We start from the raw sequence: 72,089 nt of genomic DNA, 5'->3' as shown, positions 1-72,089 counted from the left end.
ATATCGTATGATATATGTGGAATCTAATAAAATGATACAAAATAATTTATTTATAAAACATAAAGTCACAGATTTTAAAACCAATCTTAGGGTTATCATGGGTAAAACCATTGGGGTAGGGTGGAATTGGGAGGGTGGAAATAACAAATACACAGTAGTATATAAAACAGGTGATTAACAGAAACCTACTGTGTAGTACAGGAAAATCTACTCAATAGTTTATAATAACGTATATGGGAAAAAGAATGGACATGTATACACACATATATCCATTTGTATTATAAAGATTCATTTTGCTATACACCTGAAACTAATACAACATTGTAAGGCAACTCTATGCCAAAAAAATTAAATCAAAAGCCGTATATGAGGATTCTTTTTTGGTGACACTTAGGGATTACCTCCTTTGGACCTGAGTTAAACTGCAAATAATCAGTTTAACTCCATAATGAATTCAGCTTTGTGCTCAGCCCATTCCCAGAACCTCTGGATGAATTGTGAGAAGAAAACCTATTTATTCTGGGACATCACCACTTTGGGATAAATTCCTGGAAGCCATCAGAAAAGCAAAGGGAAGATCTTTCTCAGAGTCTCTTCTCTGGATTTCTGAGAAAGAAGTGTTTCATGTTTGGCATGTCACCTTGCTTTTACTTTGAGTCCATGGATTGCTCCTTATTCAATTCTCTTTGAACCTAATTCTCACTGTCCATCCAGCGGCCTAGGTCTCCTATGGGAAGGTAATTCAGCCTTTCTTGTGTCTTCCTCAGACAGCAGATCTTTCTCTGAGCACAGTCTTCATATTATCAGTTACAAAATAATTTAAAAATGACACGTATGTGTACTTTACATTTCACAAAACTCTTTTCATGTGTTTTAGTTCATTTAATCCTAAATGCAGTGCAGAGAGGCAGAGCCATGTGGAACCTGAGGCTCAGAGAAAAGTAACCTGTCTAAAATCACATAGCTGTTGGATGACAGACCTCACAAAGAACCCAGACATTCTAACTCACATCTTTCAGCTCTTTCTCCCCATATTCATCTAGTGGCCACAGCAATTTCTAGTCCTGACCCATTTTGAAAATATTCTGAAATCTGAATAAAACTATGTTCATATTAGGAGCCAAGGAACACTGATGACTCTCCTGGGGACTAGTTTGATTGTAGGAACACAGAAAGCCCCCCTAAGTGACAATCCCCAGGACTTACCAAGAGCAAGGAAATGTAGGCCTTCTCCTGAGGCAGTAGTTCTCAACTTTGGCTACATATTGAAAACACCTGGGGAGATTTAAACACCGTAGAAGCCTGGGTTCTAGACTGAATTTATATTGACTTGGTCTTAGGGGCAGCTAGGCCATTAGATAGTTAAAATACTCCCCAGATGATACTAATATGCAGCCAAGATTGAGAAACATCGCCTGAGGGCTACCACATGTTTGCCTATTCCTTGAAGGACCTGTGTTCTCCTTCTCTCTTTCTCTCTGCAAATGCTTATTACACCAATCATATATGATTGGTGAATAAAATCTAGAAAATACAAGAAGCAGGATTAAGATGGCAGAGTAGGAGGACCCTGCATTCACCTCCCCACAATGAACCCATCAAACCTACAACTACATGTACTCTGAGGACGATGTGAAGACTAGCAGAAGGACTCTTCTGCACCCAAGGCTGTAAAGAAAGAACTGCACAGAGTCTGGTAGAAGGGGAGGAGAGGCAATCTAGTTAGGACCTGCACCCCTAGTGGGATACCTAGAAGAGGAGGGGCATATCACAGGCTTGGGGATCCTCCATAAGGAATGGGGTTTGAGCCCCATATTAGGCACTCCAGCCCTGGGGTTTGATCCTGGGAAGATGAGCCCTTTAGCCGGTTTGAAAACCCATGGGATTTAGGGGAGGGCTGTAAGAAACCAAAACTGCGCCTGAAGAGCACATGCACAGACTCGCTCTCAGATCCAGATTGGAAGCAGCAGGTTGAAAATTGCCCAGTGCTCTGGGGCTCTGCCAGGATCACCCAAGCCTGCCCCCCACCCCCCCATGGCTGACTCCTGCTCCAGCACCTCCTGCTCTACTGCTGCTCCCTCCTAAGGCTGAGGCCACCTTTGCCAATGAATGTGCTTGTGCTTGGAGCTGAACCCTTGGTGTGGCCCTGCCTCTAGCCAGGCTGGGACCACCACTGCTGGCATGTGCTCACACCGGGGAAGGAGCAGAATCAGTTCAACAGCATAGCCCCAGCCACTTTAACCTTGCTCTCACCAAGGCACACACATTGGAGAAAAAGTGAAACCAGCTCAGAAGAGCAGCCCCAAGCCCTTAGGCCCTGGTAGTGTTCCCAAACAAGGTGGAGACTGCCATCACACTGGGGAGAAGCCTGATTCCCTCAGCGCTCCTGCTCCAACCCCTCAGGCACTGGTTCCATCTCAGTTGGAGGGTGGTGACTGCCATTGAGCCTAGGAGAAACTCCAGTTTGCACATGGCTCTGGATCTAGTCTCATTGACTCTAGCTCTACCTACCACCAAGGTGGTGGCTGGCAGTACACCGTGGGGAAGACATGACCCATGCTTGCTTCAGATCCAGCTCTCCCACTAATGTCACTGGACACATGCAGACTGCATATGGACACTCTCATGCAAGCACATGCCTCCCAGACCAGGATAGGTAACTGTTTCACCTAATTTCATAGAGACAAACAGAGAAAGGTAAATAAAATAAGAAAACTGAGGAATATGTTTCAAACAAAAGACCAAGATAAAACTCTTGGAAAAAAATCCTAATGAAACAGAGACAAATAATTTACCTGATAAAGGGTTCAAAGCAATAGTAGTGAGAATGCTAATGGTACTTGGGAAAAGAATAGATGAACACATGAGAGCTTCAATAAAGCACTAGAAAATATAAAAAAGAACCAGTCAAAGGCTGAAGAATATATAACTGAAATGAAAAATATGCTAGGAGGAATTAACAACAGATCAGGTAATAACAGAAGAATGTATGAGGGGTCTGGAGACAGAATAGTGAAAATCATCCAGTTGGAACAGCAAAAAGAAAAACACTTTAAAAAATGAAAAAATTAAAATAAAAATCTTCATTAAAAAATAAAAAAGAATATACACATGTATGTGTGACTGGATCACCTTGCTGTACAGTAGAAAACTGACAGAACACTGTACACCAGCTATGATGGAAAGAATAAAAATCATTATAAAAAAATGAAAAAAATTAAAGTGAACTTTGGGACAGCATTAAGCATACTAACATTAACATTCAAAACAACATGGTACTGGAACAAAATGGGCACATTTTTGAAACAGAAGAGAGAGAACAGAAATAGACCCACCTATCTATGGTCAATAAATCTATGACAAAAGAGACAAGAATATACAATGGAGAAAAGACAGTCTCTTCAATAAGTGGTATTGGGGAAAGTGGACAGCTACATGGAAAAGGGTGAAATTAGAACTTTTTCTCATACCCTGTACAAAAATAAACTCAAAATTAATTTATTAAGACCTAAATGTAAGACTGGAAACCATAAAACTCTTAGAAAAAAATGTAGGCAGTACACCCTTTGACATCAGACTTAGCAGTGTCTTTTTGGATGTGTCTCCTTGGGCAAGGAAAACAAAGGCAAAAATAAATGAACAGGACCTAATTAAACTTAAAAGCTTTTGAGTTTTTAAGCAAAGGAAACCATTGATGAAATGAAAAGATAACCTACCAAATGGGAGATGTTTGCAAATGACATGTCTAATTAGGGGTTAATATCCAAAATACATAACAAGCTTGTACAACCCAATAAAAAAAGAAAACAAAAATACAAGCTGACTAAAAAATTGGCAGATGGAGTTCCTATTGTGACACAGTGGAAACAAATCCAACTAGTAACCATGAGGTGGCAGGTTTGATCCCTGGCCTTGCTCGGTGGTTTAAGGATCCAGCGTTGCCGTGACCCAAGGTGTAGGTCAGAGATGCGGCTTGGATCCTACTTTGCTTTGGCTGTGGTGTAGGCTGGCAGCTGTAGCTGGGATTTGACCCCTAGCCTGTGAACCTCCAGATGCCTCTGGTGTGGCCCTAAAAAAGCAAAAAAAAAAAAGGCGGAGGAACTGAGTAGGCATTTTTCTAAAGTAGACATACAGATGGCCAACAGGCATATGCTCAACAATCACTAATCATCAAGGAAATGCAAATTAAAACCACAATGACACAGCATATGAAACTATAAAAAAAAAGACAACTTACAGAATGGGAGAAAATAGTTTCAAACGATATAGCTGACAAGGGCTTAACCTCTAAAATATACGAACAACGTATGCAACTCAACAGCAAAAAAACCAACAACCCAGCTGAAAAATGGGCAAAAGACCTGAATAGACATTTCTCCAAAGAAGACACACAGATAGCCAACAAGCATATGAAACAATGCTCAACATCACTGATTATAAGAGAAATGCAAATCAAAACTATCACGAGATACCACCTCACACCAGTCAGAATGGCCATCATTAATAAGTCCACAAATAACAAATGCTGGAGGGGGTGTGGAGAAAAGGGAACCCTCCTACACTGCTGGTGGGAATGTAAGCTGGCACAAACACTATGGAGAACAGTATGGAGGTACCTTAGAAATCTACACATAGAACTACCCTATGACCCAGCAATCCCACTCTTGGGCATCTATCTGGACAAAACTTTCCTTGAAAAAGACACATGCATCTGCATGTTCATTGCAGCACTATTCACAATAGCCAAGACATGGAAACAACCTAAATGTTCTTTGACAGATGAATGGATTAAGAAGATGTGGTATATATACACAATGGACTACTACTCAGCCATAAAAAAGAACAAAATAATGCAATATGCAGTAACATGGATGGAACTAGAAACTCATACCAAGTGAAATAATTCAAAAAGGGACATACAAATACCATGTGATATCACCTATCTGGAATCTAATATACGGCACAATTGAACATTTCCACAGAAAAGAAACTCATGGACTTGGAGAACAGACTTGTGGTTGCCAAGGGGGAGGGGGAAGGAGTGGGATGGACTGGGAATCTGGGTTTACTAGATGCAAACTATTGCCTTTGGAATGGATAAGCAATGAGATCCTGCTGTATAGCACTAGGAACTATATCTAGTCACTTGTAATGGAGCATGATGGAGGATAATGTGAGAAAAAGAATATATGTATATGTGTGATTGGGTCACTTTGCTGTACAGTAGAAAATTGACAGAATACTGTAAATCAACTATAATGGAAAAAATAAAATCACTAAAAAATAAAACCATAATGAGATATCACCTCACACCTATCAGTCAGAATGGCTATTATCAAAAGACAGCAAATAACAAATGTTGGTGAAGATACGAAAAAGGAATCCTAGTACACTGTTGTTGGGAATGTAAAATTGGTATAGCTACTGTGGACAACAGTATAGAGGGTCTTCAAAAAATTAAAAATAGGAATTCCTGTTGTGGCTCAGCTGAAATGAACCCGACTAATGTCCACAAAAATGTAGGTTCAATCCCTGGCCCTCTCAGTGGGTTAGGGATCCAGCATTGCCATGAGCTGTGGTTTAGTTAGTAGACATGGGTCGGATCTGGTATAGCTTCGGCATAGGCCAGCAGCTGTAGCTCCAATTCGACTCCCCAGCCTGAGAACTTCCATATGCTGCACCTGCAGCCCTAAAAATAAAATAAATAAATAAAACTTGAACTACCATATGACCCAGCAATTCCACTGCTAGGTGTATATCTAAAAAAACCCCGAAAACACAAATTCAAAAAGATATACGTACCCCAGCATTCATTGCAGTATTATTATTTATAATAGCCAACTTTTCATCAACAAATGCATGGACAAACAAGATGTGATGTATGTGTGTGTGTCTGTGTGTGTGTGGGAGTATTACTCAGCCATGAAAAAGAAGACAGCAACAGAGTTCCCTGGTGGCTGAGTGGGTTAAGGATCTGATATTTTTACTGCTGTGGCTTGAGTTGCTGCTGTGGTGTGGGTTCAGAGCCTCCACATGCCATGGCCAAAACAAAACAAAAAAGTCAGACAAAGAAAGATACATATTGTATGTTTACAAATGAATATAACAATAAGGAAACAGACTTACAGTTATAGAGAACAAACTACTGGTTACGGGAAAGGGGGGAGGTGGTAAGGAGAGGGGCAAGATAGAGGCAGGGGGAATAAGCTAAGTATAAAATACTAGGTATAAAATAAACAACACACAGGATGTAATGAACAGCATAGAGAACATAGCCAATATTTTATAATAACTTTATATGGACTATAATCTATAAAATACTAAATCACTATGTTATGTATGTTTAATATAATATTGTAAGTCAACTATACTTCAATTAAAAAAGAGCATGAAAAAGGGAAAAAAGTAAAGAAATCTAGAAAATACAGATTAATTTTTGGAGATTAATCAAATTATTCCACAGAGAAATTAATAAAATTTTGTGAGTTTTGGTTTTGTTTTTTTTTTTTTGCTTTTGTTTTTTTAGGGCCGCACCTGCAGCTTGTGGAGGTGCCCAGGCTGGGGGTCAAATCAGAGCTGCAGCTGCCAGTCTACATCACAGCCACTGCAATCCAGGATCCAAGCTGCGTCTGCAAGCTACACCACAGCTCACAGCAACACTGGATCATTAAGTCGAGGGAGGCTAGGGATTGAACCCGCACCCACATGGACACTGGTCAGGTTCATTACCACCGAGCCACGATAGGAACGCTGAGAAATAATGTTAACAATTTGGTATATATCTTTCCAGAACTTCTTTCTATATATACATGCACATAAATAAACCAATACTATTTATTTATTTATTTTGCTTTTAGGGCCACACCCACGTCCCATGGAGGTTCCCAGACTAGAGGTCCAATTGGAGCAATGGGGGATTCGAGTCTGCAACCTACACCACAGCTCACAGCAATGCTGGATCCTTAATCCACTGAGTGAGGCCAGGAATCAAACCTGAAACCTCATGGTTCCTAGTTAGATTCGTTTTCGCTGGGCCATGAAGGGAACTCCTAAACCAATATGCTTCAATATTTTACATATATTAAAATTATATATATTACTATTTTCAAAGTCTTTATAGAATTTCACTGTACCTCATTTGGGGGCAGAGGGCTATACCTGTTGCATGTGGAAATTCCTGGGCTAGTGATCAAACTCATGCCACAGCAGTGACAATGCTGGATTCTTAATCTACTAAGCCACCAAGAACTCCCTCACTTTACCCCATGTAGTCTTTAATAACAAATAAATCTTTAACAATAAATCTTTGAGGCATTCCCTGGTGGCCTAGCAGTTTAAGGATCCAGCTTTATCACTGCTGTAGCTTTGGTTGCTGCTGTGGCATGGGCTCAGTCCCTGACATGGGAACGTCCATGTGCAATAGGTGCAGTGGGGAAAAAAAAGTCTTTGATGACAAATGGGAGTTTTCATTTCATCTCCATATCCACTTCCTTTCATAAAATGTGACACTTGAAGTCCTAAAATCTAGAGGGAATGATCAGATTTTGTGGTTTCTCTTGGCTTCTGAGCCAGCTTCAATTTATCGGGAAGAATTAGAGCTAATCAAACAGGAAGCTGATGTTAAAGTCTTTTTGGGAGTTCCCATCACAGCTCAGAGGTAATGAACCCAACTAGTATCCCTGAGGATGCAGGTTTGATCCCTGACCTCGCTCAGTGGGGTAAGGATGTGGCGTGGCTGTGGCATAGGCCAATGGCTACAGCTCCAATTCGACCCCTAGGTCAGGAACTTCTATATGCTGCAGGTGAGGTCCTAAAATGAAAAGAAAAAAAAAAAAAAGTATTGTGTCATGGTTTTAGTCAGCACTGTATCTCAGAACATAGCTCAAGATCCTTGCACTGTGCCCAGAAGAGAGTGCCCAGCACAGTGCCTAGGTTTCTCCAGAGCGGATTCACTTTCCGGGCCTTCATTCTCTCAAGATGATTGCTTACATGGTAGTGATTTAATGGTTTATGGAAATTTATCTATATTCTTTTCATCCTCTAGGGCAGTGGATCTCCAATTGTGGCCCCTGGCCCAACAACATTGGTGTGTCATCTGTGAGCTTGTTAGAACTGCACATTCATGGATCCCATTCCAGACTGCTGAATTAGAATATCTGGGCATGAGTCTCAGGAAACTGTGCTTTAATTAGCTTTCCAGATGATTCCAATAAATGTTAAAATGAATGTTAAATTTTGAGAAGTTGAGGAATAAATGAATTTCTTCCCATCCTGAGACTCACAATAATAGGTTAGCTTGGCTGTTTGGGTGGATGGAAGAGCCATTTGCAGAGACTAGGAAGAGGAAGACAGGAAGGGCAAGTTTGGATGGAGATTTGAGTTTGGTATGTTAAATTTGGAGTACCTGTGGGATAGCCAGGTGAAGTTGTGTGGAGGCCTCTGGAAGGACTGAGTAAGAGGTATAGATTTAGGAGTAGCAGTGGAAGCCATGAATAAAAATGCCCAGGTAGTGGGAAGCATTAGAGAAAAAGGGGGGCCATTGGCATACCTTAAGTGATAGCACTATTTGAGGAGAATAGGGGAAAAGTGTTGAGAAAAAGAAGAATCTGATGACAGTCATTCTTCTTTGTGAGTGACTTGCATCGGAATGTTTGTCTCATCTTCCCCTCTGGGTTATAAGCTCTTTAAAGAAAGGGACTGTGTAAACTTTAATAGGTCCCTCAAACAAAAGTACATTGCTGCACAGCCTGTGAATAATCAATAAATTCCTACCAGGATTCTGCTTTGCAGAAATCCAATGTGATCAGAACCGTGAGCAAGATGTTTCCCTCCAAAAACCCTTCTACAATTTCCCAATGGACAGTGTGGCAGATTTAAAATAAGTGAATAAATAGAGGGCATCATGTGTAATCCACTGATAGCTATGCTAATCACATTAATCAGAGTGAATTAATTACACCTGAAAACAGATGCAAAGTTAAATTCCTTAGAAAATCAATTCATTAAACTCATATTGGAATGCACAGTCAACAACCTCCATGTTTAGAAACTATCAGCATGATTTGTGGTAACTTCTGATTTACTAACGAAACTGCTTAAAACATTTTTAAAGGCAATTACAATTACTGTCTGGCATTTGATGGAAAGAAATCTTGTCAGCATTGTCCCTCGTGTGTCAACTGTCACAATTTTCTAAAAATTTTGAGGTGAAAAATAGGCAGGCTCTACTATTTGCTAGCCTCGATTAGGGTTAATTCAATGTGTGTCTGCAAATAATAGTGTTTAATGTAATCTCTCTAATTACAGATAAAACGCATTTTCAGTCATGCTCATCACTGACAGTATTTTGGGATAAGTTAAACTGACAGCTGCTTTCTAAAGGAAAAGGAAAAAAAAAAACCTTCCTTGGGGTTGTGTTGATGTTCTCCCTCTCTCCCTCTTTCTCTCTCTCTCCTTTCCTTGTGTTGCAGTTCAGAAAAATATGAAACTAGACACTTTGTCTCTAGATACCAACTTGGAAAATCATGACACAATCCATCTCTTGGGAATTTGATGTGGTTTCCATCTCCCATCCCATCAATGAGTATCTTTTTTTCTCTATTTAGGGCTGCACCCTCAGCATACGGAAGTTCCCAGGTTAGGAGTCCAATCAGAGCTGCAGCTGCTGGCCTACTCCACAGTCACAGGAATGCCAAATCTGAGCTGCATCTGTGACCTTAACCGAAGCTTACTGCAACACCAGATCCTTCACCAATCAAGTCAAACTTCCTACTAGACATGACAGTTACAGTGTTGCTATATGTTTACTGGCCCTTCAGAGTTAAACTACTCAAGTCAATAGGTTCTGAGGGGTCAGTCCATGCTCTTCTTCAACCACAGCTAGCTGGTGGAGGTGGCAGATGGAAAATACATCTGAATTCTACATCTAGAGCAATGCCAGAAACAGGGATGACACCAGCAGTACAGCAAGACAGTCCATTAACAGAGGTAAGCAAACCAAAGTGGGTACCTGAAGCCAGAGCTAATGTAAAAAGTGGCAGAATTTACAGATAGCCGGTGGAAGTCTTGGACCTCCCTATTTGTGGGATGGGGAATTCAAAACAATCACTTTTAGATCCTAAGGAAGCCTCAGCTAACACGTGGGTTACAATGGCAATCAGACACATTCCAGGAGAATCCCTATGTACAAGCCATCCTAAAATATCACCTGTCATGATAGTACTCTTGATTCTTCTCCTAGTTGAAACTTCCCCACTTTCTGGGGCCAGACAATAATAATGTTGTCTTTAAAAGGCCACTGTCGGAGTTCCCGTCGCGGCGCAGTGGTTAACGAATCCGACTAGGAACCATGAGGTTGCGGGTTCCGTCCCTGCCCTTGCTCAGTGGGTTAACGATCCGGCGTTGCCGTGAGCTGTGGTGTAGGCTGCAGACGCGGCTCGGATCCCGCGATGCTGTGGCTCTGGCATAGGCCGGTGGCTACAGCTCCGATTCGACCCCTAGCCTGGGAACCTCCATATGCCGCAGGAGCGGCCCAAGAAATAGCAACAACAACAACAACAACAAAAAAGACAAAAAAAAAAGGCCACTGTCAAATGCCATATGGAGGAAGAGAGTGGCATGTAGGACATAGTACCCAGATGACACTTCCGTTTATTTCCCATTGACCTGAACATGGTGACAAGACCACCCCTCGCTGCAAGAAGTCTGAGAACTCTGTTTATCCTGAGCAGCCATGTGCCTGGCTAAAGATTCTATTTCTATGTAAAAAGGTGTGGCATCTTCTTATAAAGTTAAATCTACCCAGCAATGCTACTCCCTGGAATTTACTCTAGAAGTATGATTTTTTTTTGGTAAAAAGACCTCTAGGTAAATGTTTATGGCAGTTCCATTCATAACTGTATGAAGCACAGTGAGATGCCATTTTATGACCTCTGAGTTAGCAAAAATAAAAAGTTCTGATGAATCCAAGTGTTGGGGAAGATGTAGAACAGATAGAACTCTCATACTTGTTGTTGAGAGTGTAAATTTGTACAAATATTTGTGAAGGATATTGGTATATCCAGGAAAGGAGAAGATTTACATACCACATAACCTAACAGTTCTACTTCTTGGTAAGCCTAGGAGAGATTCTCAAACTTCAGCATGTGTCATAATCACCTGGAGGGTTGTTAAAACACTAAAACACCAGTTGCTAGAGTTCCTATCATGGCTCAGCGGTAACGAGCCCAACTAGTATCCATGAAGATGTGGGCTTGATCCCTGGCCTCCCTCAGTGGGTTGAGGATCCAGTGTTGCCATGAGTCGTGGTGTAAGTTGCAGACGTGACTTGGATCCCATGTTGAACTTCCATATGCCATGAGTGTGGCCCTAAACAGAAAAAAAAATATTGCTGGACTCTATCGCAGAGTTTCTAATTCAGCAGGTCTGGGACCTGAGAATTTGCATTTCTAGCAAGTCCCCAGGTGATGCTGATAACTGCTAGTCCTGGGAAACCACACTTTGAAAACCACTGGCCTAGAGAAATTCTTTCATATTTTTATGAGGAGATGTGTACAAAAATGCTCCTGATGTTATAGCTTGTAATAGCAAGAACATGGAAAGAAATAACTATTGACCAGCAAGTGAAGAAGTGAATAAAGAAGTTATAAAATATTGAAGTACTATAGAGCAGTGAAAATTATGAATTAGAGCGATATGGTATCATAGATAAATATAATCTTGAGCAAAGGGAAAAACAAGTTGCAGAAGAATATATACTTTATTATACAGCTAATATAAAAATTTTAAGATGTAACTAAATAATAAATTGTTTAAGAATATATGCATATGCAATGGTAAATGAAAATTCAGGCTGCTGGAGAGAAAAAAGAAATACAATTAGTGGAACATAGACATTCCAACAGTTCTACAGGTGGGTGAAAGCTTCATAAATGTTTTCTATATTGTTATTTTTTATATATAAATAATTTTAGAATTTTTGTTTTAAATCAATTCATTTTTTGTATATATGATATATTTTACTTTTTTCTTTTCAATCAATTTTATTTTTCCAATTTAAATTATTGAAATTTACCGTAGAATCTCTTGGCAATGTAAAAAAGTAAAAATACAAATATAAGGATATATTTTTGCTTTTTTTCTTTTATGGCTGCACCCATGGCATGTGGAAATTCCTGGGCCACACATCAAAGCTGCACCACAGCAGCGATCTGAGCTGCAGCAGTGACAATGCCAGATCCTTAACCTGCTGAGCCAAAAGGGAACGCCTTTATTTTTTAAAATAAGAAGAAAAACCTAAGTAGGTGAGTGTGGTCAATGAAACATGTGAAAGCAGCTATCTTCAGATAGAATACTCATGTGTAGTTTTTATTATATATTTAAAAACCCTTCTGTATAATTCTGAGCAATTGATTAGAAACTGGCTGGAAAAAAATTAGCAAGGATGAAATGATCAAGGGGAATAAATTAGGATTTTACAGATAAAAGGTGAAAATTGTGTTAGGAGACGTGGTTTCCGTGGGCAAAATAAGACTGGGCTGCTGGGAAGAGAACAGCTCCGAGAGGGTCAAGGACTGCCTGATTCTCTGCATCACTCCAGCATCTTTCTGCAGGAACAAAGGAAGCAGATTCTGGGAGTGACGAGGCTTGTGTTTGTGGGTTTAGTGAACATGGTCAAAAGAGGACAGAGAGGTGTTGTAGAATCCGAGAGAGGACAGCTTTGAAGCTGTTGACTCTGGAGCCTGAATATACGTTTAAATCATCTGGAAGTTGGGAAGTCAGCTTGGGGCAGGAAAGAGTTGTGAGGGGTTGAATAATTGAAGTCCACTCTGAGGATAGAAAACATTTGTGTATAGAGGGGAAAGCACCAGGAAGAGATTCCAAAAGTGGAGCAGGAGTTATAATTACAAGGCTCTGCAGGTCTAAGCCTGATGAGGGACGAAGAGCACCTGGAGACAGAATGGGGTGGTGGGGTGGCACTTGAATCAAGGAGTCTGAAGAATTAGTAAGACAGGTGATAAGTTTGACAGAAAGAGAAAATGAGGTTGAGTCAGTGTATAGAGTCTGTAGCGCTGGTGTTTGGGTAGAATTTCTTACCACTTGCTGATGAGCAAGGAGCTGAGAGTAAATGACCTCAGTGCTCCAGAGAGGAGCAGAGCTCTAAAGACTGAGATCCAGGAAGGCTTCCCTGGAGCTTCCCCTTATTGGCTATGTGAATAATTTTGGTATGACTTATCGAACCTGTGCCACAGTAGTGATAATGCCTGATCCTTAATCCTCCACACCACAAGGGAGCTCTCTCCTGCTTTATTTTTCATCTCTGCCCATTTGTGGTTCCAACAGTGAACCCAAGGATCATTGGCCCCTTGTCCAATTATCTGCTGTGATCATGACCATCCATGCTGGGATCTATTTGCTTTGAGGAGAAGAGGAGTGTTTGATTTAAGGAAAAGAGGAGTCTTGACATTTATTAGGCATTGTGTGCCAGACCTTCCAATAGAAGTGCTCATAGATGATATCATTTCATGCTTACTAATCTGAGAAACTGTCTTTATTCATTGTCTGAAAATGAGGTAAGAGGCTAGGAGAAGTAGAGTACTTTGCTCAAGATCCCATGAGATTTGAACAGATATCAATATAGCTCTGCAACCCCTGACACATGAATGGATAAACAAGATGTGGTGTGTTATGTGGAATGGAATGTTATTCAGTCTTACAAAGGGAAGAAACTCTTGACACATGCTAAACATGATGAATCTTGAAGAATATTACGCTAGGTGAAATAAGCTAAACACAAAAGCACAAATACTGGATGACTCCGATCCTAAGATCCTAGGGTAGTCAAATTCATAGACAGAAAGAAGAATGTTGGTTACCAGGGCTGTGGGAGGGAGGGATGGGGAGTTATTGTTTAATGGGTGTAAAGTTTCAGTTTTGCAACATGAAGAGTTCTGAAGATTGGTTAAACTAACCATGTGAATGTATTTAGTACCACCATACACTTAAAATTGGTTAAAATGGTAAGTTTTATGTGTATTTTACAATTTTTTAAAAAGTCAGCAACTAGCCTCTCATGTTATCATTGTACATTTAACTTCTGGAAATTCAACTGCAGGCATATGCCCCTTATTTAGACCTGATCTTTCTTGCCTTGCTTCCCATTCAAACCGGACTTTTGCCCCTAGAGTCCTTGAAGAAGGAATTTCCCCACCACCCCTCTTTTTTTCACCTTTGGGTAAGGCACTTATACTTGAATTTGTACATAGATGGTGCTCCACTATATCTCTCATTCGTTTACTATATTTTATATTTGAGGAAGTGAAGTTAGTGGCAAGAAGCAGGAAGGACGATTTGCCTCCTAGACCACACACGGCACTTAGATGTCACAGAAAATACTTTATGCCTGAACTAATGAAGTAAATCATGAGCGCTTCCACATTTTGTTTTTTTTTTTAAACCTTTTTTATTTATTTTTTTCCTCTTTAGGGCCACACTCATGGCATATGGAGGTTCCCAGGCTAGGGGTCGAATTGGAGCTACAGCTGTGGGCCTGTACCACAGCCACAGCAACACCAGATCTGAGCCTCATCTGCAACCTACACCACAGCTCATAGCAACACCAGATCCTTAACCCACTGAGCAAGGCCAGGGATCAAACCTGCAACCTCATGGTTCCTAGTCGGATTTGTTACTGCTGCACCACGACGGGAACTCTGAGAGCTTCCACATTTCTATGTTTGCATTATGATATCATGCACACAAAAAAACTGCATTTTTGTACTTAACTCAGAATTTATGATGTTTGGGGTAGAGGTGAATAAAAGTTGCATTTGCATGCTCAGAGAGGGGTTACTAAACAATGTAGTAGGTATGGCTTCAGCAGAGAATACCACTCAATCTTTGAGAACTCTAAGCTTGATTCTTGTAAAATCTGGTGCATAAACAACTGATATCCCTTCATCTTGGTATAAAATTAAATCCTTCATACCCCTAAATGATACTTTCAGGCAACAAAGTGTTGGCTCCACTTAAATTATACACAGTTGAAAGAAAAACAGCTTCATACACTGTGCATGTTTGTACCTTCTCAAAGCACCCAACTGTGCTTTGCCTGCAGGAAGCAGTCAATAAATGGTTATTGAATTTAGACTGTCTTCCTCCCAATCAGTGAGGTTTAATATATCTCCAATTCAGAATGCCCATTAATTTTTCAGCATTAGTAAGCCTTTTAAAAAAAATCCATTTGGGATCTGTTTAAGAGTTCACAGCAAATACTATTATGTAAAAGATTAAGAAATTACTGTTAAATGAAGCATGCTTATTCACCACACCAGTAGCCATTGATAAAATGTAATTTAATTTAATCATTTAAATTTACATTGTTAATGTACAAGAGCATTTCTTTCAAACACAGGTTAACACACACTAAAGAGCAACGCTGTTAGAGGAGCAGAGAAACTTTGGAAAACTCTGCTGTCTGAAATAAAAGCAAGGCACTCTCCATTAACAGCTGGTGGATTCCTGATTTCTGCCCAAAGAAGGCATGTTCACACTGAGAGAGCTCTCCCACAAGGGAAGAATCACCTGCTTTAATTCTTGCTGTCCTCTTCTGAGCTAGTCTGGTCATCCACTCTGTATAAACTTGTGTGTCAACATTAAGACAAAAAGAAAAAAGAGAGTTGAATTGATAGATGACTTGGGGGGGCTCTCATAGTTGTAATAACTATGGAAGACAGAAGAACACTGGCTATAATCTTTATTTTCAGCACTAGTGCCTGGACCTATAAGTAAAAACCTTCTTCATTCCTTCCAACCAATCAATATCAGCTAAAAAGTCTTTTCCTTAAATCTGATGGGTGTAAAAATAAAAAGTGACAGCATTTCTCCAGGGCTCTGTTTTTTTCTTTTGTTTTTCCTTTACAGACATGACAAAAACAAAAAGCAAAAACAAAAAACAAAAACCGATTAAGATTTCAAAACTTAACAGTGCACAAAAGGGTTATGTATGCACAGTATTTCTAATTTATTCAAATTCAATTTGAATTTGGTCTGAAGCTAACTCGTATGAAATGTTAGCTCTCCTGATGTTTAATAATGTTCATTATGTTTGCATATAAGCTCAAAAATTACTGCAAAGTTACTGCTTTACTCACGGTAAAATGTACATATTACTGGTTATTTTTAAAAGCCTGTTTTCCTACAGATGCAGTAAAGTGAGTAAAAAGACTGTGGCAAGGAGAATTAGGTCCTGGTCTTGATTCTGTTACCAGCTCTTTGTCCTTGGTTAACCCTTTGCCCTTTGCTGGGCCCCAATTTCCTCCTCTATGAATTTTAGTGTGTGGGGATGTACTAGTTGACAAGGCAGGCCCCTTTTAAATCTAACATTCTGAGATCCTAACATTCCAGATCCTATCATCTTGATATAAAAATAATAATCTTTCATAAAAGCTCACACAAACATAATGATCAAATATCAGAATGAATTTTGGGAAAAAAACAAACATGATTTTGCTATCTGGGTTATTCATTGCAGCAATTAGGCAATTCATTTGGCATTTGTTTGATTGTATAATTTAATGACAATATAAACAGCATAGTTTTGTTATTTTTCCTTTAAAAAGACTAAAGCAAAAATGATTCAGAGCTAACAAAAACTACTATGACATCAGTTTGACATTCAAAGTTTGTTTCTTAGCAAAATGACCAAAGATATTTTGACTTGATACAGAGTATATAATATAAAGACTTTTAGACCTAAAAATCTTCAAACATCATTTGAATTTAGCAAAACGTAAGCAAAATTTTAATATCAAAGTGCTAAACAGTACTGCCTTAAAAGTCACTGCAAATGAACCATAAAATAACTGCATGGGAAGTAACATTTATTGTACAAATGGTTAATAAAAAGACACATTATAAATATATATGTAACTTGCTATATTTATATATATATTTGCTTATTTAATTTCTAATTGGTGTATCCAAATTCACTGTGAACACCCCATTTAAGTACTCTGTAACTCAGCTTCCAGGAGCTGGTGGTCTTGCAATAAATACAGGCAAAGCTATTACAATATAACGTGCATACAAATGTTTATACAAATAAAGGACACTATGCAACAAATTATCTCATAATAATATGGCATTAACAGTATAAACATACAAAAGGGAGTACGAACACGGAATGTTGAAACGCAGCCCACTAATCCTTTCTAGTACTCACATTCACACTATTTTTTTAATAAGACTCGCTTGCTCTCCAAAATTGTCTCTTTAACTGATAATAAAAATTAAATTACATATATATTTAAAAAACTTATTATCCCTGGTGCTTACCCTGTATGATCCATTCTTACTTATTTGCATGTTCTTATCTTGGGGTCAAACACTTGAAATTCACTGAATGCTCCTGGGGCTTCTGAATGAATCTGTCAGTCTGTTACCATAATTGAAGCAAGTTTAGGGAAATCTGGCTGGATTTATAGAAAGCGACAAAAATAGCTGTACGTAACCCCTCATATAATCTGAGCCCCTTTCAAAGCAGCTCAGGGCAGGGACCCGGATCCATCAAGAATGGCCAAAAATCTTGGATGGACCATGTCTCAGAAGAGTTCTATGGGTCAGGTGGACAACGCCTCTGCTAGGAAAATTAGCATGTGTCATTTGCTATCATGACTGCCTCCTTTATTTCCATATAAAATAAAGGAGAGTTAATAAACAAGACTTAGTAAGACAGCACTTTAAAAATTGCACTTGTATATGGAAGCGAACAGCCATTATCATTTTGCTATGTCCGATTTATAGGTAATCCTCCTTCTTTTACCATTTGTTAAAATAAATGAAGAAGGAAATTAGGAAGAGGGAATTTCTGCTTTTTTTGCACCACATACGTACCCTTGATACAAGAAGTATATTCTAAAGGGATCAATCTCAAACACACCCTACCCTGGCAAACAACCCTTGGCTGTTCTTGTTTTTAAATACAAATCAACTATAACTGTATTCCCCAGAAAGAGTTTTAAAACAGTTACATTATCCTTTTTTTTTTTTTTTTTTCCTGCTGGGATAGCATCGTCCAAAAGTGCTTTGTTAGCAATTTCTTAGAAAACCCTCATGAACTATAGCCCCCTCCCACCCCAACCCCAAAGCCTAAATATAAAACACAACCCCAACACAATACTCTGTAAGTTTTCTGGCTTTCAGTCATAAGGAAAAGTGCCAGAAAAAAAAAAAGAAGAAGAAGAAGAAGTCTTTTATTTCTACAGGAGCTGCTTTTTCTCTTAAGGAAGGACAGAAAATGGTAGATGTCCAGACCCATTCCTTTGCTGCTTAGCAAGCGGCTGCTAGCAGATGAAGCAGCTCCCTGCTCAGGCTGCTCCTGCTCAGAAAGGCAGGGTATCTAGGAAGAGCTTGTCGATGATGGAAGGTGGAGACACCAAGTCTTCCAGCTTTAGGTAGAAGATGCGCTGGAGGCCCAGGGTGCAGATCTTCCGCAGTTCCACCAGGGCACGCAGGACCTTGGGCTCGGTGGGCTCCAAAGCCTGTCCCTTACTCTGGTGCTCTTTTAAGCTGCTTGTGATCTTGTTGCATAGCTCCTCCACTCTCTTTGGTTCTTTTAACCCATGTCGTTCTGCAGAGGGATAGGAGAAGGCAAATTTAGGAGGCAGTTATTTCTTAAAAAACTTTTGAATCCCTAATGGAGGACTGTGTCCTGTTCTGCTAGTTGGATGGCATTTTATAGTCAAAGTGCTCTCCCTCTTAGAGGTAATTCAAGGCCTTTGGTCTCAAACAGCACAGGAGTTGAATTTCAATTCTGTCACTTACTCACAGTGTACTCTTGAGTAAGTCTCAACTTCTGAGCCCATTTTCTCATAAAATGAAATTAACAATCATGCCCAATTCAGGGGTTCTGGGAGGACCAGCTTGGGGGAATTACTCAGATGAAGCACACAGTTCCTGGCACAGAGCCACAACGAATGGCAGGGTGGTTATTATTTTGCATGCATTATCTGACCGATAAGGAAATTGGGGCTCACCAAACAACTTTTTTTCAGAGTGACATGGAAACATATCCAGGCAAATTAATTAACCCATCTTGACAGACTTCCTTGATGAGGGGTCCCTAAGTTCCATTTGCTAATGAAGAGGCTAACTCCCAAGACTGGATACAAAGTACATTTTTTGTACCTTGTACATGAACCATTCTTCATGCTAACCAGCACTGAGAAGAATCCAGCTTTTCCTTTCCTTGTTTCTTCCTCCCTCTACCCCTGCCCCCGACTTCAAAACATCTGATGTACACTGGCACTCTCTACAAAGTATACATGTTTCCCGCTGTGGAAATGGAAAAGTCAAAGAGAAGGGAAGAGGCCCAGCAGGAGGCAGTGCAAGTAGTTTACAACGTGGCAAGACGTGAACACCAATATCTTATATTTTATAAAACAATATGTAAAAATAGTACCCATGTTAAATATTATGATCTCTCTTTTTTTTTGCATATAAGGTTAAATGTTTTTCCCAAAGTCACCCAATTGCTAAAAGCTGGGATTTGAGCCCAGTCTTCTGAAGCAGATTCTATCCTCTTGCTCCAGAGTAATGCTGAATCTTGCAAAGGGAAGGAAGCCTGACATCTAGGACAGATAGTTCAGTTTGCTCTCTCTTAGCATCTAGATATTAGAGCCTCTGTCCTGAGAAAAGAGCCTGGCCCAGATTATCTCAAAGTTTTCATCCCTCAGTATGCTTACACATAAAATAATAATTCTCGAGAGATGGAGACATCCATTCAATGGGAAATCAGGTATTAGCCTTTAATTTTTCCTATATTACTTTTTTTAAGTTGGGAATATTTTTCAAGAAAAGTTAATTACAAAAGTCACCAGAAAAATGAAGCAACTATCCAGACATATTTTTCTCTCTTGCTCTAAATAAAAGGAAGCCCAGGGAGTTCCCTGGTGGCCTAGCAGTTAAGGATCCAGTGTTATCACTACTGTGGCTCAGTAGGTTCAATCTCTGGCCTGGGAATATCTGCAAGCAGTAGGTGCAGCCACTAAAAAAAAAAACAGAGGTCCAGGAACCAGGAGATCTGCATTCTTCTGCAGCTCGGCTAGTTATATATGACTTGGGTGAGTGACTTCCTGTCTAGGGCCCACACGAAAATGTAGAGGTTGGATTTAATGACCCCTAAAGTCCCTTCCACCTCTGATATATATTTGCATGTATTTATAATTATATTAAAATATAATTATTTTATATAAAAGACAGATTGGGGTTCCTAATTGGTCTAGGGCTCAACATCCTCCTGGGGAAATGGGAATTACAGGTGGGAGCTACACAAATCTTTGTTGTAGTCTTCTCCATTTCTTCCTGTGTTTCTTACATATTACATGATAAATTAAAAGAAAAAGTGTAATTATAATAAAACCCATCTAACAAGGGTTATTGTGAGACTCAGCTAAGATGATGCCACACAGAAGTGTTCTGCCAACTGTAGAGCGCTACAAGCATTGCACAGTCAGCACCTAAGATAATACCCAACACATGGCAAAATGGTTGGCAATTGCAGAGTCAAACAAAGGTGATAGAGTTTTCTGACTTCCAAGCTTTGCAGTGAAGGATTTTGCTTTCCCCTAGGAAACTACTAGCAAATCAGGTCCTGTGCAAACCTGTCCTTTATGTTGTATCTTTACTGAGCACACAGTCCCCTTGTTTTAGTTTCAGAAGAAGTGTACTTCAACTGCAATGGTGCTCTGCCTGAAGTTTTATTTCTCCCCCTCTCCCTGCCTGCTGCCAAAATGAAAAAAGCAGACTGCAAGTTTGGCAGTAAATTTCTAGAGCTATAAAGTGTTCATAGCCTCTGACCAACTAATCCCACACTTGTGAATTTATCTGAAGGAAACATTCAATGGAAAGATAACACTGTCTGTGTGAAGACATTTGGGGCAGCATTATCTGTTTTTAAAAAATGGAAAAAGATAAGGGGAAGAAGAACAGAGGAACTGTTAAGTAAAAAAATAGTATGTCCTCGTAATGGAAGATTCTGTAGACATCAAAAAGGACAAATATGAAGGCTATGAAACAACATGGAAAAATATATAATATCCCATTAAATAAAGAATAGAATATAAAATAAGATCTAAGCTGTGATTACATCTATGCAAAAATTATTTATGCATTTAGAGAAGGATGAAAGGAAGCAGAAAAGCGAAAATATTCATGAGATTGTCAGATAACTCTTCTCCTTTCTTTTAAAATATCCAGGATAATACTGTTGGTAGAATAATCAATGTTAAAGGAGAACAAACTGGGATTTGGTCCCTTGTGAAGCCCTTTAGTTGCTGTAACATGATCAAATGGTCATCTTGCTTTTTTTTTTTTTTTTTTTTGTCTTTGTAGCACCACACCTGTGGCATGTGGAAGTTCCCAGGCTAGGGGTTGAATCCGAGCTGTAGCTGCCAGCCTATGCCACAGCCAGAGCAACACTGGATCGGAGCCGCGTCTGTGACCTACACCGCAGCTCATGTCAACACCAGATCGTTAACCCACTGAGGAGGGTCAGGGATTGAACCCACAACCCCTTGGATACTAGTTGGGTTCATTAACTGCTGAGCCATGATGGGAACGCCTCATCTTGCTGATAGTAAATTGTATTAAATACTGAAATATATCAAATTAGGTTCGTAACCCAGGAAGAATTCCTCTTCCCAGAATAAAATAGCAATCCACTGATTTAAGCTTTCCTTTCCTTTCAGTGCCTCGTGTCTTGCATTATATTCAAGAACCCATATTCATTATTAGGATAAAGAATGATCAACGCGTGGGCTGGATTTTAGGAGGGGTTGATTATAGAACCTTGTAACCAGACTGTCTCATGGCCAAACTCACAGAAGGTGCCTCGGAGTTTTCCCTGCTCTCCAACCAGTTGTGACTGCTCAATAACTATGGCAACCATTATTTATTCAGTGAATTCAAGTGGAGATCGATACCTCCTGCCAGCTGGATCAACCCTAGGCCTGGAATTCCTTGAGGAATTCAGAGACACTCCTGTTAAAAGCCAAAGGCACCTTCTTTGTTGTTTTGAACAGCTACTGGATTTGTGGCTTCTTTACTCTTTCAAAAGGGCTGAGATAAAATTCAGTCTCCATGCAAACTACTGCCAGCAGCCGGCAAGATTTTCAAATTACTAGGGAGTCACTAAGTGTCTGGGACCTTCTTAGTAACTTGAAATTCCTTGAAATCCCAACCACTGATATTTTAGTTTAAGGGATCCCCTTTCTCCTTGTATCTTGGTATAAACATGGTTGCAGACCTGATATACAAAGAGTTCATAAATTCTGGGGGCAAATCAGACATTTGGGTTTTCTCTCTTCCTAGAGAATTATACACAGATTTCAGTTTAAGATCTTTGTCTACCATTAAACAAAACAAGCTTCTCAGGATTTCTTGCATTTTGAGCTACATCATTTTAATCCAATACTTCAGTATTTTAACTCAGTTTTATGTGAGTTTTAAACTCAGAACTTTAAAATACAACTTACAGAAATTTTTACATAATGGATTTATATGTCATAACTGTAGAATATATGAGTGAGAAAGAATCTGAATCATTTAGTTCAAACTTTCTCCTAAGACAAAAATCTCTGCTACAAGACACCACAAAGGGGATGCCTGGTACTGGGCTGGGAGTTCACTATCACCCTGAAAATAAAAATATATTTCATAGCCCTTTACATTATACTTTTTTACTTAGATTATTTTATTGTAGCCTCACAAAAACCCTATAAACTACACAGGGCAAAGATGATTCTTATTTAATGACTAAGAAGCTTAAGGGGCAGAGACTGAAGTGATTTGCCCCGATTCAAAATGAAAAAGTGGCTAATTTCTTTCACTGTGAGTCTAGAGATATTTCCATTATACCTGGTTGCCTTAAACATTGTTAGAATGTTCTTTCTATTCCTGAGATGAACTCAGCCTCCCTGTAACTCCCTCCTACTGTCTGTGTACCTAATTAGCTAATTGATTAATTACTTCTTTCAACAAATATTTGAGTATCTCTTCTGTGCCAAGCAATGGTATAGCCACTGGGGTTAGAGCAGTGAACAAAGCAGAGAGACAACAGATCACACTCCTAACCTGCATGGTGTTAGCCTATAAAGACACTGCTGGATTCATATGCATTTCAGCTATCTAAAGACATTCCTATGTATTTTAGCTATTTTAGACATCTCTGCTGAGAGAAAGGAAGGGAGGTAGAAGGGAGGAGGAGAGAGGAAGGAGGAAGAGAGGGAGAAGGGAGGAAAAGGAGCTAGAGAAAGGGGAGAGATGGATTGGGTGAAATAATAAAGCTATTTAGGTTTGTGCTCATGTTCTTCCCTCTTCACCCAGTTAAGATCTATTCATCCTTTAGATCGCAGATCAAATATTTCTCCAAGGAAGCTTCCCTTTTCACTCCTAGTCTAGATCATGTTCTCCTACGGCACTCTGTTTTTACCCTTTGAAGAATATAACAGATTGAAGTTAGATATTTATGTGATGATTGCCTGCCTCCTCCACTAGATGTGCGCTCCATGGGCATGGATTGTATTTGTTCACGGCTGTATCTCCTCACTGAGCCTACTACATAGGAGACACCCAGTGAATAGCTGCCAAGTGATTATGTTAAGGAGGGTCAAGGACCTGTAAAATACATCAAATGAATACTAAATAAGTGGATTGTTCAGAATAAATATATAAGGTGGGCCTTATTAAGAAGCTAACAACAGTAAAGAACGTAAACTCTAAAAACTACCACATCAGAAGTTTTGTAACCGGATTTCTGGGATGCAAAGCCTCACTCTGTCATTTATTAGATGGGTGACTTTGGCTCTGTTTCCACATTTATAAAATAGAGCAAATAATGATGCCTGCCTCTTGAGTTACTATGAGAGTTAAATGAATGAAGACATGTGAAGTATTTGGGACACTGCCTGGCATATAATAAGTACTAAACAAATATTAGCAAGTAGCCTCTATATCCTAAACTCAACTTTCCCTTCAACTTTCCTTCAGATCAGCCACTTCTGAGCTGGCCTATTACTGAATGCACAATCCTCCCCATCACTCTCACAGTCATCTTGAATAATTCCTTACCCCAAACCCAGGGTCATCATACTTAATCCACTGCAAGAACTCTGGTTATTATCTCTGTGCTGTTCCTTGCATCTATTTCCTCTCAATCTCACTGCCTCCAGACCATGCTTTGAATGTCTGTTACCCATATTATTTTAATAGCTTTTACCTGGCCTCTCAGCTTCCCATCTCTGCTGTAATCCATCTTAGGTACTTCCAAATCTATTTACTAAAGAACTTTAAAATTAATAACACATGTAGAAGCCTTGCTACACTTCCTGGCACTGAGTATTTTTAAATTGTAGCTATCATTAATTTCATGGGATCCAATTACTGACAGGTTCCCTCGTCCCATGCTACTCAAGAGTGGCCCCTGGATCAGCTGCGTCAATGTCACCTGGCAGCTTGTTCAAAATGCAGAATCACAGGCCTTGCCCGAGATCTACCTAGTCAGAATCTGCAATTTAATAAGATGCATGCACATGAAAGCTGGAGAAGTTATTGTCAACCCTAAATCCCCATAAGATGCTTCATCCAATCGCCACCTAGTGTTTATTTAGTTTCCATTTGTAAACTTCACTAGTCAAAGCAGTAACTCATTTCCCATGACTGCTTATTCTAATTTCGAGTAGTTCTATTAGAAAGTTTTTCTTGCATTGAGCTAGATTTCGCCTTCCCTCAGTCTCCACTTCTGCCTCTTAGGCTCACACAAGAAATGCCAAATCCTCTTCCTCATGGAATGGGGGAGGAGATGAAGCAAAGGGTGATGATACCATCAAGAGCCGCAATAAGGAAAAGCAATTTCTTCTGATTTTGAGGAGGTCTTGGCATAGGCCAACCCAGTGACAATAATACAGGTCCAGCCAAAGGGGAAGGAGAAGAGGGTTCCTGGGGAGAGATGTGTGTGTAACTCAAACACCAACTAACAAATAGGACTTCTTGCTCGGAGCTTCATGTCCTAAGAACACGTCCTTCTCACGCCCTAATAACATCTTTATGGATGGGTAGTCCCAGAGACACTGAGCCCACTCTGATCAGGAAGTCACTAGTGAGTCAGCAACCCATACTTAGGCTGTAATAGTGCTTTTCAGTCTGTATGTCTTTGATTTATTAGAGCAGGTATCTATTTCCCCAACGAGACCACAGACTTTGAGGATAAGGAATTTTATGCCGGGCACATAGTAGATGCTCAATAAATATTGCTGAGTCAATTTGAATTGAAGTAAGGTAGTTCTTTGGACTTTAGACTATTCTCTAATAACAAAGCGGTGGGCTACCTATAGAATTGTATCTATATATATCTATACATTTATTCCCCTCCCCCAGCATTCCTGAAACTGCCTCTTTCAGGAAAGCAATTCATTCGCTCCCTAACTAAATCACTGCAATAAACAAATAAATAAATGAAATAAAAAGGTAAAGCAGTGGGCTAAAAATAAATAATTCAGATTTTCCTAATTTGGGAGACTTTCTGCTATTAACATTCATTCAACCAATATTTGCCTTGTGCCAGACACCTTTCAATGCTAAAGTAATTATAAAGATGAATAAGACTCTCCCTGCCCTTAAACCCTGAGTCCAGCTGGAAAGAAGGAAGACACAAAGAAATGACTTAATGTGATGTGCATAAACAATTGCAGGGATGCATGAACATTTTTATGGATTCTTAGAACTTCTAGCTCTTCTTGGAAGTAGAACCCTTACCATTTAGGATAATAATAATGAAGGTTTGTCTAATATTTTTTCTCTGCAAAGTACACATTAGTTCATTCAATCTTTTTAAGAAACCTGCAAGTAGACATCATTATCCCTGTGGAAAAATGAGAAAACTGAGACCCAGAGAGGGTAAGGAACTTGCCCAACACTGCACAGGTAGGAAGCAAGCCGGGTGAAGACTTGAACTCAGCCCTCCAATCTCCAAATCCCATGATAACACATACCCCTTTTCAAAAGAATGACATTGCTCTGCCAAGTTTTACACTTGGTTTTCCTGTAGTGTAGCTGATGGCTATATATGATATAAAAACAGGGTAACCAGGTAACCATTTAGAATGAACAGAGGAGCTCTAGTGGAGGGTGTGGCATGATCAGCCAGCTGCTCGGTCTTGCCTTGTCACTGTTTCACTGCTTTCTGCCCCAGGTTCTGCCTTCCCTCCTCCTTCTCAGTCTCAGAATTCATATTCCCATAAGATCAGGAAAAAGACTTATAGAAGGAAAAGAGTCATTTTCTATCTGATAGAAGACATGAGTAGGGAAAATAAAGCCATGGAGGACATTCTTCTGCAAAATGGCATTTGGACACTCAAGATTCCCTTTACTATCTGGTCTAAAACTGCCTTTCCAATCTTATTGTACTTTTTTTTTTTTGTCATTTTAGGGCTGAGCCCACGGAATATGGAGGTTCCCAGGCTAGGGGTCTAATCAGAGCTATAGCTGTCAGCCTTGGCCACCGCCACAGCAACACCAGATCCAAACCACCTCTGCAACCTACACCACAGCTCACAGCAACGCCAGATCCTTAACCCACGGAGCAAGGCCAGGGATCGAACCTGCAACCTCATGGTTCCTAGTCAGATTTGTTTCTGCTGTGCCATGATGGGAACTCCTTTCCGATCTTATTTATTTCCCTTTTTACTATATGGGAAATGCACTTTACTCCAAGGTTAGATCATAATACTAGGCCCTAGAGTAAATATTACGTACAATCAACTCTTTCCCTGAAAATTCGTTAAATTTCCCAAAAGTGCCAGACATGTTCTCAGCGCTCACCCCCAGAAGCAGAGAGACTATGGCCCACAGCGGATTCATGTCTTCTCGCTCAGGCTCACTCTAGGACATACAGTGTAATTACATCAAGTGTAATAGCTTGTAATCTTTTAATTTTTCTGTTGTTTCTACTAAGTTTATATATATGATTTAACACATACATAATGCAACTCCACCACACCTTCTCTTCCCCAAAATGTGCTCAAGTGTTCTGCTGCCATGCCCTTGCTTTGTTGTTTCTTTGATCTGGAATGTCCTTCTTCTAAATGGTCCCATTTCTTGATGCCATCTCCTTGGGAAGCCATTCATGACCAGTACCTCCACTTTTCCTCCTCCCCCGCCAAAATGCTAGCAGTAATCTGGACTTCCCCTGAAGTGAATCTACCTCTTTTAAGGACCCAAGCATGCACCACCACACACTGAGTTCATTACATCATCATCATATATGACTTCCTTGTATACCATCCACTTTCTGACAGCAGAATTCACACATGGCTTTTGTGTCCCGAGGGACGGCTGCTGTGCCTTACATAGAGTAGGTACTCAATATTTAGTTAATGAATGTGTACTAAGAAAATGGTAATTCCACACTAACTTTCTATTTGGGGGGCTTCTTATGTATGAAACATAATTATCTGCAATTAGATATTATGTCATTGGTATTCCATCAGAAGCAAAGCATTTCCACTACTCCTAAGTCAGGGATGGAGCACTGGAAAAGGAAATGTTTAGGGTCGACGAACTGGGAACCTAAAAACAGTTGACAACCACAACTGTGGGGAACTCCCTTTTACTGTGTGAAAGGAGAATGATCTGAAAGAAACCATTTCCTGCCCCACCTTACCACCTAGTTTTTCACAAGGGCACAGAGAGAGAGGTTGAGGAAGAAGGAAAAAAAAAAAAGGATTAAAAAAAAAATCCCTGTTTGTGCAAACTACCAATACTGTCCAAGTTTTTAATAACTTTCCTGGAAGCAAGACTGGTTATATTTCTAACCCCCATTTCTTTTTCATGAGTTCTGTGCGGTTTAGGAGCAGACAATTTGGGGATGAATTTTCTGATGCCAAAAGCCCAACTGATATTACACAATCACCCTTTATGATCAGCGGCGCTTATTCAGAAGGCAAGATTTCACAGAAGCCCATATTCAAATCAAAGTTAATATCCACAACAATGTGCACTGCTTCTGCCCAGGCACTGCCTTTTCTGCCATTTCTTGATGCTTTCACACATTTCAAACCCCCTCCCAACCAGCACATCACAAAGAGAGTTCTGCGAGATCCAGAAAGGAGAAAAGCCTTATTTTTCTGGGGTGTTTTAACCACAGCACCTATAACAACTGGCTCTGCACAGGCTGCAGGACCAAGCAGCAACTGGAACCACCCCATCTAGGACTAGGCCCACCGTGAATGCCGGGTAAGTACAGTTAACCTCCTGTAATACTACTGTCCTTCTTTAAGCCTCTCTCAAGCATCCAAGGAGATAGTCACTGAACACACTGCCTTTAGGGCCACTACCTCTTTCCTCAGGCCGCTGAGTTTGATTTCAGACTGCCTAAGGTTTGAGGAAGGGGCAAGCATGCGCTTAATTTGAGAGAGTCTTTACCACTGACCTTCCAGGATGGAACATAGGTGGGAAGAGTGCCTAACCTGAATTCAGTTCGGCTATAAGACAAACTTATTTTTTTGTAATCCTTACTGCCACCCGAGGGAAGAGATGTTATTATCCTCATTTTACAGATGGGGAAACTGAAGTTCAGGGAAATCAAATGCATTTCTCAATAGTATGTAATTATTAAATATAGGACCACAGATTCAAACCTGGGGGTGCTGGGCTCCAATATCCATGCAACTTCTGTCATGCCAAATTTGACTCCTTCCTGAGCAAGTCTCTACATAAATGGGCAGCGGCTGAGCAGCTATAACTGCCAGATACACAGCAAAGTGGAGACAGATACAGGACTGGCACCACCTTTTCCTGATTCCTACTCTGTATTCTCTGCACTGAATGCCAGTCTCTCCAGGTTGGGACTGCCTGGCACCCACATGCCATGACCTCATTGTGGTCTATTAATTTCTATTTAAAGCATAAAACAAAAAAAGATGTAGGCCTCAGGGCCTCCTCTTAAACCATAACTCTCACACCTGGACTTTTCCCTCTCAGTCTCTTCCCTGCTAAAAATCTGTGCTTAGAACTAGCTGTCAGTAGCACTGTCTAAAATGAAAGGCTGGGAGTTCCCGTCGTGGCGCAGTGGTTAACGAATCCGACTAGGAACCATGAGGTTGCGGGTTCGGTCCCTGCCCTTGCTCAGTGGGTTAACGATCCAGCGTTGCCGTGAGCTGTGGTGTAGGTTGCAGACACGGCTCGGATCCCGAGTTGCTGTGGCTCTGGCGTAGGCCGGCGGCTACAGCTCCGATTAGACCCCTAGCCTGGGAACCTCCATATGCCGAGGGGAGCGGCCCAAGAAATAGCAACAGCAACAACAACAACAACAAAAGACAAAAAGACAAAAAATAAAATAAAATAAAATAAAATGCAAGGCTGGCCACGATGCTCGTCTGGTCAAAACTTTCTATGGATCCCCTCTGCTCTCGAGATAAACTCCAACCTTCTCACCTACGCGTGAAAAGTTCTTCATGCCCTGCTCCACCCTAAGCTATCACATCAGTCTCATTTCCCATCACTCTGCTTTTTTTTTAGACACTTCCTTCCTGAAAGGTATGACAGCCATATTTTCAACAGCTGTAGCAAATTTTTATTGATACTGAGAATTCTCACTCTTTCCATTTTAGCCTGGAGATACCGTCTGCTTTTATCAAAGATCAGCTCGTGCTATCTCTTTTGAGAAGAGCACCTCCCACCACAGGTCTCTCAGGGCTTTGTACATACCCTCACATCTCTAACATGGCACTCAGCACCTTGTATCACATGGATTCTTTTGCATGTTCTATCTCCTCCAGGGATGTATGTTATCATCTCTGAAAACCCACTGACTTGCTGCAGAGTACTTAGATCAGAGAACACTTGTTGGTTAATGAGACTCAATACCCATTTCCATAGAGATGTGGCAATGTGCTGGCTTTATTTACTGATTTGTTTGGCCACGCCCACAGCTTGCAGAAGTTCCAGAGTCAGGGATTGAACCTGCGCCATGGCAGTGACCCAAGCCACAGCAGTGACAAGGCAGGATCCTTAACCTGCTGAGCCAGCAGGGACGTCTTGGCTTTATTTACGGCAAGCAAAGCCTGACTAGTTTTTGTGCCTGTTTTTTAAAATTAACTAAATCTCATACTTTCTGGTTTTGAAGGTTTAACTGTCCTAGGAAGAGCTGAATGGTTTTAAAATTGAACTGAAGAACTTGAGGTGAAAGGTAGCCTTTGAACCAATTTCATTCCAGTCTTTCTGGAGTAGTATGTTTGTGCCTTAAATGTGCTTACTTTCTTTAGGTGCTCCCTTACTATGCCATTTGAAAGCCCTCTAAATCAAATCCATACTCTTAGAGACTGTGGTTGTTTTTGTTTTGTTAATGGATCCCCTGGAAGTCTCTGGCAGCCCTCACCAAATGAAGGGAGTTTCTCCTCCAGGAACAAAGCTCTGGAGGAGTCAGGTTCTACTTAGAATACTGAGGAAACATGCTGGTGTCCTGCTCCTCCCATAGCACATGACTGTGCTTCTCTTGGCCTTCACATAAAATGCTAAACAATGAACCAGCCTAGTCTCTTCTAACTTTAACTAAAAGGAGGTGTCCCAAGAAAGTGCATGTAAACAACGTACATTTCTGATGCATCAGAAAGAAGGGTCTGTCTGTGCCGCAGGATGCATTTGGTCCTCTGTGAAACTCACCATCTGCCCGAAAAACACGTTTTCCACAGCCAAGAGAGTATCAAGAATCTGAAACTTAATCCTCACTCCAAAAGCCTAGCCTGCACTTGGGTCTTGATGAAAAGGATGGGAGGTGAACCCCAAGACTGGCTAGCCTCTTCTGGAACCTCCACCTACTATCACTGCCTCACCAGGCCCTGGTCTGATCAAGAAGGATGAGATCCAGTAGGAAACTGAAAGTATGAAGGGGCAAAGGGGAGCTGGGGCCTGGGGCCTCAAGAAGCCACAGAGAGACGTATCCCTTTTTTTATTCACCATGCCTTTTCCTTTCTTCCTCTTTCTCTCTCAATCTGCCTTGGAATCTTTTATCTTCCAAAAGATGGAGAGGGAGAGACATCTAGGGGGAGAAAGGCATTAACGTGGAAGTTGAATATGTTTCGAGCTTCTGGTTTTAACCTTTAAAAAATGTTGAGTTGAACCATTTTTGCTTTATATGAATATCTATTTTCCTCAGTCCCCTGCCAATCAAAATTGCTAAATAAAGTTGTAAATAAATACAGGTGTGTATTACGTGGCGTAGCTCTTTGGGTTATGAGACAAGAAAGGGGAAAAAGGGAAGACTCCACTCTCTGCCACAGGAACAGTCTGGTTAAGGTAATCTTCCTCCAAAACCCCCTGTAAAAATAACCCTGAACCAGCCAGTCCAAGTGTCCACAGAGCTCCTGTGGAAATTTAGATTTTCATATACTGTATTTGTTGACAGTAAACAATCCAGTAGACTAGGAATCCTCTTTCCTGGAAGTTCATGACAATAAGTTGCAGATGTACGTCTCTTAAACTAGGGTAAACTTAGCAGATTTCACAAAAGTGGCAGTTTTTTCTAACTGCCTGTGTATGTAACAGCCAAAGCCAGAGTCTACCTTAAGCCAGGAAAGGAGAGAAAGAGAGACACGGTTCCTTCAGGTATGCCAGGTAGGGCTTACCTGTGATCATGCTCAGTGCTGACAGGCAGGCTAAGGCTTGGATATCAAGGTTCAGGCTCTGCAAACGTAAGGAAAAGTCTTTAATGGAGTCGAGCCACTCCCCAAATCCACGAAGGCACTGAAGTCGATGCAGGACAAGTCCATTGCAGAACACAAACTTATCTTCAGCAGTGTTTGACCTATGAGAAAAAGTTGGGGTGGGGAGGGAGAGAGATAGATTGAATAAGTCTGTTCTGTCCTATGGGATAACATCAAAACACACAGGCACCCACACAGCCTTGGGGCAGTGTTCAAAACCCAGTGTGTTGCTGTGAAACCTGCCTGGACACCCTCAATGAACAGGATTCTGCTCCTGGGATAAACAACCGCCACCACGTGTCTGCTAATTTCCTTGCTGAGCATCAGCCCTGGGGATGTCTGGGTTATGGCATCTGCTCTCCAATTGCAGAAGCAGTTGCTGGCTGGCCCTGGGATGGGACATGAGGAGTAGGCAGTCGTGGATGGTGGAAGTGAAGCCCAGTGTCCTGTCTCTGCAGTGAACACGTGACTGTTCCATTTAGTGCTCCTTCACCAGGACTTCCCTTTCATTTTCTTAAATGTCAAAAACTGATAAGGCCCGAGGCTAGACACTACAATTCCATCGTGCAGACTCTAAAAACACCCAGTCCCTGCAAGTCCCAGAAGTCAATCACACTATAAAATGGTCTAAAGTAAGAAGAGCACTTGTTTTGCACTCCGTTCTCTGCTTTAAACAATGGGGCTGCTGAAAGAAGGGCTATTTCTAAGTCTGGACTGATGGTTTATGTTAAATGCATAACCATCCCATTCTTTCCTCATGTAAGAAACCTGGAACTTCTAAGTTAGCACCACTTAGCGGTAGGGCCGGGGGCACTCTAATCTTTCTGAGTTTCCTTTTCCTTTTCCATAAAACAGGAATTCTAATTGCTACCTCCAAAGAATGTTGTGGGAATTAAATAAAATAAAGAATCTGAAAGCCTGTGCACAGTGTTTGGTATATAAAAGGAACCCAGAGAGTATTAAGTTTAACCAGTCCTGAATTCTAGGGGGTCCTTACCTTAATCTTAACTTTCCTTTAATTTTCAAATCTCTTACCACATACTTATCTCCCTTGGCCTACTGCATTAACAACTTAATGTCCTTTTAACTGTGCTTCTTAGATGAATAGCTTCATTCATTCATTCATTCATTCACTCAGCAAGCATTTCCCCAAGCACAAAGTCTATGCCATCCCTTAGACAGACACTGGAGCACATCTGGTGAATAGGGTGTGTATGGTGCCTGCCCTCAAGGAGCTTATCACCTACTTAATCCTTTGCTTCGGTCACACTGCTGGCTCAGCTTAGCTCCAGCACACACAGGACTGACTGCAATTATGCTAATGACTGGCAGTCAATTACAATTTCACCTTGGTCTCTCAAACAGATTCTTCCAAAGAGGCAAACATGGGACAAAATGATTCAATCTCAGGGTTTAAAACTGGACCTCAGACCACCAGCATCAGAATCAATGGAGCATGACTTAAAAATGCAGATTTTGGAGTTCCCATCATGGCGCAGTGGTTAACGAATCCGACTAGGAACCATGAGGTTGCGGGTTCGGTCCCTGCCCTTGCTCAGTGGGTTAAGGATCCAGAGTTGCCATGAGCTGTGGTGTAGGTTGAAGACGCAGCTTGGATCCCACGTTGCTGTGGCTCTGGCGTAGGCCAGGGGCTACAGCTCCGATTCGACCTCTAGCCTGGGAACCTCCATATGCCACGGTAGTGGCCCAAAGAAATAGCAAAAAGACAAAAAAAAAAATGCAGATTTCTGGACTTCCTTCAAGGTAGATCCAAACCAAAATAGCTCGGATTGAGGCATGGGAATTTGCACTTTAAATGAGAGTTTCTAGTAACATAGTATGAAACTGGGGAGGGGGTAATAGGGACAAGAGAGCGGGGAAAGACGATTTTTCCTCTAATATTGGTTAAATGTTGATACCGTCTCCTATAAAAATATAACTGAAAGAAAGCAAGGGAGATAGAATTTAAAATGTGACATGAAGGCTTTATGAGAGATCCCAGGTTCCAGCTTTCTGAGTAATCCATTCTTTGTGTTTGGTATCACTATGTATGATAAGTTGAACCAAATCTTTGGATCCAGAAGCTCTTCTCTTGGAGTACAAACTGGGGCTTGAGAAGCTCTGGCAACTCTTCAGTGCCCTATCTGGTATACCAGGACAGTAACTTGTTAAATAGAAACCTGGGAGGTAAATGCAATGTTCCAAACAAATACTTGCTCCCAGGAAATACCTTATGCATCATGAGAATCTTCCTGGAATCACAGAATGCTGGAGTTGCCAGGGGCTTCAAGCCAACCTCCTCATTTTACAAAGAAGGAAACTAGATATCCAAAAAGGCAAGTGACCTGCCCAGGGTCTTACAGCAAGTCCCTGTGAGAACTGAGACCAGAGCCCAGGAATCCTGGCTACCAGCCCAGTACTCCACCCACTGCTCAGTCTTTTAATGCCTGGTCATATATATGAAATATGACATAATGAAGTCCTTCTTGAGCAAGCTTTTCACCAATGACTTAGAAACATGGCAGGTTTCACACTTCTTCAAAGGAAGGAGTGGACTGAAGGAAGATAAAAGTAATTACCTGATGGAAAGTCTGAGAACAAACAGCTCCAAAAAGGCTGATTCTATAAGTAATGTCTGATCTTCTTTGGGGAGATCAGTAAATCCAGGAATCTTTTCTGCCCAGCTTCTGGATACGTCAATGGAGGCTGTGAGAAGGTTGTAGAACTGTTGTACATGCTCAGCATCTGTGCCTGCAGCGGCCTGGTCAGCGGGGCAGTACTAGAATGCAAACCACGGATATTTTATCTCAGTTCAAAAGGGATAACAACATCATTTGCAAATTGGCTCTTTCAAGATTGTCACTGCTTAAATCCTTACTTTTAGGTCCCACAGTTTAGTTTATAAACTTTTTGCATTCATGCATTCAGTCTCATTGGATTTGAACAATAACCCTGTGACATAAACAGAGTGAATTCTTTTAGGCAAAGAAATTTGCTTAAGTCCCATTAGTGTAGTGGTTTTCAACCCTGACTGTAATCATCTGGGGAGCTTTAAAAAACACTCCTGTCTGGGTCATAGCTACAGAGATTCTAATTTAACTGTTCTGGGATGGGGACTGGTCATCAGGAATTTTAAAAGCTCCCCAGGTGCTTCCAAAGGCCTGCCAGTGCTGTGAACCGTTACCCCAGGGGGTTGTGTCTGCGAGAGCCTCCGGGATCTACCGATTCCCTTAGGCACAGCTGTCTCCAAACAAGATGCTTAATTAACCCCTGGTTTTTAAACTGTGGTCCCTGGACCAGCATCATCAGCAACATTTGGGAATGTGTTAGAAATGAAATCTCCAGACCGACAAATGCCCCAGACCGACAAATCAGAAACTCTGAGGGTAGGCCCAAGAAACTGTTTTATCAAGATCTCTGGGTGGAGCTCCTCCTGTGGCTCAATGGGTTATGAAGCCGTCTAGTATCTGTGAGGATGAGGGTTCGATCCCTTGGCCTCACTCCATAGGTTAAGGATCTGGTGTTGCCACAAGCTGTGGTGTGGACTGCAGACACGGCTCAGATCCCACGTGGCTGTGTCTGTGGCGTAAGCTGGCAGCTGCATCTCTGATTTGACTCCTAGCCTGGGAACTTCCATATGCCGCAGGCGTGGCCCTAAAAAGAGAGGGAAACAAAAAGATCTCTGGGTGAATTCTCATCCACAATGATGGTTGGGAATCAGGGAATTAACCAATAGGAGAAGGGAATGATTTTTGCTTGCCGTGGATGAATCTCTGAGAGAGAAAACAAGCAAGGAAGGGGTGGGGGAGGAGTGCCTCCTTGGCAGGGCCCAGGCAGCTGTGTGCCATCAGACTCAACGTGTGGCTGCTTCAAGTGATGAAAATTAAATAAAATTTAAAATTCAGTTCCTCAGTCACACTAGCCATCTTTCAAGTGCTCGATAGCCCCATGGGGTGTAGAACATTTCTATCACGGAAGAACATTCTATTGGACAGCATTGATTGAGAGGGCCCCCAGGAGAAGAAGCATACAAGCAGGAATAAAGTCGCTACCCAGCTTTTGGATATTCTGGTAAAGTCAGGGTTTCGCTTGAATCATTGGAGGAAAATCTTTCCTGCTTCAGGCAGGAAGATTGATACAAAAAAATAATAATCAAGGGACAACCAGCAATACAGAGACTTAAGAGATGTGCAAAAACATTCCTGTAAACATGCACATCATTGCCTTCACGCTAATACCGCTGAGTGTGCTTTTGTGTCTCTTTTCTCAGTTGATTCTCCAGGGGCATGGATTTTTAATCCTTATTTTACAGATGAGGAAACTGAGGCTCAAAGAGGCTAAGAGACTTTCCCAAGTTATACAAGCAACAGTAATACAGTCAAGACTTAAACCTGACCCTGTGATTTCCAATCCTACACCTCCTGGCTGTTGATGGGTCTGACGTTACCAGCCAGGGGCCATAGAATAGTTTTTAAAAGTATTTGCCTTTGCTCTAATTGGAGTTTTCCATGTACGTATTCATATGGTCCCATAGTTTGTCAACACAGTGACTGACACATAAATGACCCTCAATAAACAGTTGCTGAATATCGTTCAATGAAAGAACAGTCGGGGGAGTGCCTAGGTTTGCCACAATGCTCTAACCTGGCTGGAGGACAAATAGCCAGTAAGCAGCCAGGTGCTTCTTACTCTGAGGAAATGAGGCACTTGTCTTAATTGGGTCTTTTTTATTTTTATTTTTTTCCTTTATGTTTTCCCAAGAGGCATTATAAAATAACAAAAGAAATATCAGTCAAAGAGCCCAGCTACTTTAATCCTAGACTTGTCTAGGCCCCTAATTTGAATGTAGCTCTGCTGCTACAGTTATGTGGGGTAAATTACTTCACTTTTTGGAGGCTTGGATTTCTCCTCTGTAAAATGGGGATAATATCTTTCTCCATAATTTGTTGTGGTGATTAAATATGTTAATATATGTGAAGGACCTGACACCTAGAACATGTTTTACAAATGATGACAGTGATCATACTGATAATGGTTTTGATACTTGGAATTATCACTGTCCATATTTATAAAATGAGGGAAAGGGTTGAACCAGAAGGTTTCTAATTTTCAGCTCTGATTTTCTAGGATCCCATAACATCAGGTGCAGTTCAAAGCTCTGGTTCCCCTGTTCCCAATAATCTACCCAGGGCCTGGATTCTAGGAAGCCCTGGATATTTTGTGTTGTCATGGACCATGGAAGCAAAGTCCTAAAGAAGGAAGCAGTCCTCTTTGCTACGGATATTCAAAGATGACAGCCTGATCCTGGTGTCACAGAAACTCCCCACTGCCTCCTTTCAGCACCCATACTATTAACTGCAGGAAGAGTGGAAAAAAAGATTTTATTTTTTAACTTTCTCTTATGAATCTAATTCCTTATGCTCTCCACGGGCAGGATGAAATTCAGGGCAGAACCACCTTTACAAAGTGGACGGCACTACATGCGAAACTCTCAGGTAATTAAGAGTTGAGGAAAGAATGTTGCATCAAGCAGCAGGTCATGGGACCCTCCTCCAGGCTCTGACACTGACTGGCTGTGCAGCCCTAGACAAGGCACTTAACTTCTCTGGGTCAGTTTCTGCCTCTGAAGTAGGAATGACTAACTGATGTCTAAGATTCCTTCTGGGTCTTGCATTCAGTGCTCTGTTATTGATTTCTAGTTTAATCCCATCATGGGTTTGATGGCAGACATTGTATGATTTCTGTTCTTTTTGATTTGTTAAGGTGTGTTTTATGGCCCAGAATTGTCTATCCTGGTGAATGTTCCATGGGATGTCTCTTGCATTTAATGATTCTAAATGATGCTAATCACACCAGGTATGATGGCATTGCCTAAAATTTGATTCAGCATCATTGTTTTAAAATAGTGTTAAATGGAGATAAAAGGACTAAAGTATGTCAAGGAATGGGACCCAACAGCTCCCTCCTGCACTGATGTTCCTGAAACCATGGCTCACAACTCAATAAGCTCTCTGCTTCCAGTATTTGCTCAGAATCCTCCAGAGCACTTAGCTTTTGCTCAGTGTCCTCTGCAGGCCTCCGCCCCTGCTGGGCTCACATTTCATGCATCCTGCACACAGGGAAATGCAGCTTCTGCCTACCCTGTGTATGCAGTTTCTCTGATGGAGTCCAGCAAGGAGGAAATCCAGCAGGCCCTGTGTGCCAGACTCCAGCCAGACCCTCTGGGCTTCACCTGAACTGATTCTGGTTCATGTTCCAGAATTCTGGAGCCAAAATGGATTCAGCTTGAGCCACCAGTAACTAGGGGTGACTGGAGGGTCAGCATCCAACTGCTGAGGGGAAAAGGCAAATCAGGTATCCCCTTTACTGAACATAAGATTTAAAGAAACAGAACAAAATGTTTAGAATCTTTTTCTGCCTGGACTAGCAGTTTATTTCAAAACATGCCAAGGGGGAGTTCCTGTTGTGGCACAGCTGAAACAAATCCAACTAGTTTCCATGATGATGCTAGTTCAATCCCTGGCTTTGCTCAGTGGGTTAAGGATCTGGTGTTGCTGTGAGCTGTGGTGTAGGTCTCAGAATGGCTCAGATCCCATATTGCTGTGTCTGTGGTGCAGGCCAGCAGCTATAGCTCCGATTCAACCCCTAGCCTGCAAATTTCCATATGCCATGGATGTGGCCCTAAAAAGCCAAAAAAAAAAAAAAAAAATTCCCAAGGAGTACTGGATGTGGAATTAGAAAAACCAGGCCCCATCTCTGCTTCCACGCTCCCCCATATCACTCTGTCTCCGGTCTAAGCAGCTTTGGTGTTTCCCAAAGAAAATCTAGAAATAATTGTTTATTGATCTAATCAAATGGGCCAAATAGAGAAAGATTTAAAAGTGAATCTCTTTTCTTGTTCATGCCAACTTTTTATTCTAGGCTATATGGATAACTGACCCATCAGTAATCAGGTTTTACCCTAATATTACATTTACTGACAGCTAATGTTTAGTGCAGACGTCTGTGAAGCATTTAGATTGAGAATCTAGAGCTGCAATGGACGTTTTTATTTATTTTTTCGTCTTTTTAGTCTTTTTTTTAGGGCGGCACCCACGGCATATGGAGGTTCCCAGGCTAGGGGTCGAATCAGAGCTATAGCCACCAGCCTACGCCACAGACACAGCAATGTAGGATCCGAGCTGCATCTGTGACCTACACCGCAGCTCAAGGCAACGCAGGATCCTTAACCCACGGAGCAAGGCCAGGGATCGAACCCGCAACCTTATGGTTCCTAGTGGGATTCGTTTCTGCTGAGCCACGATGGGAACTCCATGGATGTTTTTAAAAGTAAAAGGAGTCTACGCATTTCAAATGGCAATACTATGGCTGAAGAGGTCCTATTTCAGCCACAACCTAGGCTTAAAATAAGTTATTTGGGAATTACATGAGATCCTTAGTGAATACCAGACCTAAAATTTAGCAATGTAATGTTTTCATAGCAGAGTGGAATCTGATATTTACTCTGTCAGTCCAGGCTAAATATGTACAGTATCCCAAGAACATTTTATCTCCCCTTAGAATGTTACTTTTCCCTGGGTCCTTATATTTCTCTACATTTTAGATGTTATCATTCTATGAGTTAAGCTATGTATACATATTCTTAGGTTCCTACACTTTAAAAATTGGCAATGGATATATTTTGTTCCACATTTCTTCCTTCCTGATCTAATTGCCTCCCCTCGCTAAAAACAAAAACAAACAAACAAAAACCAAAAAACTCTTCTCTTCCCATCAATGGCATATATTTGTCTACTTTCTCTCTCCTTCACTGGCCTGTAAGCTCCATAAGGACAGGAGCTACATCTTTTTAAAAAATGTATCCACTGCTCTAGAAGAGTGGTTAAACGAATCAATTACTTTCTGTGAACCTTACCTCTATTGCTCATTCCTTCTTAACTCAAGAAAGTTGGGAAATAGGAGATTTGAGGTAAAATTAAATTGTTGTTATTAAACTATATCAATGGTTCTCAAACATTAATGTGCCAGAAAATCATCCAAGCCACTTAAAAAAATACAGATTCCTGCCTGTCTTTCTCCAGCCCCCAATTCTGAGACAGTAGGTCTGCGTATGGCCCTGGGAGTCTACATTTTAAGCCAACACTCTGGCTCCTTCTGATACAGACAGTCTGAGCACCATACTTTGGAAAATGCAGAACTGTACCCATAGTGGAATTGTAGCAAGTATAATGGTCAGAGGGTCAGGGAATGAGAAGGCTAAAAGGAGTCATTTAGCCCAATCTCCACACCATTCAAATGAGGAAACTGAGTCCCACTGAGGGGCAGGAACTGAGCTGAAATCATCTAGTGAATTGGCGGCAATCTGAGAGGGTCTTCTGAATCGTTTCCTGAAAGCATGCTGTTTACAGGGTCTTGGGGCTGTTTACTTCACGTCCAATGTGTATCAGCCATGGTGTTTCTGAGGCTATCTTGTTAACATATTTAAATGCTATTTGCTGGGCCTGGTTTTATCTGCACAATATCTCTTATATTTGGAGTCTGTTACTACACTAAGTGACATCCATTACCAGAAAACATCCTAGTTTGCTGGAAAATACTTGAAACAACCAACTAATGAGAATGTGAAGTACATTTTCTCATTAGTAATTATGTAGGCTCTGAAGCCAAGCCCAGTATCTATCTATATATACTTGTATTGCTAAATTAAAAGCAACTGTGGAGTAGAGAATAGCAACATTTCAGGGAGAAACAAATCAAATGTGACATGTTTTGACTGCACTGATATACAATAATCTGAGATCACTTTTGAAGGAGAGAAGTTTGGCCCAAAGGAGAAAAGAAGGTCCCAGAGCCAGGAATGCTTCACAGAATGAGGAGCTCTCTTTCTGGCCTCTGAAACACCCTTCCCTCTGTGACTTCAACTCTACCCTCCTTTCCCACAAATGAGGAAAACTCTCACTTACTACCTTAAAGGCACACAGGCTGGTACAAGAAGATTAGAATGTATCTGTCTGGTAAACTTTTTCTCATTTTTCAATTTACCTGATTCATTGGGGGAATGTAGCATATTTAATAATTTTTTTTTTCCCTGCACCCCTGGGATGCAGAAGTCCCTTGGCCAGGGATCAAACCCATGCCACAGCAGTAACCAGAGTCACAGCAGTGACCACACCGGATCCTTAACCCACTGAGCCACCAGAGAACTCCCTAATAAATTGTTTTGGTTAAGTCAACTGTCCGACTCAAACCAGACAGGGCACACTCTTACTTAAAATGAAATAAATTATGGATATCACTATGGGATGGGTTTGGCAGGGATAAATGGAGAGGAGACTTTCACTTTTCACTTTATTCACTTCTAAATGGTCTGCCTTTTTGAAAACCAATGAGTATATATTACTTGTATTGTAATTTTTAAAATCTAATAAAGCTTCTATTACAAAAAAAAAAAAAAAAAACACCCACAAAAAACCTAGTACCTTGCCATTAAGTAGAAGTGGCAGTATGGTGAAAGACAAATATATTACCTTGAGTTATGAGATTTGGGTCTAATCCTAGCTCTGCCACTGAACTTAGGGCAAGTTACTTAACCTTTTAAAGCCTTTATTTACTCTTCTGAAAATACGGGTGTTGGATTAGATGACCATAAGATCACCTCCAGTTATATAAATTCATAAATAAAAAATGTTGAGGAGAAGGTAACATGAAAATTGAGTCTCAATGAATGGCATAAAAAAAATTACTGAAACCGTAAATTATACCATCCAAACCAGGGTTTAAGTGAAATTATTTAAGAATATGTGGGATGGTACCTAGCTCAAAGCAGGCATTCGATAAATTAATTTTGCAGAGTCCTCTTGTGGTGCAGTGGGTTAAGGATCTGCTGTTGTCACTGCAATGGCTTGGGTCACTGCTGTGGCACAGGTTCGATCCCTGGCCTGGAAACTTTCACACACCGCGAGTGTGGCCAAAAAACAAATTTGTTTTGCTTCATTTGTTTTATGTTAATTTTTTTTTTTTTTTTGAGAACAAAGCAAATTCAATCTTGTTAAGTAACAAGTTACCTAACACACATTCTTTTATGTATATGTATATAAATTTACTTGCATTTAAGGACAATAAAGTAACCCCTAAAATCATAAAATCTTAGAGTTGGAAGGAACTTAATAACAGCCAACATAACCTCTCTCCATGTGAGGAACCCAGTTAAGGATTCTCCTTAGTTTCTTCTTGTGTTGACGAACTCATGCTTCCACAGCAGCTCTTGTAGCAGAGAGCTCTTCCTTGTCCTCAGAGTAAGCTGGAAGGGCCCCTCCTCCCTTTAGGTCTGCCCTTGAGAGCAATAGTCCTCTTTGCGACAGGGCAAAAGTGTGACCTAATCTTATCACATCTTCTCCCTTTTCGTCTACATATTTCCATTTCCTCCAACCATCCCTTACAAGTTTCCAGAAACAGTGTGTCCACATCCTTCTTAAACCCTGGCTTGAAACTGAAGTCCATCATTGAAGTGTGGACTAACAGGACAGAGTCTGTGGGACCATCACCAACTTGGTTCAGGTCCCATATGTCTACGGCTGAAGCCTAAGCTAATTCAGCATCCCTCCCTCCACCACACTAATACTTTGTTGATTCTTATTGAGTGTGTATGGAATAAACTCCCAAGATCTACTTAACATGAACCACTGACAGGCCAAAGCTCTCTCATTTTTAAAAATTCTAAATGCTGAGCTTCACATTTATTTTTGTTAACTTTCTTCATGATGGTTTCAGCCCATCCTGTTCCAACCTGTCGAAATCACTCTGAATGTTGATACTGACATCCATCATATTAGCGATCCCTCCCAGCTTTCTGTCATCTGCAAATGTGATCAGCATGCCTTCTATGCCTTCATCCAAGTTTTTGATGAAAACTCACTGTCTTTTTTTTTTTTTTTAACAGAGACTTTTAATTTAATTGATTCGGGTCCAATTTTTGATAATTTTGTAAAGCTATCTAAAAGCAGGAGAATCCAAGCTATGAGGTTCAACCTGATTCCAAAACAATGCAATTAAAACAAATATGCTTTGCAAAATTGAGCCAGGCCCCAAAGGTAGTATCAGTGTGACCCAGACTCTGGCATGGCCAATCTGCTATTTTGGACAAGGCTAACAATTAAACTGGATAAATGTTTGTTGATGAGGATGATGACTCTAGTCTAACACACTGAAAGGCGCAGAAGCAAGCAAACACAGTGGATTGATTTTTCAGTATGGAGACAGTTCCCAGCTGGGACAACTCAAAGTACTGGGGAGAGTTTGCTACTGAATAACTAACTAGGCCATGTATACCAATAATTGGATAATTTGAGGGCCCCCATATCACTTTGGGGCCTAAATTCTCTGGACTGGACATCAATGATGATTCCAAACGCCCAGGAAAAATGTCACATTGCATGCTGTGGCCTCAGTGTAGGCAGTGCCAAGAAGCTTACTTCATTAATTAAGATGAATTGTAAAAGGGAAGGCCAGAGTTGGTTCATGGAAAAGTCTTTATTCCCAAATGCTTTTCTATCACCTACTCTCACTGAAACCAGAGAGGCAGCGAAGTTTGGTATTTAAGAGCACAGAATCTAGGGCCCAAATCACTTGGCTTCTAATTCTGTCTCTGATACGTGATAACTGTGTGACCTTGGGCAAGTCGGTCTTTTAGCCTTTTTCAGTTTTGATCTCCTCATCTATAAAATAGAGAACATAACATTTACCTTACCGGTATTGCTACATGCCACCTGATATTGCAGTGTTTGTACTCATTAGACTATTCAACAAATGTGAGAATAAGAAGGTTTGGCCAAGGAGATAACATACAGGACACTGAACTAAAGCTTTGACAAGCATCATCTTATTTGAACTTCAAAAAACAACCCTGGAAAGTAGATATTACTATTATTAGTTCATAACAGATGAGGAAACTGAGGTATTAAATTTTATCAGTTGCTCAAGGTCACCCAGCTAGTACATGATGTTGTTGGGATTTTAATCGAGGCCTGGATGGTTCCAAAGCCTAAGCTCTTAAGCGCTCCATTTTTCTGTTAGACTATTATTTGAGACTTGATTTTGGTCAAGAGATGCTACTTGTAATCAGAATAAGAGTCCTCAACCTTTGATGCTAAGCATCTATCATGATTCTCATATGAAGTCTTGTGCTCAAGTGTGGAGAGGAGGTTTCACAGCATGTAATGAGGGAAGAGATGCGGGAAAGAGGATCACAGCAGATATACCCATCACCTCTTCACTTCTGTCAACACTGCGACCTAAAAGGAGGGCACGTAGCAGGCACACTCACACTCTTGGCCAGCCCTCCAACCAGAAGTTTGAAATACTGATTAGACCTGCAGAGGGCAATCTGGTAGTAAGTGCCAAGCCAAATCAACCAACTGGGGATCCCTGGACTGGTATCTCTCTCATCTGTGTAAATCGTGTTTCTAAGTTTTCTTGTCTTGGGGTGGGGTAACTGTCCTTATAGTTCATGGTTCCTTAAATGGTTAGATGAGACAAAGCACCACAATGTCTAGCATGTAGAAAATGTCCAATAATTGTGACCTTTTTTCTTTCTTTTCTTCTGTGGTAAAACTCTGTCTTAGTAGAAGATTGCTTTTCTAAGTTTCTGTTAAAACTGCCTTCCAGTAATGTTTATACATTTGCACAAAAAATCCTTTCTCATCGTTATTCTTTGTGTTATCCAAATTTCTGGGAATTTGCAGAGTTCAAACTGATATTTTACTATATCCCATATGAAATAAAAATGTTGATATGTTTTGGTTGACTTCAATAACAACACTGGGTGTAATCATTTACAGTTTTCAAATATGTTCTCAACATCATTCCTGTGTGACTGATGTTCAAAACATCCCTCAGAGGTTAAATATTGTAATCATCTCCACTGTAGGGATGAGAAAGCCAAGAGAGGGAGCCAGGTGACACAGGCAGGAAGCAGCAGAGGCAGCGTTCCATCCCAGTCCTCCTGACACCTCCTGATGTCAAGGCCAGAGTTTGCTCTTCTCCATCAATGGTCTAATCCCTCTGAATAAGCAGCAGGTCAATCAATGTCAGTGGAACTGGGTAGACTGCTTAGGGATAGCTTGAGGCTTGCCCAGATGGTTTGGTCACAATATGAAAAAAATAGTAGTCACTTTGTCTAGAGCATGAACGAATTCTACAAACTGTAATTCACCTGTGTGAATTTTCACTGGCACAACCATCAGGAATCTTGCAACCACGGGTATGACAGGTGCAGCACTGTCAGGGTCATTTGTTAAGGCATTTAGAGATTCAATAAGGCAAAAATTATTTGGTGCAATGGATGTACCGGAATTGCTAAGTGAAGTGAAAAAATATAGAAAAGATATGAAAACTGTTTAGCACAGCGCCAGGCACAGAGTCATTCGATTCACTCTTACTACTTGTATCATAGAGACCCTGATCATTCACTCAAAAGCACAACATCATAAAACTTACTCTGGAATAATCAAGATCTCTGGGCGTTGAGTCTGTTAAAGCTCGGACAAGGGCATTCATCATACAGACCGGAGGAGAAGGTGGAGAGGGCTGAGAGGGTTCCTGCTGTAACGGGCTCTTTGGTTTGGAAGGCAGCCGACCTCTCCTCCCTTTCAGACTATCTGTACGGACAACTGACACCGAGAGAAAGAAAGAAAAAAAAGTGTCTTCAAAGATATCCATGTATAGCCCTAAATCACAAAAGGGAATCAAAACACTTTACAGTTGAGCAAATCATTAATGAGACCAACTGTTTAAAAGTGGTATTAAATTTGAAGTAATATCCACACCATGATTTAAAGAGAGTTGAAACAAGCAGCATAGAAGTCACCCCATACTTACATTTGGTAATGAATTAGCCCTAAAAGTATACTTCTCAAACAGAACAAAGATGTATGTACACAAGCTCTCTATTGATTTTGAGAAATTAGAATAAGTAGTCCTTAGCTATTTTTAAAAGTAAATATACACCATAAAAATAAAATGTTGAAAGGAAAGGGAAACTAGGAATATTCATTGTCCTAATGTAAATATTAACTTTTTTTCAATGACATCTGAGAATATTCATAAGCAAGCTGGATAAGAAGCATTATATCCATACCTTCTTTAACCATTCCGACATCTGAGAATATTTATAAGCAAGCTGCATAAGAAGCATTACATCCATACCTTCTTTAACCATTCCGACACTGAGACACTTCTGAAATCGACAGTACTGACATCGGTTTCGACGCCTCTTGTCTACGGGGCAGTTTTTATTTGCCAGGCAAACATATTTTGCATTTTTCTGCACCGTTCTCTGAGAAAATACAATACAGAGATAGTCAACTAATAGTTTCTGGAAAGAGGTAGGACCTGACAAGATGTATTTTAATTACAATGTGAAAAGCGACAGTGCAATTCGTATAATTAGATAAATTTAATTTCCTAACACGCTAGCCTGCAGGAAAAACAATTTTATTAGTGTTAGCTGCTGACAATGAAAATCATCTCGGATTGTTCTGAAGCAAGTCTCAGGAGACACCCAAGTCTGAATGATAAAATCATATCTGAAATTACCAGGTCAACATATCATACCTTGGAGGATTAGATTATCTCCACTTTTAATATCCCTTTGGGAACAATTTTCTACTTGTTCCACTCCCCTGATTATTGCTGACCTTATTAAAATAAAATCAAAATTATCTGGGATGTACTTTGTTGGCTATCACTACTGTAAGTCAAATATCACGGAAACTGGCTTTGTTCCCCAATAGAGATGAAATCATAAAGAGCAAAAATCATGACTTATCTAGTTATAACATATAGGAAATAATGTTTTAATGCAAAAAAATCACTTAATCAGCCTATGTAGTATATTTTATTTTTAAAAGAATATATATGGTAGACTGTCCATTTCTGATTTTTCGAAAGCAAAATCTTAAACTTGGATACTAAAAACCACTATCACTTCCAAGAAAGAAAATAAACCCAAATAAACAAAAAGAGAATGAGATATAGGAAGGAATAAGAGAGGCATATATTTTTAATAAAATTAACAGGTTATTTCGTCAATGACTATTGACAAAAGACAGCAAACTAGCTATATTATAAAAAACATCATAAAATTTTGGGGCTTGGATATAAAATAATGTTGGATTCTTCAGAAAATCATATAATTTTAAAATGACACATGAAATAATTAAGGATATTTTATACCTCAAGTATAAGAATGCTTGATTTTTTAAAAAATCAATAACATTTGTGTAAGCAGATGTGTATTTACCATTAGAGTGAAATCATTCAGAAACTACCTGGATCTACTCAACTCCAAAAATAGCAGAAAGCTGAATTTTATTTGGTAAGCCTGGGCTGCATTAAAAAAAAGAAATCCAGGTAAATTTGGGATTGGTGATCTATTTTGTGTCTAAAATTTTACATTTACTTTATCTTTTTTAATTTTCAGCAATTTTCAACCCCCTTGTTTAGCTTTCACTTTATAACCTTTTAATTTCATTTTAAGAGATCATTTCTACAGTGCTTATATAAAATTTAAAGCCAGATACACTTTCTCTGATTTAGCAGGTGTTCAGTTTAAAATGCAAAATTCCCCAAACACACACATATTTAATGAGTTTCCAACATTTAAATTCTCAGCAGTCTGTAAGGGTGGAAAACTTGTGTTTTCTGAACAAAGCACTCTCATTGAATACACAGTAATTTTTAAAACCCTATTTCTTGCCATTGTCCTCAAGGCTATTCACCAGTTTGAGTGCTGGTGGCATTTTTGCTTCAGGTATCATTTTCCTAATAACCTGAAACCTTCCCCACATTTGTGTATGCCTGCACAACAGTTTAAGGACAGGGAGAGATCGTTATGGTTCAATCACTGAATTCCCATCATTAACTGCACTTCATGTCACATTTTTAAAGAATTCAATTTAATGGTAGAAAGCCACTGGGTAAAACCTGCTCCCCTGTTCCCTTAATTAACAGATCTGTGGGGTGGTTCTCCCCTATCCAACCCTCACCCTTTCGAGTACAGATTTGTTTGCAGAAAAAGGATGCTGTTGGGGAACACTTAATTGACATTTCTAGACCAGGAATGTATTACCACTCCTGTATTTTGGTCAACTCTCAATTATTCAGGGGTGATTATATTTGTGGATTACTTGTACTTCTCTCAATTGTGTTTCTTTCTCCCCTCCTCCTTCGGCTGCCTGTTTCACTGCCCTTTGGCATTTCCATTGAAATGCTGTGAAACTCAAATCTGCTAAAGAAATACAGTTACTTGAAAGTAACCCTGGTAAAGGTTGACTAGTTAAGATAAGACAGAAAGAACTGGCTAAACTGATGATTCTACATTTAAAATATTATAATCCTGCATACCTCCTGTATGGCACTTAACACACTGCAAAGTCTTGCCACAAGCATTTTCTCATTTATCTGCAGAATTTAATTAATCACATGATTCCTATACCCAGATCAAAACTAACTGTTGCTTGTTGGTATGCATATCAAAGCATATACGTGCATTTTTTTATAGATACTTTATAGTTCTCATTTGTAAGGAACTATTGTTTTATGGCCTTTCAAAGATTATAAAGAACGATTATAAAGTGCTTTCATAAATGTTTTATCTCCTTTAATACTTACAGCCCTTCTCTGAATTTTATTCACTTGTTAGGGAAACTGAGGCCTGGCAGGAAGTGTCATGCCCAACATCATAAGACTGGTAGGTGGCAGATCAAAGACTCCTATTTGCGTGTTCTGACTCCACTTCCAGCATGCACCCAGCTATACTCTATTGTCTCCCAAAACCTCATTACCCAACCAGCATCCAGCTTCCCCTCTCCCTCCAGCCTGCCCAGCACTGAAGGCTAGGAAGTGATTAGGGTGGAAGAATATTTGTGGGTTTGCAAATGTCTAAAATAACAGCTAGGGGAGTGAGAAGTCAGGGTCCCTGGTGAGAGTAGTGCAGATTTAAGTGTCTGAAGAAGTCTGGGAGTAAACTGCAAATGTAGAGCAGCAGGAGAACAAGGCCTTTTGCCCCTGAGTGATGAAAAGGGTGCCAATCTCAAAAGTCAGGAGAAAACAGCTGAAAATGTCCCCAAGTGCCACTAAAACACCACTCTAGCCTTCAGTTTCTTTGTGGCTAATATAAAGGGGAGGCTGAAGACCCTCCCACTGTAAAATTCTCCTTTGGGTCTAGGAGATAATGAAGAGCAACCACACCTGGCACTATGTGTGGCACAGAGGTGGAATGGTAAGGCCCCAGCTTCTCCCTTCTATGAAGGGAATTGCCCCAAACTGTATCCATCAGTTGTTGCGCCTGTCTATTCTGCAGCTGTAGGGCTGTGAAGAGGGTATGTGCTTTGGGGTCATGTAAACATGAGCTGGCATCCTGCCTCCATTTCACTCTCTGAGTGTGTTTCTAACAGCAGATGAATAACCTCTCTGAGCCTCCATTTCCTCATCTATGAAACAAGGACAATTAATTTCAACCTTCAAGACGCTGTTAGTAAAAACAGCTAGTGGGTGGCCAATATTCAATCTCAATTCTGTCTGATTCTGGAGTCCTAGCTCTTATTACAAGAATTAAATGAAATACAAATATTCAGGGCCTGGCACACAAACTCTATTCCCTCAGATATCCTGGATGTACAGAAGAAGGACTCAATGAGGTGTTTGTATTTTTGAGGTCACAGGCCCCTTGGCAAACCTACTGAAAGCTCTCTGCAGAAAAATCATCAGAAGGTAATGCCAAGTCAGGAAGTTCACAGTCCCCACAAGTCCATCTGGGACAGTCTCCTGGAATGGAGATCAACTTAAAAAGCCCTGAGAAAGGGTGTGAAAGTGCTAGGAATGGCTACAGGAACGTGTAGCTTAGATGCTCACTTGAGCAGGCGGGCTCCGGAGGGGAGGGGGCGCTGGAAGAGGCAAGTGCTCACCTTGAAGAAGCCCTTGCAGCCCTCGCAGGTGCGCACGCCATAGTGCTGACAGGCGGCGTTGTCCCCGCACACGGCGCACGTCCCCTCGCCCGACGCGGTGCTCCTGTTGGGCGGAGACGGCAGGCTGGGGCTCTCGCCCAGTAGGCTGGACGTGGTGGGGGAGGTCGTGAGGCCCAGCGGCGAGAAGGCCAGCGCGGCCGCCCTTTTGGCCAGTGGCAGCCCGTACGGGTGGCCCTCGAGCGCGGCGGCCTGACTGCCTGCGGCGGCGGCGGCGGCGGCGGCTCCTAGCGGCAGGCCAAGCGCGGCAGCGGCCGTCGGGTCGTAGCCGAGATGGTGGCCGCCGGCGGGGCTGGGCGCGGGCGGATGCGGCGGCGAGGGCTTGAAGTGGAAGAGAGGGAAGCGCGCGCCGGCCACCGTGGGCACCGCCTTCATCGGCGGGTCGAGCAGCGGGCCGGGCGCGATGCAGCCCTGCGCAGAGGGCAGCGCGTCTTCCCACAGCGCCCCCGCCTGCTGGGGGAAGACCGGCGTGGTGGGGGTGGACGGCGGGGACTGCTTGAAGTACATAGAGGTACTGGGCAGCACCTCGTCCTCCGGGCCGGAGGGGGGCGGAATGGATGGCTGCTGCTGCTGCGGAGGCGGCTGCTGCTGCTGCTGCTGGTGGTGGTGATGGTGGTGGTGATGGTGGTAGCCATGCGCGCGGCCCTCCTCCATCTTGATCAGGGGCCGCGGCCCCGACGGCTGCATTTGGTACAGGCAGGAAGGCTTGAGTTCGTAGTTGCTGGAGTAGCCCTCCATGAAGGTACTGAAGCTGGGCAGGGACGTTGTAGCAGTGGCCGTGATCTCGGTGCTGCCAAGGTCCATGGTCAGCTTGGTGTAGTCAGGATTCATGATCTCTGTGGTGTATTCCGAGCCATATGTCTGGGCTGCATAACTGGAACCTGGAGGCGAAGGGCTATACTGGGCTTGCACGCAGGGCATATCTGCAGGGAGAGGGAAAAGGATCTCTCAGAAGCAAGTATATACTCCTCCTAGCTAATAGGTAGCAATGGATTAATTGCTGTTTAATAAAATGGGAAATAGAGAGGAAGTGACATTCTTTCCTCCCTCTAGTAGCATAGATTTAAAGCCTACCTGCTTGCCTGCCTTGCCTGCCTGTCTGCCTTCCTTCCTATCTTCCTTCCTTCCATCCAAAGAAAGCTAAATCCCTGACAAACTGTCAAAGAGGCCACAGGTGGCCAAAACCTGGCCTCCTGGGGACCTCTGTGCCCACCTTCCTTCCCTTGCCCTGTCCTCCACCAGACCTGAGAAATTTGATGTCTTTCCTCATAAAAAGTTGTGCTTTTAAAAGTGGTTTTTAGCCCCATAGCTTAAATGGAGTGACCTCCACCATAAATTGGGAGGACAAAGAGGATGCCAGTGAATGCCTTGTTGGTTTATTTGGGGGAAAGAGGCCACTGGTCCTCCAAGTCACTCTTTGATTTATAAACCTATAAGTTAGTAAAAGAAAGAAAGAAAAAAGAAAAAAAAAAAAGGTGTCCTACATGGGACTTACTGGCCTAGTGACATTCTAACATTTTATGAGTGCCAGCTGAGGCTACCCACACATGGTTGTGGTTGCTTTCTCCCACCCCCTCTCTACTCCTCCAAACAGGGCTAGCAGCCTGCTCAAACTGGACCCCTGTTGATGATTTCAGCCAACTAGGTGGTGAGGTGGGAATATAGGCCTAGGAAATGGACTCGGGGGAGTTTGAGCCATCTGCAAAGAAAAAGATCAGCTGCAACAAAACACCCACCAAACCTGCTCTCTGTCATATAATATATATACATATATATGTATGCATATATATATATATATATATTCCCACCAATTCTGAGAAATAAAATATATCAGTGGCTACTTGATGACAATAGTTTACAGTTCTCATAAGAGATGAGTTATCTACATATTTTCCTGTGATAGAATAATTAGCACTCTTAGAAAAGAAAGCAGTTTCTTAATAGGTTTAGTTTCTCTGAGCCCACAAAGCATCTGACATGCAGGGTGCTTATTATTGTTCAAAGAAGTTGAGCTGGGTGAGAAAGCCTTGAGAATTATTGGATCTAATGGATCATTTATCTAATTATTTTCTTTTCTTTATGGCTAAATATAAATAGTAAATTGGGCAGTTTCTGGTGGTTGGTGTTTCTGAACCAAAGGAAAACCATGTACTTAACATCTCTTTGGAGTCTATGGTCCAAAGGGTGTGACTAATAGAAAAGTGAATAATTCACATTTCCTTTGACATCTTTCTCTTACCCACATTTCCAAATCTGATTGAGTCATGCGTGTATGGGATGAAATCTTGACTTGAAAAAAGGTGATGAGGGCCTGTTGGAAGAAGCAGTGATGAGGAGAGGCCAGTTCAAGCCTTATTTTCCAAGCAGGGCCTTACAAACACTCATTAGTTTGAAGTTAAAGGAGCACTTATCCTGCAGTCCAGTTGTTAGGGTGAAATGAAAGGCTAGTCATTTAAAAGAAAGAACATGGCCTGATGTTTCATCTGTTCTCCTTCCTTTCTCCATTAGTCTTTTCTATCATTTTTCCTTGCCAGTCTCTACCTATTGCACTTCTCTGTATCTTTTGAAGGTTTCAAGATAGAAGATGAGCTTCCTGGGACTGAGTTCTATTTATCTGCATATCTTTGGTGCCTACACAGCCCAGGCACCTGGTATCCCTTTATCAAATGCATAAAGGTGTTACAAGCCAAATGTGGAATCCTTTCTTTTGCCCAGCTCAAATTTACTCCTTGGTTTTCAGCTCAAGCGCTTTCTCTCTTTCCCTCTGAGCATCAATAATCCAACCGTCTGCACCCAAATGATTTGGGTTTTATACCAACCAAAATGCTTTGTATTGTTCCAAAATGATCCCATAACTCTTAAATGCATTAGCATTAAAAGGAGAGCAAAAAAAAAAAAAAAGACATTAAAATGTACAAAAAGATCCTAATCTTTTGTTGTATTTGCATTTTTCTTAGGAAAAATATCTTTGAGAAATGAAATGCTTAATTTAATCTGGCTGCTCCACTAGGTAGCAACAGGGTGTGTTATCCAGAGGAGCTTCGTGCAAGCAAGCCACCTGTGCTGTGAAATTCGCGGCCAGCTGTCACTCACTGTCCTGGCCCTGGGCAAGTCGACCAGCCTGCCCGAAGGGTGCGTGGCTCCTCCTCTCCCACCCCTCCCAGCTCGGGGTGGCGGAGAATAAGGGGTCGTGTCTTCCCACCTACCTGGAGGGTATCTTGCGCGCTGAATGGTGGGGCTGGGGGTCTCTCCAGCAGAGGCTGAGAGTGGAAGAGGCGGGGACGTCCTGCGAGGCGAAGCGGCGGCGGCGCTGCCCGGCTCCGCTGAGGGTCCAGTCTCAGGGGTGGGGTTTGCCGGGCTGCGCTCTTCCGCAGTGGGCTCTGCCAGCACCAGGAGAGAGGACAAAGGTCACAGTGAGACCAAGCTAGGTCACCTCGGCCTGGACTGAGCATACAGAAGTGGAGGTTGTGGGGCTCTCTAGAAACGCTACGTTAATTACAAAGAATTATAAAGGTAAGACAGCAGGGTTTAAGGTGCCCGAAATGCGCTGGCCCAAAAGCATCACAGCTCCTTGGGAGAGCTCAGGAAAGGTTGTCCGGTTTTGTGGTTCCCGAACACAGACTAAAAAACGCGCAGCCTGTCGTTACCCAAAAATTAATCTACCTGTCCCCACAATTGGTTCTGAGAAAGCGAAGTCAGGAAAACCAAAGAATGGAGGACAATCGAGGAAAGAGTTCCTCCAGAAATTCGGAGTCAGAGAGTGTGCACGAGCGGAAAATATTTTCCAATTCCACCAGCCCCCACCCCCAAATACAAATTTTACACATTGCATAGGAAATGCACAAGATCCGGAACGAATGCATGAATGCCCCGAGGAATTAAGAAAGTCTGCGCTTTTCATTCTAAATGCTAATGGGGCTTCGCTTCTATTTGCCTCGAGTTTCGGGGGCCAGGGGTCAAGCAAACAAAAGGGCACAGTGGAAACAGGCCGGCGCTGGAAGCCAGGAACAAGGCGGTTGGCGTTTGCGGCTGGTGGTGGGAGCGGAGGGAGGCCCCCGGCACCCAGCGGGCGGTATCCCAGAGGGTGGGCGACTTCGAGGCTTGGGGCCATCCCGCGACCCGGAGGGGGCAAATTCCGGAGGGCACCGAGCGCGGCTCCGGGGCGAGCGTGAGCGTCTGTGCGCAAAGCCCGAGTGAAACTTTGTAGCTAGAGCGCGTTTCGGCGGGCCTTTGGAAGAATCCCAGGGCCCCAAACTTCGGCCTGTAGCGCCCCCTTTGCCCGGACCCACTTGCAACTTAAGGGATGGGAACCGGGAGCCGAAACCACTCCCTCAAACTACCAAAATCCAAAAACCCTCGCGGGTGCGCGAGCCGCGGGTGTCCAATAAGTTTTGTCTCCCGCCGCCCTAGCGCTTGAGGCTTGTTGAATGAAGAGAGAGGGGGGAATCGGAGCTCCCAGACCTGAGAAGCCCTCGACCGCCAGGAAATGGGGGATTCACTCCGCCCCTCGAACCCCTAGCCCCAGCTGATACTACAGAAAGCTTGCGCGCGCCCTAGCGCAGGCACGGGCAGATCTTCCCACGGTTGTAGCTTGCGCTTTCCGTCCCTCCCGCGTCTTCAATGGGAATTTTCAGTAACCTCCCACCACCTCCTGCAGGTGCCCACATCCCCGCCCTTCCCCAGGGCCTTTCAAGCGGAGTCTCTCTCCAAGGTTCGACCTCTGACTGGGGTGGGCGAGGGTAGCGTCTCCTCTAGGAAGGGGCACCCCTCTAGCGCCCAGCATTCACGGTGGAGAGCCACATCACGTTTCTTACAGCGCAGCGGAGCTGCTCTTTGCTCTCTCCGCCCTCCGCCCCCGCCCCCCCCCCCCCAGGGCCGGTTACCTAGGCAAAGCCTCAACGCCGGGAAACACGTTGCTTCGCTCCTGCTCGCGGCCGCTGAGGCCGGGAGCACGGAGCCTCGGGGTTGTAAATTAGGAAGAAATAACTGCCTCTGTCAAAGCCCCTTTCTTTCTCCTGGGCAGACGAAAGGAACACCCCCGTGTTCCCCTCCCCGTGGTGAAGTGTGTGGAGGAAACCGTGAAACGCACCATTGTGACCCGGGCTCCTCCGCGGAGTTTCCAACCCTGCGGAGCGGGGGCGGAGGTTGGGCGGGGGCAGGAGGAGTGGAGGAGAGACTAACAGAAAGGGAAAGACAGAGATTCTCAGAAAGACCATGGGAGAGGAGACAAACCGCAGGGGAGAATTTCTGCGAGCTCACCGTCCCAGGGACGGGGCTGGGTGGGCACAGGAGGAGGAAGCAGGTGTGGAAGCTGCCTTGGTCTAAGGGGTCTTTGGTATTCATATTAGGAGCGTCTCTTTCCGATAACTCGAATGAACTCTAACTTCATTCATTGTGCCCAGTAGCCTCATTGGGCAGCTTTTCTTTTCCTCAGTCAGTTCTATAAAACATTTCTTCGTCGTGGGAAGAGTAGACGCAGGACTGGATTCGCGATGAAATGATCGAAAGGCACCCTGTTCCTGGAACCCTAGGGCTCTGGGATAACAGCCCGAGTTTTCTGATTACAAAACTCCTTGCAGCACTACCCTCTGGAGAATCCGTGGGAATAATAAATAAATGACAATCTCCAAGAACATTCTTTGGAATCAGGGGACAAATGCTTTCCTCCTCGCGACCGCCCCAAGCTTCCAACAGGTTCGAGAGGTGCCTTTGGAAGTAATTCTCCGCAAGTCTGCGCTCACTTGACCGCTCTCCACTCACCACCTAGAACTTTCCTTTCTATGAGGAGTAAAACACTCCGAGCAACTTCTCCAATAGCGCGAGTTCTGTCAGTTAAGAGTAAAGCAGGCCCTTCCCATACCGAACCAAGGCCCGGAGGACAGGGACACTGTCCCCACGCGTGTCGGGGCACGGGGGTCGGCAATTACACCCGATTACCACCGAAGTGAAAAGTGTAAACGGGCAAGACAGCGACGCCAGGCAGACGTGCCTGGTAGAGCCCCAGGCTCATTTCAATACAATAAGCCACATTCCTACAATTACGCCCTCTTCCCTGAGATCCTCGGAGCGCCCCTGCAAACCCTGGCCGCTGCTGCCCAGGCCCTTTCCCTCCTAGGCTTCCTCCCAGTCAACAAGCTCATAGTCACCATTAAGTATATTAACTTGGACCCATTGGAGCCCCAATTTTCAATCCTAGTTAAAAGGCAAGAAAATTACTGCCGTTCATCACCGGAGCTGCAACTCCCTGCCGCTGCGGCTGCCGCCGCCGCCTAGAGCATCATTACCATGACAACTAGAGCCGAAATACCCTGAATTACATTGCTGTAGCTGCTACCGCACAAATCCCGGTCCTCTTTGTTAGAGGCTTTTCGCCTCTTCGGGTAGGGAAGGAAGCCCACATACTCCAGAGATCCTCACGGCCCGCTACAGGGGAAAAGTTTCAGATCAGAATCCACTGGCGGCTCTGCTAGCAAAGCCGGAGCGAGGAGGCGAGGGGGGAAAACCCCACGCTCAAAGTTGTCAATTTCAGAAGCCAAGCTTCCCAGCGCGCCAACTTTTTAGCAAGTCCCCCAATTAACTGAGCGAATCTCATACGTACTTGAGTGCTGTGGCGGTTCCGTCTTTAGAGCGAGTTTCTAGAAAGCCGCCCCGAAATCTGCACTGAGGGGGAGTCACAGTTGCTGTCCCGCAAGGGCTGCAGTGTAAAAGTCCAGCGGCTCCCGGAGGCAGTGAGCAGCTGGCTGGGGATGCTGAAATCCCGACTCATGGGAGAGCGCCGCCGAGGGGTTCCGCGGGCGTCCTGGCTCCGGCCGCGACCAGGGGGGAGGATGCCGCCTCTGTTCCCACCTTCACGGCCACCGCCGGCGCTGTCAGCGTAGCAAAGTGAACCTGGGAGTGTCGTCCGGCTGCCGCACAGCGCTGCACCCGCGAGGGCGCAGGACGAGAGGGGTGTGAGCGCGCGGGAGAGAGTGGAGTGTGTGTATGGAGCGTGTGTGCGTGTGTGTGTCTGTGTGTGCGAGTGAGGGAGCGGGTGTGAGCTTGTCTGTGTGTGGGGAGCGGAGGAGGAGCAGGAGCTGGAGGGGTGGGGGGCGGGAGGCAGGAGACTCCGCTCTCCCGGCTGCGCGTTCGCTCGCTCTCTCGGCACGTCATTTATGCCACAGGAGCCCTAGCGGCCTCTCCATAGAGTGCCTGGAATGCGAGACGTCAATGTGACGCCATGGGACGCTACGTCACCCTCCTCCTCCCTCCCTGGCCCAGCCGGTTCCGCGTGTGCGAGGGAGGGGGTGTGTGTGTGCATGTGCGCGCGCGCGTTCCCAGGCCTTTCGCAGGGCAGCACAATGGAAACTGCGCCGCGCGGCCAGTCCCGGCCCGGGGGCCTTTCGGACCCGCGCTGCCAACCCCTTTGCAGCAGCGCAGCTGGCCCCGGCGTTAGTGTGTAGGAGAGTGCAAAGGCCCGCCCGCGGGTCAGGCGGGACCGCCCAGCTGTCAGGCTCGGGTGGAGTAGAGTTGGAGGAGTGCTGCTGGCGTGCCTCCGAGGCTGCCCCGAGGCAGGGAGCCAGGGCGAGGGGGTAAGAGAGAGGACAGCTCTTCCGAAAGGGAAGGCTCCGCCAGCCAGCTTCTCCGAGTGACCTGGCAGCCAGTGCAGGAGTCAGGCACCAGTCCGAAGACTCCCTGAGGTGCAGCTGCGCTTTCCCCAAACAACAGTTCTAAAGCTGTTTACGTCTCTCTGGCCCTTTGCGCCTTGGCTAATCCCTGTCCTCCTCGCATCATTTGCAGGGTGCGTGCTTCGCACAAGGATGAGGATGGCTCTGGGAAGATAAATTTTATTTCTTTACAGTTAAGGTGTGGGTTGCTTAACTGGACCTAATAACCCAGCTAAGTGCACAGCCATCATCCATGCGCGCGCTGCAGCAGAAACTACTTAATGTGTGTAAAACAAACACAAACACACACGGGTTGAACAGCTGAGCGGGTTTGACTGTTGCAAATCACCCCCCTCCTGTCAGAAATTGAACTTTCAGCTCGCACTTTCACTTTTTGATGGTTGTAGATGGGCCTCCCCTCCCATCTCCCAGTTTAAATATTTCGAAATCAATCAACAGGATTTATTAGTCCCTCGCTAGGGGATTTGATCTGGTCTCTTGGGACACTTTTGTCTTGAAATGGTGAGCTGCCTGGGCGACTCTGTTAGAGCAATTTCTTCCTGGAAGTGAGGAATTTGAGTGTGAATTTCTTGTTGAAGACAAAGTCAAATTTTATCAGAGTTAAAAGCCTGCTAGTTTCAAAGGTTGCAGCTGGATAAAAACAACGTTTTTTAGAAATGGATTTTTGAGGAGAAAATATCTGAGTGAAACAATGCAGACAGACATGGTTCCTATGAGCTTGAATGAGATGTGACACTTTATATCTTTGACCTGTCACAATCTTTGTGTGTGTGTGGGGGGGGACGGAGTAGGGGGAGTATTCCATTGTCGACAGCACACAATTCAAAATCGAAGGTTCGAGCTAGCACCAGAAACTTGGAAACAAAACTGAAATTATATATATGCTATGGGTATATTTCTGCGCCTTCACTTCCACTTCAGACAGAGTGGAGACCAAGGAAGGGTGCTATGAAAGTTGTCCCAGTGCACAGGAACCGAGCCTCTGCAGTGCAGTGGGTTCCAATCTAGTTTCGGAAGGAAGGAGGGCGCTGCTACATTGCATCCATTCAAAGACTGGCGGGTGGGGGTAGCAGGACTTGGAGCAGCGCGGCGCTGACGCACGCGAGGCGCGTGATTGACGCAGGCGATGTTACTAAATTCGGCGGTTGGCCGGGCCCGGCCGCCGGCGCGCGCCTCAGATAGCGGAGTAGGTTCCCCTCGGTCACCCCCGCCCCTTCTCCATTCAGCGCCGCTCCGGGCCGGGCGGGGCGGGGCGGGGCCGGGTGCGCGCGGGGCGGGGCGGGGCGGGGTGCGCGCGGCCGCGCCGGGATCCGGCCTCACCAAATATAGTCGGGCTTGGCTATTTTTAGCCAGGCCTCGGGCGCGAGCGCGCCGCGTGAGGGGGCGCCCTGACCCCACCCGGAGTGCGGAGGGGGCGGGGGCGGAGTCGCCATCTTGGACTCGGTTCGACCCCGTCTGGTGACCGGCGACGCTAGGCTGGGTTCGGCGCAGGGGGTCGGGGTGAGTGGGTGTGAGCCGTGGGAGAGAGCTGGGCGCGCGGGCTGTGACGGGAGCCGAGGGCGAGGCACGAGCGGGGAGTCTTGCCCTGAGGGGTGGTGCGGGGAGAGCCCTGGGCGCACGGCCTGCGGGGCGGGCGCCGGTGTCCGATGGTGGTTCCCGCCAGTCGGCAGGCCCGGCGGTCCTGCCACCTCGCAGCCCAGCCAGCCCCGAGTCGCGTGGGGGCGGAGCCGCCCGCGGCCACCACTTCCTGAGAGCCGGGGATACCCCTCCCGGACGTCACGGAGGAGCCGAGGCGGCGGTGGCGGCCCCGGGCTCATCCTGCACTTGCATCACGGGTGCAGCAGCAGCTGCTCTGCTCCTTTGTGGCTTTTTCCCCTGTTGAGTAACTGCTTTGTTAACTGAAAATACCATGACGGGCCAGTGTGATCACCAGCTCCAGACCTCAAAGAAAGTGAAGCTGTCAGGCAAGAAGAGGGAGACTCCCCTAGCGGGCTGCGATGATATCTGGTGGGTGGGTGTGTAGAGAAGCACTTGACAGTTTCCACGTATTACTTCTTGCCTAACTTTTCACCCCCAAGAAGATTTAAAAATACTTTTGTTTCCATGCTATAAAAATTTCATGTGTTCTGCACTCCACCCATTCCCTCTTCAGTTTGAAATCGCTTGCAGAACTGGAATCACTGAAAAGAACAGTTATTAGGTACAATTTTTAGGAAACAGACATCTTTCAATCAATTTGTTAAGTAAACTACATTTTCTAAATGTTAAAATATAAAAGATCCTGTCCACTTAAGATACTTAGGAAGCTACTGTTTAAGTTTGTGCATATGAATCCGGTTTCCTCAGTGACAGTTTCAAACTGGTATCCTTATTTATCTTAAATTAAAAACAAAAACAAACAAAAAAAATCCCTGGTTGAATATCTCCAGGTAAAGCATTTCTCTCTTTGACTTTTTGAATGGATGTGTCTTTTTGGACGTCTGTGTTGGTTAATGATGTGCTTCCCTCGTCCTTTTCTTTCCATCCTCTGCTTTTTTTGCACCCTTTTCTAACTCAGTATGGGTCACCAGTCTTTGTTTCTTGACCACTGTGAGGCTGAGGGCTGTTATCTGATTGTGTTGAACCAGTCAGCTGGCTTAGTACACCTCTAGGTAGGAAGCTGGACCGACAGACTGTTGGAGTGGTTCCAGTGGTGGTTGATAAGTGGCAACGTTTTTGCACTCAAAGGGAAAGTCATGGAAGCAGAGGCAAGGCCCTTTATGAACTGGGACACCATCCTCTGCTTAATCCTAGGGCTCTAATCATATGCAATTCTTTAGGTGATCTCAAACCAAATGAATTGGTCTCTTTTCTTTTTCATATTAATATCTATTCTATATTGTTTCAAAAGTATGATTTACTAAAAATCACATAATTTTTCTATAAGGCTTATGTAATATGACCATTTCAGTAACGTAAAACATCTTTTTGAAGATTATTTTTTTTATTAAATGAAACATTATAATCAAATCCCTTCTGGGAAATCAAATAGAGTAAAACTACCTTAATCTGTGAAATGTTGAAAACTTAACCTGGTTTGGTCCTTTTTCTTGAAAAGGGACATTCATGTGTGGCCTAGTTTACACCTACAGCAAAGAAAGCCCTTAGTTTCTGCTTTTATGATACTTATGGCTGTTGACCTATTAAAAACTCTTTCTATGATGTAACTATTACTAAATAACTGTATAATTACCTTTCATTTTGTTTGTTTTTGTAGGTGTAGTCTGTCTTCAAGAAAGAAAGTGCACTTTCTCTTGGAAAATATGAAATTTGGGGGGAATTGTTGTGTATGATATAAAGCAGTTGCTTTAACAAAATGGGATTTTAAATTGCTTTAAGTGCTCTTCTGATTAAGCAGTGATGTACAAATCTGGTTGTTTTTGCTAATATGTAAAGAATGATGATGAGTCTTATTAATACAAAAGTTGAGTGAGGCAAGGTGAAATAAAAAGTCTAAGCCTGCAGTTGTTACCTAAGGTGAAAATAGGAAGAGTAAAAGACTTGTAAGTCCATGTTTTCCTGAATCATTATAGAAGTTCTGTACTACATTTGAGATATGTATATAAAATTTGGTAGCTTGGCCTTGCTTATCCGCTTAGATTTCTATGCTCAGGAATGTGAGACAATCGTAGTTTTCTGGTAGTTTACCTTCCAGCATACCATCCCTTCCATATCAGTTCTATCACTGCCAAATTAGTCTTTCTAAAATATGACTTTTGTAATATCACTCTTGGGCTCAGAAGTCTTCAGTAGCTGAATATTGTCTCCAAAGTAAAGCTCCAAAGCCTCCACATTCTGGCCTCTTTATTTCCACAGAATTTTCCTGTCCTAGTCGAACTGGTATCCTCACTGTTCTTCAAACATCATTTTACCCTCCCACATTTGTTCCTAATTTTCCTTTTTATGGCATTTCTTTCTTTTCCTTCTTCTCTGCTTATTGAAATCTTAAACTTCCTCTAAAACTGGCTCAAGAAATGAACTTTGTGCTTTAGTCTTTCATAAAGTTCTTTACTGCCTTTTTGTGCTCTTGTGTCCACAGCTTATTTCCCTGTCAAACTATAAGCTTCAAAAGCATACCTCATATATATTTGAAATTTCTATGGGATATAAGTTTAACAGATAGTAAATATCCATAAAATATTACCCTATCTAAATTAGAATATAAATAGAGAGCAGCCATAATATAAGCAACCAGTTACATGGATTGGGATATTCTTGGCATGAATGGATGAAATGAGATCATACATTAGTTCTTTACCTCAAATTTTGACACTCCTGATTGAATATACCTTGTCAAGATGCCTACCACAAGCCCAGACAGCAGCTTGGTGATACAAGTAAGTTGCAGCTGGGCTTGTACCTATTATATCTGTGTAGGAAGATGTGCTATGATTTTTTTTTTCCTAATAGACTTTTGGTTTGACTCTTTTTTTTACCATATTTCACCCTCTGTTTTTACTTTCTCTTATGCTGCTTGCTCTCAATGAAGAATGGGATGCCACAGGCTAGGAAATAATAATCAACTTCCTTTTCGAAAATTTCTAAAGGTTTAGAAAATTGAGAAACCTGGCACCTATGTTAAATATAAAAATTATTGAATTTCTTATCTTTTCTAAAATATGTTGAAATAGATTTGTGTGACACTGCATATATGCAGAAAGCTAGGGAAAGAGATTTTGGAATTATAATTTGTTAGAGTTTTAGAAAGAGGCTCATGTGAATTGAAATATTAATATTTGACAAGGAAAAAGTAAATACTAGATCAGGAATGACTTTCTGTGTCATAGAAAATTTTAGAAAAGAGTAAAAACCAGAGATGGAAAGATTGCTTAATAGTACAAGTGGTAATATTATTTTAAAATCTTATTAAATAGTATTTTTCTCTCTATTAGTAAATAACAGGACAGGCTTGTGGTTGGCTTATTTCTTAGTCATATTTTTCCTAGTTGTTGGTAAACTGTGGAATGCCACAGTGATTTGGGGGAGAAAAGTTATTATGTGTGATAAATAAATTCAGGATATTATTTATGCCTACAAAATAAGGTCTGAATTTTAGCTAGAGTTACCCACTAGACTTAGTGGATAAAGTAAATATCTTTCCACATAGAACTGCATAGCCCTTTTCTATCACCCAACTCTTGAAAAAAAAAAAAAGATTGCCTCACATATACAAGGTCAGTTCCTCAGTGTATTCTCCAAGAGTGGAATACTATATTTTACAGAGAGCACTAGACTGCTTCTCAGAGGCCTGGGTCTGGCTTTGTTGCCATGAAGCTATCCAACCTTTGGGAAAGTTAACTAATCTTTTGAGGGCCTTAAATATCATTATCTGTAAAATGATAATTTTGGGCTCATTACATGATCTTTAAGGATCTTTCAAGTTCTAAAATTGAATGCTTTTTCAGGCTGGCTAAATATTGCCGATCATGAGTCAGCTATGGCCTGGTGTCCTGTCACTATGTGACTGCTATAGTCAGAAGGCCCAGTAACTTTTTTGTATACTATGCAAATAGTAATATTATAAACTTCTTTGGCCTGCATGATAAATAACTGTAGCCATTGAATGGGATGTTGGTAGCCTGAGAGAGTTAATGTATTGCCAGCACTACAGCCTTGTCTTGTTCGTAAAGTGGAAACAAGCAGAAACCTGGGTAGTCTAAAAGTCAATTTATATTTAGCTTTGGGATTTGTTTTTCTTCATTCATTTGACTATGGATGAGTCAAAATTGACTTCATGCAAATTAATAAACTTTTGTTGTAATGGATACTGTTATTTTGCTGCTCTGGTTCCTTTTGGATTCTCACTACATGCTAGGTATAAATCGTTTCTTCTTCTTTTTTTTTGTCTTTTTGCCTTTTCTAGGGCCGCACCCATGGCATATGGGGGTTCCCAGGCTAGGGGTCTAATCGGAGCTACAGCTGCTGGCCTATGCCACAGCTACAGCAACGCGGGATCCGAGCTGCGTCTTCGACCTACACCACAGCTCATGGCAACTCCAGATCCTTAACCCACTGAGCAAGGCCAGGGATTGAACCCATAACCTCATGGTTCTTAGATTTGTTAACCACCGAGCCACGATGGGAACTCCTAAATCGTTTCTTCTTAAATGTAGCAGCCGAGGCAAAGCTGTCCTTCTTTGCTTTTTCCTAGAGAAGAACTAGAAGTAGTGGACTTGTAAGTCTTTACATCTTCTTTTAGAGTGTAAATAAAGTAAAAGAAATATTGAGAAGGCAGGCCAAAAGGAAAGTACCAAGTAGGTATTAAGTTGGAAAAATGTTAGCAAATCAAGCAGGAAGAATACAACAAATTTTGTTTGCAAACTTACTAGGTTTGCAGTTGGATATGTCTTTATGGACAAATAAAAGCTGACTTTATAAGCATTGGGAAATACCTGAATTTTAACACATTGCAGATTTATGTATTATTTGAGTTAGGTTTGGATAGTAAAACTTGGTTTGTCCATTAATTTAGGGCTACTTGTAATATGCTTGGTCTACATATTTAGGTATCTGATTTCCTGCTTAGATCATATAATTAATAACTGATTCTAATTTGTTAGCATAATACATTTCCCAGTATTTATTCCTCACGAACTATTAGTTCACTACTGGAAAAATTCTTCCCTGACATCTGTTCTGAATTAGTTCTCTTTTCCAGTTATGTTTTCCTGTTCTATCAATTGTAGCGATGAAAATAGCCATATTTTAAAGATTTATGCTTTTTAAATTTAGTAAAATACCTCATTTGTAATTTCTGAAAATGATTGTTTTTCTTTTTGCTTTTTAGGGTCGTACCTGTGGCATATGGAAGTTCCCAGGCTAGGGGTCGAATCAGAGCTACAGCTGTCAGCCTACACCACAGCCACAGCAACGCTGGATCTGAGCTGCATCTCTGACCTACACCGTAGCTCGTGGCAGTGGCAGATCCTTTAACACACTGAGTGAGGCCAGGGATCAGACCTGCATCCTCATGGATACTAGTTGGGTTTGTTTCTGCTCAGCTGCAAGGGGAACGCCCAATTGTCTTATTTTAAATTCATATGTTAAGTTATTAGTTTCACTCTTTTATTTTTTTTAATTTTTTAAAATTTTTTTTTTGTCTTTTGTTGTTGTTATTGTTGTTGTTGTTAGTTTCACTCTTTTAAAACACCAGGATAACCTGGATACAATTTGAAATCCATTTAGCATGGTTTTATAGCATCTTATAGTTGTCAGTCAACTTTTTAACAACTTTTTCATATTTACAAATTTTTTTTGTTGTTGAAAGCTTCTGTTTATCTCAAAATCTTTTAAAATGTTTTTTTGTTTAAATTATTTTGGACATATTTATTTTGGGGGATGAATTTATTGAGCGTGTGGAGCACATCTTGGCACAGAGTAGGTGCTCTGTAAACATGATGAATCAATGAAAGCAATTTTCAAAAAGCTTTATTCAAAATACTCTATTTTCTTTATCATAACCGGCCTTGTGGGCTTATTAACTCTTCTGAGAGCGAGTGACTCAGGGGTTAACATGAGAGCAGCAGAGAAGGCCTGCTGTACCTCACTGCTACTGCTTCTGCACTGCCTTGTCCCTCTATTGAGCCTGTCTACAGAGACGTCTGGTTTGCCCATTATTGAGGACAGTACGTCCGAGTCACATCATTCTGTGACATATGTGTTTGAACTAAAACAATTCAAGTATCCTAAGGAATTGCATCACCTTTTGATCCCAAACCCCCTCAAGAGTCAATCTTTGGCTTATCACTTTATTTTGATATGTCACTCTTGCTATAATACTTTCACAAGATGGTGTCCTTCCCTCTTTCTTTGCTGTCTCTGCCCTGGATTTCTATAGCCTGTTCATCGGTGAGTTCTTCACTTCTGGTCATCAGACTAGATCGGGTGTTCAGGGTGGTATGGCTGTAGACACACTTCTGGTCATCAGATTTCCTCCTGTACCCCTCACTTTGCTTTGCAGTTCAAGGCCTCCAAGTGCCCAGTCAGTTTTTTTTTGTTTTTTTTTTTTGTCTTTTTAGGTCCGTACCCAAGGCATATGGAGGTTCCCAGGCTAGGGATCAAATCAGAGTTCTAGCTGCTGGCCTACACCACAGCCACAGCAATGTGGGATCTGAGCTGCGTCTTTAACTTACACCACAGCTCACGGCACTGACAGATCCTTAACCCACTGAACGAGGCCACGGATCAAACCTGTGTCCTCATGGATGCTAGTCAGGATCGTTTCCACTGAGCCATGACAGGAATTCCCCTAGTCACTTGTCTGCTGTTTATCATCCATAGACTGAGGGGCCCAAATGTAGAATGTTATCTAGGAACTTGAATTATATTTTCTAAGCATTTAATGTATTAAATTAAGATTTAGCTTTTGAAAAGAGAATGCATTCAAACAACAAAATGTTTAGAAGTAAAAAATTTCCTGTCTACTCCTGTCCTCCATCTACTCAGTTCCCATCCTTCCAGTTTTTAAATGCATATCCAATCCAATCCTATACAAATATAAATTCCCTTTTCCTTTCCTTTTTTATATAAATGAAAGCTTATGCATGTTATTCTGCCTTTTTCACTTAACAGTCTATCTTGGAGTTCTTTCCACAATGGTGGAAAAATATTTAAGGTATGTTTCACTTTAACAATTTGTCTTGGAGATCTCTCCCATATCATTGTATGGGTATAGCTTCATTCATTTAATCAGTCCAATATTGATGGACATTTGGGAAATTTTCAATCTTCTACTATCACAAGCAATGCTGCAGCAAATACTTTTATTACATAGATTATTCCACACTTGTGCAAATTCCTAATAATGGAATTACTTATCAAAGAGTGTATGTCATAGTAATTTTATAAGTACTACCAAATTGCCCTTCATAGAGCCTGTACAATTTCTATCCCCACCAGAAAGGCATAAAAGTGCATGACTACATGTGTCCTTGCCAACAAAATATATTACTGAACTTCTGGATTTTTTCTAATAGGTGAAAGTTGTTATCTTGGTGTAGTTTTAAAATTTCTTTTTATGAGTGAGTTTGAATATTTTTTCACGTGTTAAAGAGCCATTTGTGGTTCCTTTTTTGTGAAGTATTTCTTATATTCTTTGCCTATTTTGGGGGTGTTGTTCATTTGAAAATCACCTTCTAGCTGAAGGTTTATAATATTGAGGTTTGTCCTTTGTAAAATGAATTGCAACATTTCCCCCCAGTTTGTCATTTGTCTTTTGTCTCTGCTGGCGGTGTGGTAGTCATGTAGTTTTTTTCTAAAATATGGTTGAATTTGTCAGTCTTCTTTTTTATGACTTCTTAGTTTTGTTTCATAGTTGGAAAAGCCTACCCCATTACAAGTATAAAAGAATTCTCTCGTATTGACTTCTACTACTTATATGGCTTCTATTGTGCCCTTAAGTTTTTTGACGTATTTTTCTTGGTGTATGGTGTGAGGGATAGGTCCAAATTTATGGCTACTAAGTTGCCCCAACACCATTTATTAGTCGTCCATCTCGACATTGTTTTGCTTCTTACTAGAAACAAATCGATTCATCTACCTTGTTTTTTCACACCTACTTTGCTTTGACTGAATATAAATGTAGGTCTCAGTTTTCCTTCCTATAGAATGCCTTCTACCCATCTACTTCTCTGCTTACCTCAGCAACACCAACAGCCTGGTACTAGTTAATATTTGGATGAATACAGGCTGCCCAGAAAGCTCTCCAGGATTTTCCATCCAAAAATAATGGGCTAAAAAGAAATCCTAGTTATAGTCAGGTTCTTTAAAAGACTGTTCAAACCAGAGGTGTCTTCTAGTTCTTTTGAGCCATGCTAACTAACTAGCTGTGTCAGAAGATGACATCCACTACTTGGGTCTTTTTACTCCTGAGGCAGTCCAGTTCAGATTGCTTCTTTCTGTGCAAATTCATATCATCTGCCACCTCTGCTTTGAATGACAATATGGTATATTACCTTCTATAATTTGGGATGGGGAACCATAATATGCCCCCTCAGTGGTTGGGATTCCCCATCATGCAGTCCAATACCAGTTTGACTTAAAGTTATTTTGACCAGCTCCAGAGCCTCATTTATGGGGAAAGTGATTGTGGATGAATGATTTGGGGAATGTGCATCCTTAGTTTGAACCCCAAATAAATTATGTTTTTTTTTTTTTTCTTTTTTGTTGTTGCTATTTCTTGGGCCGCTCCCGCGGCATATGGAGGTTCCCAGGCCAGGGGTTGAATCGGAGCCACAGCAGCCGGCCTACACCAGAGCCACAGCAACGTGGGATCCGAGCCACGTCTGCAACCTACATGATAGCTCACGGCAACGCCGGATCGTTAACCCACTGAGCAAGGGCAGGGACCGAACCCGAAACCTCATGGTTCCTAGTCGGATTCGTTAACCACTGCGCCACGACGGGAACTCCTAGATTATGTTTTTTTTTTTTTTTTAATCTAGGGAATCTAGGGAAAATGCAGCCTTGTTTTACCTAGGGGAGTGTGTCCAAGCAGGCATCTGAAACAATTTACTTGATATACTTACTAGCACTTTCTAAGCTACTTGGGCTAGTTTTATAGTTCCTTGATAAACAACTTACTTCTACTTGGAACCAATGTCCCAGGTGATGTTTCTCTTTCACTGCTTGTTCTTGATTACTGAACCTTTTCAGGGGGTCCTATTTCTTATCTTTGCCTTCAGACTTTCCCCTGATGCTCTTTGTCCAATACCAGTTTGACTTAAAGTTAGTTTGACCGAAAGAAATTTTGTCCAAATACAATTTAATTGAAAACAAACTGGTCAATTGGACAATTTGGTTAAAACAATGATTTGGTAAAAAGTGGAGTTCCTGTCGTGGCTCAGTGGAAATGAATCTGACTAGGAACCATGAAGTTTTGGATTCTATCCCTGGCCTCTCTCAGTAGGTTAAGGATCTGGCATTGCTGAGGGCTATGGTGTAGGTTGCAGATGTGGCTTGGGTCTGGTGTTGCTGTGACTCTGTTGTAGGCTGGCATCAACAGCTCCGATAGACCCCTAGCCTGTGAACCTCCATATGCCGCAGGTGCAGCCCTAAAAAGACACACCCCGCAAAAGAAACATAAAACAAAAACCCCACAATGATTTGGTAAAAAGTAAATATCCTAAGTTATTAATTTTTGAATAGTGGTAATTTTAGTATACTTTGGGGGTGTTTAAACACTTTTGGTCAATTTTCTAGGGGTTTTTGTAATTTTTCTTCTTTTATATTTAAGATTAATTTTCAGCCTCAAGAGCGTTTTGTTGCTTGTGATAACAAAAGATTAAAACAACCTAGCTGCCCAACAATAGCATAGTTGGACAAATTTGATCTTAACTACAAGGCAGTAAGAGGTTAATTGGAACGACCAAAACATTGAGTGATAAGATAAAAACATGTTTCCTGTATTGTTTTTTTTCCCCTCATTAAAAAGGCAGTGCATGTGCAGTACAGGACACTCAGAAAAATGTAGATAAGGAGTAGAAGGACAAAAGGAAAAAGAAAGCCATAAATTAATTCACCCAGGAATAACCACCGTTGTCCTTTCCGAAATTTTCAAATGCATTTTATACACATATATTTTGCATACTGTTTATAACCTGAAATTATTTAAGCATTCTCCATTTGTTCCTTTCTGCCTTTGGTCCTGCAGCTGTGAGCCAGTCTACCTTAATTGGGAATAGACAGCCATTCTCTTTTTTCTCTGTCTCTCTAGCCTGCTGAGGTCCACATCTAGCCTGGGCCCCAAAGACCAACCCCCTGCTTCCTATAAGTGATACAGTTTGTAAATTCAGCCATTATGCCATGCCTTTCTATGGATTTACAAAGGGATCCCTGTAGGACTCTCTGATTATATATAAAATGATTTTTGGTGTTATGCTTAATGTATATTATGTATATATGTGAGTGTGTAAATTAGATGGGAATAGTAAAGAGTAGAGGGGAGGGATTAGATTAGTTCCCACTAAAATAAAAATAAGGCGGCACTGTGGCAAAGAGATCCATTATCATTAGAGGAAAATTATTTAAATAGATTTCCTCTAAATCAGGGTTAGCAAATGTGTTGTGTGTTGTGTCCAAACCCAAGTCCATGGTAGACATCACTAATCAGTCTTGGCACTGTTTCTCATTGGATCCAAACTCAGCTTTGGATCTTTCTTGAAATGGGACTCTAGGTAGCTGTACCAACTGGAGTTGCTGTGGCAAAACTGTTTACCATTCTTATTCTAAAATATTGCATTCAAGTTTTTTTTTAATAATAGTAGATTGACCAAGTAAATGATAGTAAAATGTTTCAGAGCTAATAAAGTTTAAAAGAGTATTTAAAAAAGCACATGCCTCATAGTTAAGGTCTTGGGAGCAGCATAATAAATTACAGGTTTGTTATGGAGTGAAAACAGTGTCACAGTAATACTTATCATTACAGCTTGCCCATGGTATGGACTTAGTGATTGACTATCCTGCATTCATTCCACCCTAGATGATTAGTAAGCAATCATAGTTAATAACATTTCCTCTGCTAGTGAAGGGTTAGGAATGGCCTATAACTATTCTGGCCAGTGAGATGTGAAGGGAAGTCTGAAGGAGGGCCCAAGTGCTTCTGAGAAAGGTTTTATTGACCCTAAAAAGAGATAAAAGAGATGGTGCCTCTTCTTTCTCTGATGATATGTCTGACTATGATGGCTAGAACTGCACAAGACATCTTAGAATAATGAGAGAAACTAGCTATGGAGGAAGCTGCTCTAGAAGATGGCAGACCAGAGAGAGAGAGAGAGGAAACCTGAGCTCTTGATGACCTTACTGAACTGCTGATTATATTGTACTTGGTCTGCTGTTCCTCTGAACGTCCAGTTCTGTGAGATAATACAGTTCCTTATTGTGTAAGCCAGTGTGATCTGTGATTTTGTCACTTGAAGCCAAAAGCATTTTGAGTGGTATACCCACTTTATCCTAAGTAGATTCACGTCAGGCGGTTTTGATTTTGTTTTGATAGATTTCCTTTTATTGGGGCTCTACCCTCCCCCATCTTCTGGCTTCAGAAAGTGGGTGCACATTCTAACTGGGCAATTCTTGTCTCAGTCTTCTCTGAAGGACTGTGGCCTTAGAATAGGGTTCTTCACAGGAAATAGCAACAAACCAGCCAGCACCCACCATCTCTTCTGGGGCCTTTTGTTCATTTGAATATCTGGTGGTGTGACTGCTTCTGTTTGTTGTTCATTCTTTCTTTTCCTGATTCTAATTCTGGTTTCTTGATGCATGTTGGTCCCTGTTCTTTCATGCTTTGCATCTTATGCTTGGACTTAAGGTTGTTTCATAGACTTATTTTCATCTCCTCCTCCTCCCATGAGCCCTTCTTTTCCCTTATCTCTCTCATCTGCTTCTTTCTCACTTTGTGACTTGACTTTATGGCCAGTGGAGACTATTCCTAATATGTATATAATCTTTGCCAGGAATGATAGTTAAATAATCACACAGCTGTTTGCTCTAGACTTGTATGGCAAAAAGTAAGAGTAGGTCAGTCCTCAGTCCATTTTCTTATCTAGTGTCTTTTACTCATGGCGTAGAACAGGTAGCACCAGAAATGTCTAGGGATTGGGGCACTTGGAGTCTTCATTATGGCTTCACTATTTGCTACCTGAAATCTCAGACAAGTCACTTTAAGACATTGAGTTTCTTCTGTGGAGTTTGTTACTAATTCAGTGTTTTCCTTAGTATTATTGTGATTCAAATGAAGTCATGTGAACATGGCAAATAAAAAAACATTTTTTACTGAAAAAGAATATGCAAACTTGGTTGGATTTTTGGATTATTTTCAAAAGAAGTAATATCAGAGTCTTTAGAATCAGCTCTTTGTAGCTTGTTAGTCTATTTGTAAAAAGGCAGTGAAATATGACTTGAGGCGTGATAATACAAATAATCAGGGATTGAAGTTGATATTTTAGTGATAGCTTACAGACTGAAATAAAAAGAAAGGGCCACACAATATGAAGGGGAAATAAAGGTCAGGATGTTGATCTTGAGGCTTATTTCTAGTTCAACCAGAAATTCTGGTAAGCCAAATTAGGGGAAAGTGAAACCAATAGAAGAAACACCCCCTCTAGTGGCGAGGAGCCAGATTCTACACTTGGTTGCTAAGAGCGACTCAGGAAAGGATAGTTTCTTAGGATGTTTTTTGTTTCTTAAGAAGTACCCTGAGGAGAGTTCCTGTTGTGGCTTAGTGGTAATGAATCCGAATAGTATCCATGAAGATGCGGGTTCGATCCCTGGCCCTGCTCAGTGGGTTGAGGATCTGGCATTGTCATGAGCTGTGGTGTGGGCCGCGGGTGTGGTGCAGATGTGGTGTTTCTGTGCCTGTGGTGTAAGCCGGCAGCTGTAAGTTCGGATTTGACCCTCTAGCCTGGGAATTTCCATATGCCCCCCGTGCAGCCCTAAAAAGCAAATAAATAAATAAATAGAAGTACCCTGAAAAATCTGGAGTTAACATCCTTAAGGAAATTCATTAGTTCCAGTTTTCCTGATTAGGAGGATTAACACATTTCACAATATAAATAGTATTTTTGTATTTGCACATGTCTCATTGTCTGAAAAATATGGAGGCCACAGTTTTTGGAAGC

General features: G+C 42.1%; 1 protein-coding gene across 3 annotated transcripts; it reads right to left on the bottom strand.

The window, feature by feature from the left end:
* Positions 1–15,332: 15,332 nt before the first annotated feature.
* On the bottom strand, positions 15,333–56,937 carry NR4A3 (nuclear receptor subfamily 4 group A member 3). Of its 3 annotated transcripts, none has more exons than XM_047768033.1 (8): positions 56,373–56,936; positions 52,981–53,154; positions 49,718–50,697; positions 45,957–46,086; positions 45,249–45,421; positions 34,334–34,533; positions 31,677–31,855; positions 15,333–18,628 (listed from the first exon to the last, which is right to left on the bottom strand). In XM_047768033.1, exons 3-8 carry the CDS (start codon positions 50,693–50,695, stop codon positions 18,381–18,383), a joined length of 1,908 nt encoding a protein of 635 aa, XP_047623989.1. In that variant the 5' UTR covers positions 50,696–50,697; positions 52,981–53,154; positions 56,373–56,936; the 3' UTR covers positions 15,333–18,380. The 3 variants fall into 3 exon arrangements, with proteins under 3 accessions (XP_047623989.1, XP_047623992.1, XP_047623991.1); XM_047768036.1 differs by lacking the exon at positions 56,373–56,936 and adding an exon at positions 52,014–52,085 and having other exon boundaries at positions 15,913–18,628; XM_047768035.1 differs by lacking the exon at positions 52,981–53,154 and having other exon boundaries at positions 15,913–18,628; positions 56,373–56,937.
* Positions 56,938–72,089: the final 15,152 nt, after the last annotated feature.

Source organism: Phacochoerus africanus, chromosome 2, assembly GCF_016906955.1.
Source record: "Phacochoerus africanus isolate WHEZ1 chromosome 2, ROS_Pafr_v1, whole genome shotgun sequence".
Classification (NCBI taxonomy): Eukaryota; Metazoa; Chordata; class Mammalia; order Artiodactyla; family Suidae; genus Phacochoerus; species Phacochoerus africanus.
The sequence above is the reverse complement of the archived record's forward strand: the minus strand, read 5'-3'. Positions and strand labels throughout refer to the sequence as shown.

Excerpts from the sequence above, each read along its gene's own strand:
- NR4A3 (XM_047768035.1), bottom strand. The coding sequence starts at position 50,695 with ATGCCCTGCGTGCAAGCCCAGTATAGCCCTTCGCCTCCAGGTTCCAGT. Across the intron at positions 45,422-45,956 it reads TGTCGGAATGGTTAAAGAAG|TTGTCCGTACAGATAGTCTG; the intron begins GTATGGATGTAA and ends TCTCGGTGTCAG. Across the intron at positions 31,856-34,333 it reads GTTCTCAGACTTTCCATCAG|GTCAAACACTGCTGAAGATA; the intron begins GTAATTACTTTT and ends TTTTTCTCATAG.